Raw genomic sequence first — 72,089 nt, 5'->3', positions numbered from 1 at the left:
CCGCCACCCCCAAGCCTGCCTTGTCTGCAAGGTCCTTAGCTGTGGAACAGTTTCCTGCCATTTCACCAAGGCTACCAACCCAGAGCAGTGAGTCCCTGACTAGAGGGCAGGCCTCAAGGTCCCGCCAGGGAAAGCGGGCCCCTGCTGCTGGGGCTGCAGACTCTGCTGTGATCTGCTGGCCCTGCTCGGCCTGCGCCCTACTTCCCTTAGTACCTGGCTCATTGGGGCATCCAGGAGTTCCTGTGTAGGTGCCGAGAAGTTTCATCGGGACGGGTGAGTGTGTGCTATCCTGGGGCGGACTGTCCAGGTAGAGAGCACAAACGCCCCTCCCCCAGCTCCTGCTGCAAGGCTTTCTCTCCTACACACCCGCCCCCACCCCCAAGCCTGCCTTGTCTGCAAGGTCCTTAGCTGTGGAACAGTTTCCTGCCATTTCACTAAGGCTACCAACCCAGAGCAGTGAGTCCCTGACTAGAGGGCAGGCCTCAAGGTCCCACCAGGGAAAGCGGGCCCCTGCTGCTGGGGCTGCAGTCTCTGCTGTGATCTGCTGGCCCTGCTCTGCCTGCACCCTACATCCCTTAGTCCCTGGCTCATTGGGGCATCCAGGAGTTCCTGTGTAGGTGCCGAGAAGTTTCATCAGGACGGGTGAGTGTATACTATCCTGGGGCGGAAGGTCCCGGTAGAGAGCACAAACGCCCCTACACTAAGGCTACCCAACCAGAGCAGTGAGTGCCCGCCTAGCAGGCAGGCCTCAGCAACCCCCGAAAGGGAGCGCAGGCACCTCCAGCTTGTACTGCAGTGTCGCCTGTGTTCTACTGGACCCCGCCCGACCTCTTGCATTCGGCCTTCTTTACGCTGGTCATTGGAATACCACGCATCCATGTTTTGGTGTTGAGGAGTTCATGTGGAAGGGAACGGTTCCTGCCCCTACACTGAGGAGATACACCTAGAGAGTTAGTCACAGCAAAGACTGGTCCAAGACATCAGGCCTCTCCTGGCTCCATTTGAAGGAAAAGATGGGCAGGCGCCAATGCAAGAATTCCCCCAACAACTTGAAAGGCAACGTGACATCACCAGGATCCAGGAATCCCGAAATGAGAAGTCTACACCCTAATCCAGAAGAATTAGAAGAATTCGACTCAAAAGTGAATTTTATTAAAATAATAGAGGACCTTAAACAGGAGGTGAAAAACTGCCACAACCAATTAGAGATTACAAACAAAAAGGTAGAGGAAATGAATAAATATCTCAAAGATACCCAAGAAAACCAAGAGAAACAAGAAAAAGTAATCAAACAGGTAAGGGAAACGGTTCAAGACTTGAAGAATGAAGTGGAAGTAATAAAGAAAACAGAAACCGAGGGAAGGATGGAGATGGAAAATTTGAATAAACGAACAGGAACTACAGAGACAAGTGCCACCAACAGATTACAAGAGATAGAAGAAACAATCTCAGACACTGAAGATACCATAGAGAAAATAAACACTCTCATCAAAGAAAACAACATAACCAACAAATTCTCATCACAAAACATTCAGGAAATCTGGGACACAATAAAAAGACCAAACCTAAGAATAATAGGGATAGAAGAAGGAGAAGAAGTACATCTCAATGGTCCAGAAAATATATTCAATAAAATTATAGAAGAAAACTTTCCCAACCTTAAGAAAGATATTCCTTTGAAGGTCCAAGAAGCATACAGAACACCAAATCGACTGGATCAAAAAAAAACATCTCCTCGTCATATAATAATCAAAACACAAAACATACAGAATAAAGAAAGAATATTAAGAGCTGCAAAGGAAAAAGGTCAAATTACCTATAAAGGTAAACCTATCAGACTTACACCTGATTTCTCTATGGAAACCATGAAAGCCAGAAGGTCCTGGATAGATATACTGCAGAAACTACGAGACCATGGATGCAAGCCCAGACTACTATACCCAGCCAAGCTTTCGTTCACTATAAATGGAGAAAACAAAGTTTTCCAGGATAAAAACAAATTTAAACAATACGTAGCCACAAATCCAGCCCTTCAGAAAGTAATTGAAGGAAAATCACAAACCAAGGAGTCCAACAATGCCCACAATAACTCAGACATCTAATGACCCTTCACCAGCACAACTTGAAGAAGGGAAACACACAAACTCTACTACTAAAGGAAAGAAAGAAAGAAAGGAAAAATGGCCAGAGTTAACAACCACTGGTCATTAATATCACTTAATATCAATGGACTCAACTCACCTATTAAGAGGCACAGGCTAAGAGATTGGATACGAAAACAGGATCCAACATTCTGCTGCTTACAAGAAACACACCTCAACCACAAAGACAGACATCTACTCAGAGTAAAGGGCTGGGAAAAGGTTTATCAAGCAAACGGACCTAAGAAACAAGCAGGTGTGGCCATACTAATTTCTAAGAAAGTTGACTTCAAACTAAAATCAATCAAAAGAGATGGAGATGGACATTTTTTACTCATAACAGGAACAATTCACCAGGATGAAATCTCAATCCTGAATATATATGCCCCTAATATAAAAGCACCCACTTATGTAAAAGAAACGTTACTAAAACTCAAGGCAGTCATCAAACCACACACACTAATAGTAGGAGATTTCAACACTCCTCTCTCACCAATGGACAGGTCAATCAGACAGAAACCTAACAGAGAAATAAGAGGATTAAGGGAGGTAATGAATCAAATGGACTTAACAGACATCTATAGAACATTCCACCCAAATAGGAAAGAATATACCTTCTTCTCTGCAGCTCATGGAACCTTCTCGAAAATAGACCACATACTCGGTAACAAAGCAAACTTACACAGTTACAAAAAAATATCGGTAACCACCTGTGTCTTATCAGATCACCATGGATTAAAGTTAGAATTCAACAACAATGCTATCCCCAGAAAGCCTATGAACTCATGGAAACTGGACAGTCAACTACTGAACCACACCTGGATCAAGGAAGAAATAAAGAAAGAAATTAAAGTCTTTCTTGAATTCAATGAAAACGAAGACTCAACATACTCAAACCTATGGGACACTATGAAAGCAGTGCTAAGAGGAAAGTTCATAGCATTAAGTGCCCACTTAAAGAAAACGGAGAAAGCACACATTGGAGACTTAATAGCCCACCTGAAAGCTTTAGAAAAAAAAGAAGCAGACTCACCTAGGAGAAGTAGAAGACTGGAAATAATCAAATTGAGGGCTGAAATCAACAAAATAGAAACACAGAAAACAATCCAAAGAATCAATGAATCAAAAAGCTGGTTCATGGAGAAAATCAATAAGATTGATAAACCCCTATCCAAACTAATCAAACGGCGGAGAGAGAATACGCAAATTAACAAAATCAGAAACGAAAAGGGAGACATAACCACAGACTCAGAGGAAATTCAGAGAATCATTAGATCTTACTACAAAAACCTGTATGCCACAAAATTGGAAAATGTTATAGAAATGGACACTTTTTTAGATAAGTACCATATACCAAAGTTAAACCAGGACCAGGTGAACAATCTAAATAGACCTGTTAGTCGCGAAGAATTAGAAGCTGTTATAAAAAACCTCCCCACCAAAAAAAGCCCAGGTCCAGACGGCTTCAATGCAGAATTCTACCAGAACTTCCAAGAAGACCTAATACCTATACTCCTTAATGTATTTCACAATATTGAAACAGAGAAGTCATTGCCAAATTCCTTTTATGAAGCTGAAGTTACTCTGATACCAAAACCACACAAAGACACAACCAAGAAAGAGAACTACAGGCCAATCTCACTCATGAACATCGACGCAAAAATACTCAATAAAATACTGGCAAACCGAATCCAAGAACACATTAGAAAAATTATCCATTATGATCAAGTAGGCTTCATCCCAGAGATGCAGGGCTGGTTCAACATACGAAAATCTATCAATGTAATCCATCATATAAATAAACTGAAAGTAAAAAACCATATGATCATTTCATTAGATGCTGAAAAAGCATTTGACAAAATTCAACATCCCTTTATGATAAAGGTCTTAGAGAGATTAGGAATACAAGGGTCGTTCCTAACTATAATAAAAGCTATTTATAGCAAGCCGTCAGCTAACATCAAATTAAATGGAGAGAAACTCAAAGCTATTCCACTAAAATCAGGAACAAGACAAGGTTGTCCACTGTCTCCATACCTCTTTAATATAGTGCTTGAAATTCTAGCAATAGCAATAAGACAACATAAGGGGATCAAAGGGATTCAAATCGGAAAGGAAGAACTTAAACTTTCATTATTTGCAGACGATATGATAGTGTACATAAGCGACCCCAAAAACTCCAGCAAAGAACTCCTTCAGCTGATAAACACCTTTAGTAGCGTTGCAGGATACAAGATCAATTCCAAAAAATCAGTTGCCCTCCTATACACAAAGGATAAGGAAGCAGAGATGGAAATCAGAGAAGCATCACCCTTCACGATAGCCACAAATAGCATAAAATATCTTGGGGTAACCCTAACCAAGGAAGTAAAGGATCTATTTGACAAGAACTTTAAGTCAATGAAGAAAGAAATTGAGGAGGATACCAGAAAATGGAAGGATCTCCCTTGCTCTTGGATAGGGAGGATCAACATAGTAAAAATGGCAATTCTCCCAAGGGCAATTTATAGATTCAATGCAATCCCCATTAAAATCCCATCAAAATTCTTCACAGATCTTGAGAGGACAATAATCAACTTTATATGGAGAAACAAAAAACCCAGGATAGCCAAAACAATCTTATATAATAAAGGATCGTCTGGAGGCATTACCATCCCTGACCTCAAACTCTATTACAGAGCCTCAGTATTGAAAACAGCTTGGTATTGGCATAAAAACAGAGAAGTCGATCAATGGAACCGAGTAGAAGACCCTGATTTTAACCCACAAACTTATGAACACCTAATTTTTGATAAAGGAGCTAAAAGTATTCAATGGAAAAAAGAGAGCATCTTCAACAAATGGTGCTGGCAGAACTGGTTGTCAACGTGTAGAAGAATGAAAATAGATCCATATCTATCACCATGCACAAAACTCAAGTCCAAATGGATTAAAGACCTCAATATTAGTCTGAACACACTGAACCTGATAGAAGAAAAAGTGGGAAGTACTCTACAACATATGGGTACAGGAGATCACTTCCTACGTTTATCCCCAGCAGCACAGACATTAAGGGCAACATTGAATAAATGGGACCTCCTGAAACTGAGTAGCTTCTGTAAAGCAAAGGACACTGTCACTAAGACAAAAAGGCAACCCACTGACTGGGAGAAGATCTTCACCAACCCTGCAACAGACAAAGGTCTGATCACCAAAATATATAAAGAACTCAAGAAACTAAACTTTAAAATGCTAATGAACCCAATAAAAAAATGGGGCACTGATCTGAACAGAGAATTCTCAACAGAAGAAATTCAAATGGCCAAAAGACACTTAAGGTCATGCTCAACCTCCTTAGCGATAAGGGAAATGCAAATTAAAACAACTTTGAGATACCATCTTACACCTGTCAGAATGGCTAAAATCAAAAACACCAATGATAGCCTTTGCTGGCGAGGTTGTGGAGAAAGAGGCACACTCATTCATTGCTGGTGGGAATGCAAACTTGTGCAACCACTTTGGAAATCAGTGTGGCGATTTCTCAGGAAATTTGGGATCAACCTACCCCAAGATCCAGTAATACCACTATTGGGAATATACCCAAGAGATGCCACATCAAATGACAAAAGTATCTGTTCAACTATGTTCATAGCAGCATTGTTTGTAATAGCCAGAACCTGGAAACAACCTAGATGCCCTTCAATGGAGGAATGGATGAAGAAAGTGTGGAATATATACATATTAGAGTACTACTCAGCAGTAAAAAACAATGACTTCTCGAATTTTGCGTGCAAATGGATGGAAATAGAAAACACTATCCTGAGTGAGGTATCCCAGACCCAAAAAGAGGAACATGGGATGTACTCACTCATAATCGGTTTCTAGCCATAAATAAAAAACATTAAGCATATAATGTGTGATCCTATAGAAGTTAAATAAGAAAGTGAACCCAAAGAAAATCATATAGTCATCCGCATGGAGAGGGGGAAGTAGACAAGATTGCAGGGCAAAAACTGGGAACTTGCGGGAAAGGTGGCATGGGGCAAAGGGGAAATGGGATGAGAAACATGAGAAGGGGAGGATGGGAGGAGCTCGGGGGATTGGGATGGTTGGGATATAGGAAGGATGGATACGGGAGCAGCGAAGTATATATCCTATCTAAGGGAGCCATCTTAGGGTTGGCAAGAGACTTGACTCTTGAGGGGTTCGCAGGTGTCCAGGATTATGTCCCCAGCTGGTACCTTGGGCAACTAAGGAGAGGGAACCTGAAATGACCCTATCCTATACTGATGAATATCTTGCATATCACCTTAGAACCTTCATCTGGCGATGGATCGAGGTAGAGACAGAGTCTCAATTTGGAGCAACGGTCTGAGCTCTTAAGGTCCAAATGAGGAGCAGAAGGAGGGAGAACATGAGCAAAGAATCAGGACCACGAGGGATGCACCCACCCACTGTGACAGTGGAACCGATTTATTGGGAGCCCACCAAGGCCAGCTGGTCTGGGACTGAATAAGCATGGGTTGATTCCGGACTCTCTGAGCATGGCGGTCAATGAAGGCTGATGAGAAGCCAAGGACAATGGCACTAGGTTTCGATCCTAATGCATGAACTGGCTTTGTGGGAGCTTAGCCTGTTTGGACGCTCACCTTTCTGGACGTATATAGAAGGACCTTGGTCTTCCCGCAGGGCACGGAATTTGGACTGCTCTTCAGTATCGAGAGGGAGGGGGAATGGAGTTGGGGGAGGAGAAAAGGAGTGGGGATAGGGGGAGGGAAGTGGGGGGAGGGGGCAATATTTGGGAGGAGGGGAGGGAAATGGGAAACGGGGAGCAGGTGGAAATTTTAATTAAAAAAGAAATAAATAAAAAATATAAAAGAAAAAAAAAGACAGACAGAGAGAGAGAGAGAGAGAGAGAGAGAGAGAGAGAGAGAGAGAGAGAGAGAGAGGAAAAGGAAGGAAAGATGGAAAAAGCAAAGCAGGCTAGAAGTTGAAGCCTTTTAGAATTGAGCTATATTAAGACAATGTCAGCTCTTTCTTGTCATTAAAAATAAGGTTTATTATAACCCGTGTTCCCCTAAAAACAGTCATTCTAAAAACAGGAGAAAGCAATAAAAGCATTACCTTAGCAAAAAAAAAAAAAAGATGCCTTTCTTTGCTGCTTTTCTGCATTTTCTACAGCAAATGATAGCCCTTTGCATTTAGTAGAAAATTGGACATTTCTTTCTGAGTAATTTTTTATTCTTTTGGAAATAATTGTTTTTCATGAGGATGTTGTTTATATGTACATGGGTTTATTATTATTGCTTTGATTGAATCAGTAGATATCTTTGAACTGTGGTGTTTATATAGCGTTTACCTAGAATACAAAAGGCCCTGGGTTTAATTGTCAGCACTGCCATTTTGTTGTTGCTGCTGTTGTTTTTGTTGAGGTAGTATTTCTCACTAAACTTAAGTCTTCTGACATAGGCTGGCCAATGCGCTCCAGGTGTCCACCTGCCTCTGCCTTCCTGAGCCCCAGGCTGGGGTGAGAGGCATGCGCGACTGTATTCGTATTTGGGAAGATGCTGCCACTCTTCGGAGCTGAAGAGGCCGTAGCGGAAATGCTGCAGCAGGTGTGGGGACCTCGGGTTGCACTCCCAGAACTCCCGTAGAAGGTTGGGTCTGGTGGAATATATGCTGGGACGCTAGGGCTTAAAGACAAGAGAGGCTCTGGAACTTTCTTGGCCAGCTGGTCAAGTCAGTCTGTATGTTCCAGATTCAGCAGAAGACCCTGTCTCAAATATAAGGCGGACATCAATTGCAGACACTTGATGTAGCTCTCTGGCATATACACATTCCCCACACACAAACACACACACACACACACACACATACACACACACTTGCATGGTGCTGTCAATTAGAAACCACAGCCCTCACCTCAAAGAGAGGAGATAGTTTATTTTGGAGACCAATATGAGTAATCATAGCCTGGGGACACAGATTTAGGCTCCCTCAAACTCTCTGTTGCAATATGACAGCAGATTCATGAAGTCTTTATACTAACAGAACAAAGAGAGTCATAGCTCAAGTTTTCCATGAGTTAGGTGAGTTACAGCAAAGCCGGGAAAACTCTGCTATAGACTTCAAGTGGTGTCTGATGTCACTCATGGCTTTTGAGTTGGTGGAAGCCAGAGATCTAATCATACATTCCTAAAGGGTTTATCTAATAGTTGCAGGGTGTTTTCAACACAAAGAGTTAGGCAGTCAATGACTGTGTGGAGCATCAAAGGAGCCCAAGATAACCTGACTCAGGACCTGCAGCATTCCAGTCTCCCCATGGTCACTGAAGGCCTCTCTCAGCAGTTAACCAGTCCTGTAGATAGGTCAGGGAGGTGTGGCTTTTTCTCGGAGAAATTTGGTTAACAAGCACGCACATGCGCGTGTGTGTGCGCGAGCTCACATACACACACAGAGAGAGAGAGACACACACAATCAGAGCATAAAGGGGCCCTAATGTCAAAATAATTAAGAACGGCATGTGTAGAAGACACGGGGTTCGGAACAGACTAAGCCCGAGCTCCAAGTCTGTCCTAAAAGAACATGAGTGTTAGTGAAGTCACAGACTCCGCAGTCCCAAGGCACAGAAGCTGGGTTTGCCTCTTGCTCTTGTCATCTACCTGTGACAACGATAACTTCAGTACCTTCTCCATGCCACTTGGTTGTAGAGCTAACAGCTCTACCCAAAATACAGGAAGAGCTTGCAAAACATCACCCACTCTTGTTAAGTTGACACATTTTTAAATGGAAAAAAAAAATCCAAAAAAAATTACCAAAATAACAACGACAAAACACACCCCACTAACTTACTTCCTTTCCCATTATCTCAAGTTTTTAAATTATCTATAATAAAATCTGATTCTGAAGCATCTGGAAGCCATTATTACCACAATCACCTTCTCTTGTCTCATGGCCTGGAGAGGCCTGGGGAGATTCTGATTTCAAAATGAGTCCCTGCTTGCCAGGGAGGAAGAACGTGGTCAAGGCAAGCTGTGACTTTAAAGCAACAACAAGGAAAGTTCGAAAGCCACGCAGGCTGGGAACGCTCCGGAGAGACTCAGCCAGGCTCACGCCATGCTTTAGACTTCACAGACCTGGGAGACATCCAGCTTCCCCCAGAGCAGCCGCAGCCTGGTCCCTTCCTCAGCCACACCATCTGGTCCACAGAAACACCAGACTTCCTTGTCTCACGGCCCTATAAAAAGCAACATTCCTTTTCCTGTCTTCTCTATGCCCGCCCCTCCCAACCACTCCAGCCTCTTTCTCCTCTGCCTTTGGGCTCTCTTCTTGGCCTCTTAGCCCTTCTCCCCTGCCAATCATTTCCTTTCTTCTCTGCACCCCTCCTCCATCTCTCCTCGGTGCACCTGCAGTGCTCTTCTTTGTCCAACCACGAAAACATCCCTGAAGGGCTTCTAGAACATTCTTATGTCTAGTGGAGTTAAGAGTCCTCCAACATAGGCTGGCAGTTCCACCGCTTTAGCAGCTAAGACGGATCAACTATTTATTCCGAGGCTTTGGGCGCCCTCTTGTGGTTCCCTTCATCATGGCAACTGCCGCAGACAATGGCCGCTTTGTCCAGAAGGGAAGCAGACTTAGACGACAACCTGCCCCACACCACAGAAACCTTCAACCCCTCCTTCTTCAAACAGCTCTTATTAGAAGGGTGGCGATGAAAAATGAAGTCGTTAAGCACAGGCCCTGCGCTTCACAGCGATGGTCAGCCAGCCCAGGAATATCCCCCGACACAAAACCGGGCGACAAAAGCAGGGTGCCACAGATGTGGGGGAGTAGTGATATAATAGTGTGTGTTGGGGGTGGGGGGCAAAGCACAGGAGAGAAGTGAGTCCTGCAGAAGGTGAGGCTTGGCATCTCCAGGTCCTTACACCTGCCGCTTCATACTTGAGCGCCGGTCAGGACATTCATGAGCAGAATTCTCTATTCTGAGCCCACGTCTTTATCCTCAAAGAGCCACATCTGCCCAGACTGCTCGGCTGTCTCTGGAGGTCCAGGAATGAGCAGAGGCAGATCTTGGCTCCTTTGATCACTGGACGGCCCTCCCCCTCCTCCTCTCCCTTCTCCCCTTCTCCTCCTTCCCCCTCTCTCCCTTTCTCAGTCTTTCCCCCATCTTCTTAAACAGGGTCTCACTATCCATCCAAGGCTGGCCTCAAACTCACAATCCTCTTGCCACTACTTTTGATTAGTGAGATTGCAAATGCAATGCTATAATGCCCTGCCTGACTCATTCTCTATAAATGGCAGGTTGTTCCAGCAGAAACCTGTTCTGAACAGTCATCTCAGGATGAACATATGCTTTAACTTGTGACCTAGAACTCTGGTAAACAACATCATAACATCACAAAACTTCTGCTGGGTTAAAACACCCTGTTCTGGCATCAATAATTCATGCAACACACAAGAGCGGTTTTAACAGATGTGAGCTAGCAGAACATCCCCATTAATAACTGTCAACTTGTTGTGACCGGTCTTCAGGCTCAAGCTCAGGGTTAGGTAGGAGTATATTTCCACTGAGACACTCTTAAGGTAACAATAGTAGGGGTTTAGGATTTCTGATGAATGGCAGGTCATAAATATGTGATCACTTTGGTTTTAATAGGTTCACGTGGGCAGTAGGTATGCCTTGGTCTTATTTGATCCACACTGATTATTAACTTGCTCAGACTGATTTGATCAGAGGATTTTGGGTTTTCCAATGACAGCAGAGAGATGTAGGGGAATTGTGGCATGTCTCCAGAAAGGGCACTGTCTCATGTTTGTTCAGGAGGAAACTGGACCATTATGGAGAGGTCAGTAAAGACTGCTCCAGGCATAGGGTAGAGCTCAGGTTAAGTGACCAGAGACTGTATCCTGACACCACATTTTCTCTTGGAAATTGTATGTCTCATTAACAGAAAGAAGTGCAAAGCCAGGAAGAAGCCTTTCCCGGTTCAGCCCTGGCAAAGAGAAGATGATCTTTAATGTTAAAGCCCAGAAAGATCAATTAAGATTGCTGACAACAGCATTTACCTTTTAACTGCATACTTGGCTTCAAGACTCCTGTCACAATTTTACAAGGGATCATTGTGAAACACAGACATGAGCATTCTTTGGTGCCTCCCTCTTCCGTGGTGTTCGCCGAGCCTTGGTGGGGTCATCTAGGACCCCATTTCGGGTCAAGTGCTTACCAGTCCAGTCATGAGAACCCTTCTCTTATCACCATGCACATTTAACCCGTTGCCAACATGTTACTACAAAAACATTAACTAAACAGAATTTAAATTGCTGTAACAAATGTAAGTATATGTAAATTATAAACATGAAACCATTTCTATTTATAAATGTAGGTATCTTTTGAATTTGTAAAAGACATCATGAATTCACTCCTCAGAACAGAATTAGCCCAACGTCGTTAGTGTCCATCTTTACCAGTGAGTGGATAGAAGTCACGTTAAAAGAACACTGGGCTATTTTTACCTGTTACTCCATATGCTGAATATATTCAAAGTCAGCAGAATCTCTATGACATCTGAGACAAAGCACATGCTATGCATATTAATTTATCCTAATCTAATTAGAGAAAAACAGATTGTTTAATGAACATTTTCCAGGTTTCATGCAACTATTAGTTTTTATATGGATTAGACATTTGATTTTTTTCAGTAAATTACATATTTCCTTTATTCAATTTCAGTTGAATTGCTTTTCCTTTTCCTTTGAATACAAGCTATTAAATATATACATATATTTAATTGTATACATATATAATATATATGGTCTGAAAATAACAAGAGTGATCCTCACTACCCCTTCCAGCAAGTGTAACTTAGCTTACTGTAGATATCCTCCACTACACCTGCTTGTCTCTTTCCTAAGATGGTGACTATATTCTAGACATCTGCTCTGGAGAAGCAGCTACCGAGTTCCATGGGCCATGAGAACCATCGGGATTCTGGTGATTACTGGGTCCTGTTCCCAAGGTTCTGTACTGGTAACAGGTACCCAGGGGGCAGAGACTCTGCTTTGCCAGTCATTTACCTAGCAACTGCCAAAACCTTCCACTTAGGCTAGGCTGGCTCTTTCTTCCCAGTGTCTGTGGGCCAGATGCTGCTCAGTCCTGTATAGCTGTTGCTGCCCTTACAAGGAAGGAAATGTTCAGGTTGAAAGTGCCTGCTCGTCTCTTCATTGTCAGCCGAGGGCGCATCCATTTGAGCCTCTTAGTATTCTGGAGAGATTATCAGCAGAAACAAGGCAAACACTAAATGGCAAAATGGATCACCTTCCCACAGCAGCTGCTACCCCACCGACGACAGTTCAGCCACATGAAAAGACACTCCGCTATCATTCCCTCTCTCTCTGTAAACCGAATATATTCAAAGCCAGCAGATCCCTAAGATATTCGAGACATAGCATCAGTAGCAAAGAGTTAAGATCTAAATGCAACAATTCAAAAGCCAGGAGAGACACCAAGAAGCACACGATAGCTTTATTATTCTAAATTGCCCATTTTAGCGCAGATTCTAACATGGGAATAGATTAAATTCTGCCTCTGTCTGTATCAAAATGGTTTGCACTGCCCCCTACTCCTCCAGATCTGCAGACTGGAGAGACGAATGAGCTACTGGGCCATTCTGTGCATGCGTTCAGGTGAGCCTTTGTGTGTCCTTTCTTTCAGAAGAATGCCCTCAGCTGTCAGCCCTGCAGCCAGAGGGGTTTGTAGGTTGAACCTCTTTAGCAAAGCACTCACTCTTAATCCACGCTTGGTCAGTCATTCTTTCCCATTGTCATCGTTAAAGATGGCGATGATCAGCCAAGGGACAACTGTGACTCTTAGTGATTGGCTTGTCTTTCCTTTTCATTTCTTTTAAAAGGTAGGATGAGCATAGCCAAATTCAACTGTAGGTTAATTTCTGGCATCTGTTAAAAACTCTTATGGAATTATTTTATAGATAAATTCTCTGTTGCCAAGATTATCAGCACTTGATGCAGCATCGTGGTCCTAATTTGCTTCTTAAAACCTCTAATCTGGAGGGAAAATATCAGCCTCCTCAGATGACAAGCTTTCTAAAAATAAATTGCATTTGTTGCCTAGGTGTTGAAATTCCTGGACATTTAAGGACATTACTCTTCCTGTAACTGCACCTTCCAGGGGTGTGAAGCCCAAGGGGTATTCTGCCTCTCCTAGTGATAACTCAATTAGAAGTACCATTTCTGGTCACCTTCAATCTTCTGCAAAATGCCAAGCTCCTCTTCCCAATGTGCATGAGGCCTGGGGGAGGGGTGTGGTTTATAGGATGTGGGCTGGAGTGTGTTTTGACTTTTCCTTCTTTCTTTCACCCTGCCGTGCTGGGTTTGGTTAGAAGGTTGAAGCATAGTTGTGCCCCAACTCGTTGTCCCAGGAAAGGGTGGGAGAAAGGACAGCGAAGAAGCATCCCCATGCTATGTAACACTGTTGCTCTGGTGTGGATGTACTTTGTCCTCCGAGGGTTGGAGACTGAACCGTAGTGGGACCTTCAAGACGTGAGAGGTGGTTGGGTCACTGGGAACACTGCTCTCAGAGGGGATTAAGTTATGTTGGAGCCTAGGTCTCCTGAGGTTGCTATGAAACTCTAAGATTGCCCCCCCCACTCTTGTGCTTCCTGTTCTCTTTCTCTTTCTCTAAATCTAAAGGAAGGTTTCTATTTCTCACTGTCCCATGGTGAAGACATTCTCCACAACTTGACAATTGGAAGGGTTTCTTGCCAATGCCATACAGTTTGAGCTTTCGACCTTCCAAACTGTGAATTACATAATAGTCTTCTTTACAAGGTGTCCAACCTCAGGCATTTTGTTAGGGCTTTGGCAAGGGAACAAACATCACTACCTGTTGTGGGATGGAGCTGACCTTTGCTTTAGAGAATTCAGCACGAAGCGCTCTGGCATGCCTTGGCTTGCTCTAGCACTGGTGACCTAGTCTGATATTTTAGTCTTGATGTGGTAGACTGTATCTTTTCTCTGCATGGTATTGGGCTTTGTGCCAATCTGTCAACAGAATTCACTCCTAGACCAAGGGTGATATCTCCCCATAGCCTCACCAGGAACCCACACTGCCTACTGTTTTTGTTTTTGTTTTTTCCAACAGCACACTCATTTGCTTGTTGGTCTTGGGTAACCTCGTAGCTTCTACCTTCTTCTAGAATCCACACTCCTTCATGTGGACTCATGGAAAATATAAGACATGCCATCCTCCTCTCCAAAGAGCTCACAGAAGTTAGTTGGGGCGGAGGTGTATCTTACTTTCTCGTAGGTGACTATCGCGGTTCAAGACTCCCTTGGTCAGAGGACCACACTGGACCCTCCTTCTTCAGAATGCTCTAGACAGAGAAGAAGCATTGGCCTCCACATGCTTTGTACCTCCAACTCTGGAGAATTCAAGCAGAATTCTCACATAATTCTATATAGTTCTCTCCCCGCATTTTAGTCTGGCTTGTTAAAACTCTAACAAAGATATCATGCAATGTCCATATGCAATTTTCTTGGAGAAAATGGGGAAATTAAGTTCAAAATATATTATATGCATGTGCAAAAACATAACAACAAAACCCACCATTTTGCACAACTGAATAAATTAATGACCGTGTAGATAAGGAAGGCAGAGTTTGTGAAGTCTTTTCTGACACACATTCTACCTGATTAGGAATTCTTCAGGAGATGAGCCTGAATATTGTTTCAGTTTTCTGGAACATGTTTCATGTCTCAAACTTCTTGGAATGTGGACCACAATGAAGGCTAGATACTTACTTTCTTTTTAGTAGAACTTTTAGAAAGATGAGTTCCCAGAAGCTTAGAGGAAGATGAAAACGCACCGCCTTTCAGAGTACCCTCCCAGGTTTCCATTCTTGTCATGTGACCTTGGTGACTTTGTCGCCCATTGTCTGGGAGCCACAGCACCTCTCAGCTTTACAAAAGAAAGCTCCTCAGACATCATGTGTTACAATACAGGAAGCCAGCACCTCCTGGACCAAAGAGAAACTTCATCTGTCTTGATGTGTCAGGCCTTTGTGTGCTAGGATTGATGAGGAGTTCCTCAGGGACTAGCTAATGAATATGTATGTCTAACGGAGACACTTCATTAATGGCTTACGTAGGGGTGAATTGTCTTACTAATTTAGTTTGCTCAATGACACAGGTCTAGAGAGGAAAGGAAACCATGGAACTTTTCCCTGAAGAGATGCCCTAACAAACTCCAGTCAATGTGACATAATGCACTTATATCAACTACCAGACATAACATAGCATGCCCAGCATGGTGATGCAAGCCTGCAATCCCAGCTACTTGGAAGGCTGAGGCAGGCGGAGCAGCCTGTGCAACAAACATAGTGAGACTCTGTTCGAAAACATTAAAGTAAAATATATTGAAAAAAATTCCTTGGTACTCACCCAGTACGGTCAATGATGTTGATGATATCACTGATCTACATCCATAGTTTTACAGATGCAGACTTCTTATTCTTGAATATACAAAGCACTGAAGGGCCAGGGAGACGGCTTAGCTGGTAAAGACGCTTTTTCATAAGCCTGGCTTATAAACTTGAGTCCAGGACCCACACAGTGGGATGAGAGAACCAGCTACCGCTGGTCCTGGAGCTCCACACAGGAACTGTGGCATGCATGCAAGTGTCCACATAAGCACAAGTAAGTACAAGCTGTGAGAAAATGCTGGGGATGAATCGGTGGCCGTAATTTCAGCGAATCAAAGTACTAACCAGTATATTGCTTGTTAGCCAATGCTCAAACACTAGTTCCTGTGACCTTTATGTGTCTGATGCTTTTGGAAATAATTCTCCTCATAAACCCATCTGAAGGGCCAAAATTCTTTGTTACTATTTAATGTGACAAACCTGCAAAAACTGGATTGAAACTAAGTATGGTCCTATTTCATGTCTTTCTTTCTGTCTTGTTTGTGGTTTGTTGTTGTGTTGCTGAGGAGAGACGCCAGGGCCCCATGAACACTAGGAGAGTGGTGTATTGCTGGCTCACACCCCAGCCTTTTTTATTTGATAGTTAGCTACAGTCTTCCTGTATAATCCAGGTGGACCTTGACCTCACGAGTCTCCTGTCTCAACTTCCAGCGCAGCAGCCGACACTAAGTGGTATGCCACTTAGTTTTATTCTTTATCATGCTGGTTTAAAGTACAAAGGCTGAATTCTGTCAAAGCCACACTGAACTTGGTGACAAGAAATTCTCATCCACAGAAGCAGCTTCTAGCACATATCCACCCAGATGTGAGCTTGTCTAATAAACTGGACATTTTTAATGATGCAATTTTATATAGATACCAATAAAAATAGTTTTCGTGCTGCAGTGGTTAATCTTGGCTGTAGACTTGGTCAGATCTTATTTAAGCTTTTAAGAATGCAGCAGCAGTATAACATCATCTTTAGCTGAAAATAGATGCTAGTATCTGCATATAGATTGGATCTGGAGTCGCTCCCATAGGCCATGTGTTGGTTTGGTGTTTTGAGAGGTGGCAGAACTTTTAAGAACAAGAACCTACTGAGAGGTCTCCTAGTCATTGGGGACAGGGCCTAAGACCCTGGTCTCTTCTTCTTTGGTTCTTTTGAAACCTGACCATGAAATGAATGGTTTTGCCATGCCAAGTGCTTTTGTTATAATGGGTTGTTTCACCACACACCAAAACCCATAGGGCCAGTGAAACACAGAGCGGGCCCCTTTAAACCATGAGCCAAAATAAATCTTTTCTCTTTATGATTACTTTAAGTATTTATTGTAGTGACAGAAGATTAGTAAATATAGTGCTCTTCTTTCAGAGATGGAAGTTGATATTCAGAGAGCCACATGTCCTGTCTTTGATTCTACAGTCAATTGTAAGGATCCACACTTTCATAATCCAGTACCCTCCACATCCTTGGTCTTGTCTGAAAAAGAGACAGGCTTCTGAGAACACTTTTGAATTCATATTTTTTTCTTTTTAAAAATTGTGATTATGATGATTGTGTGTGTGGTATGTGGAGCATGTGTATTACGGTGCATGAGGGGAGATCAGAGGAGAAACTTATGGAGTCAATTTTCTCTGCCCTTACCGGAGCGCCAAGGATTGAACTCAGGTCATTAGTGCAGCAAGCACTGCACATGCTCAGCCACCTCACGAACAGAAACGATAAAGTTCTATAAAGTTCTAAATAATAAAGAATCGAGTAGTAAGCACTGGTATTTGAGTAACAATTACATATTTACAAAAGCAAGAAAATAGGTGATGTGCTGGGTTGATGGCCGCAGGATCCACATGAACTCAGCTTGTAGAGAGATGGTTGGGAGATTTAGCTTTTCAGTTTGCATGTCAGGCATCTAGAAGCCAAGGCAGATCTAGGTAGGGAAAGAAGCTGAAATGTGATTAAGGTAGCCCGCCATGCTCTGCTTAGTCAGCTGTTGAGAACAGTGAAATGGAAACTTTTAAATAAAATGCATGCATCCTTTATAACATAAAAGGAATATTTTTAATTAAAAAAAGGCTTTTAAAACAATATACTGCATATTAATGAATGGAATGCATAAATATAATTGAGACAAAATAGATGAGACCCTTCTAGCCATTTACAGTTCTCTTCTGCCTTCCCATAGTGCTCTCTGACTCACAAGGCTTATCACACAGGGTCATCTCTTAGGAAGCAAGGAAACTGGAAGTGAGTCTCCTTTTTTCCCCCAATTCTTACTTATTTATTTAGTATGTGTGACTTATTTATAACTATAGAACTTTGCGATTTCAATTAGTGGCCAGTGAGCTAGCTCAGCATCACACACACACACACACACGCACACTCACGCACACATGGTATGCCATGGAGAACATGTGCAGTAGGTCAGCTGACAGCTTTCCGGAGTCGGCCCTCTCCTTTTACCTTGCTGGTGCAGGGTCTATCTTGTTTCCGCTATTGCTCCTGCACTACCTGTTAGATTGTCTGTGAGCTTTCACTTTCGCCTTCCTCCCATTTTGCTACAGGGGTGCTGGGACTACATATTCACGTCAATCTGACTGGGGTTTGCATGAGTTCCAGAGATTGAACTCAGATCTTCAGACTCGCACAATTAGTGTCTTTACCCATTGAGTAACGTCTACAGTCTGAAGCGGGTCTCTCCTTTGCCTTATGAACATGCTTTTTGGGGTTGAGGGTGTAACTCTGTGTACTGAGGTTGCAGGGGAATATAGGGACAGTATTAGCCTTTATAATAACCTTTGTTTGACTAGATTTCAAATGAGGAGTTTGACTTTGATGTCTGAGGGAGTGCCGTCTTCCCTGTCCTCGATAGCACATGTACAGACTTGTCACAGTGTCTGATCCGCTCTTGTCTGGGGATGCCATTACTGAGTCCTTAAAAGGCTGTCGTTCCACATGCCTGTCTTGGTGGTGTAGGTACGCTTGAGAGTAGAGTTTCGCTTTTATCATTCCTGAAGCTGCTTCTATGGACTGTAACCATCCTTCTATGCGTTTGAGAACAGGCTGTTCTGATTGAGAGAAGGAATCCAAAGCTTTGCAGATCCAACGTTGGAGAGTTGGAGTAGGAATTCCTTGGTCTTATCTGAGAAAGAGACAGGCTTCTGAGAACACTTTTGAATAAAGAGGAACAAAGTACTCGGGGGCAAAGGCACAGAGATGGAAGGGAGATAAGCGTGTCGCATGCAAACTACATTTAGCTGGGCTTTGTAACCTAGATGGGAACATGCTTCATAGACATGCCTCCTTGTGAGTTAAATATTACTATCTGCAGATTCACTGCTATATGAAAACCTTTCTGTGGTTTCCAGAATTTGCATACAAGATAGTAACCTAGTAATTAGAGTCAACCTAATAAGGACATTGCAAAGATGAGCTAGATATTCAAGAGGCAGAGGAGGGACTAAAAGATGTTGGAAAATATTTTCACTGCTACCTTAGAAAAGTGAAATGAACAAATATAATTTGAGTCTCAAAAAAGGGGGAGTAGCCAGAAAAATAATGACTAAAAATTTCAAACTTGTGAAAACATTTCAACTCATAGATTCAGAATTTATAACAAATTTCAAACAAAATAAATGCAATAACAGCTATGTCAGGACACGTTGTGGTCAATATGTTGAAAACCAAACATTAGTGTGATGATTACTGTTGACTTGACAGATGACACAGCACAGGCCAGAAATCAATGGAAGGGCATGTTTAAAGTGCCGCTGGGCAAAGGACAAAGGGGGTTGACCTAGAATTCCCTAACTGGTAGAAATACCTGTCAAAATTGAAGATTAGAATTGAGAAGATGAGGAGCCCTCCTAGCTGTCCAGCAGCAGATGGATAGATAAACAAAAAATGACGATACACACAACGGAGGGTTCTTCAGCTGTAAAGAATGGAAGGATGCTTTCAGGCGACGGATGGAACTGGAGGGCATCATGTTAAGTGCAACAAGCCAGATACGACGTGTCTTCTCACACAGGCAGAACCCAGACTGGAGCATAGGTATATGACTTTGTTGTTGCTGCTCTTACTTCTTTACAGGTTAATTAAAGGCTGGAAACACAAATAAAGCTTTGCGTTTCGAGGCTGCAGTCTCTGCTGGGGTAAGATTTTAACAACGGTAGGACAAGGCAGGAGTCCGCTCAGCACAGGGTCCTAGCTGAGGGTTTTCTGTGGAGAGAGGATAACAGGCTGTGGTAAGTTAAGGATGTGGTGGCAATTACTAGAGCAACTGTTAAAAATGAAAATTGAGGCATAAATTAGAAAGTCAATAGAGAGAGAAAATGGAATACTAAAGCCCCCAAAATGTAATCCAAATAAGTAAGTAAGTAAATAAATAAATAAATAGAAGAATGAGAAACAACAACAACAACAACAAAAAACCAGACAGGATGAATGGAAGTGATATAGAAAATAATTCCCAGAGCCAAGCATAATGCTTCCTGAGGGGACCGGCTTCCTGTGGGAAAAGTTCTAACAAATACTGTTAAACCCATTAAATCACACATAGACTCAATAGTCATATATATGATAATGTATACAGATTAAATTAGTCCGAATGGGTTATTAATAATTTCCATTTACTATCTTGTACTCAAGAGGAAATTTTAGGATGTTTTTACCCAGCAGTTTCAGCAAGAGGCTTGGAGCTTCTGCCTCGCCACACGTACACATCTTTAAGCCCACGCACCCCTTCCCGAGTCATGGAAGCGATTCCAATCCTATGAGTGGAGTTTGACTGCCTGAAAAGGGGGTCCTCGGGTTCTGTCACTTACTTACACTGGCTTGTGCTTGACTTCTGCCCTTGTCGTCTCCTGAAGGGCGAGGGGGACAACTTAAACACGGGAGTCAGACAGAGTCGCAGATCCCTTACAAGAACTCTGAATCATCCAAACATCACAACCAAAAGTCGGGTGCAAATTCCTCAATGAGTGTGGGAGAGCGATCTGAAGGGGTTAGACGGAAGGACTGAGAAACTGTCATGGGTCCTGCAGACACAAGCGGGGTTTTGTGATTGAGGGGAGTCCCGGGAGACACCACAGGAAGAGTCATATGGAAGGGGGCAGTGGGGCAGTGACACCAGGTGAGACGTCTGTTCATTGGATTTGTGTTTGCACAGACTTAGGAATTATCCATTTCCTTGGGCTGTGCTAAGTGGAACACCCTAAGTTATTATGTTCTTGACAACAGAACAGGACACTTCACCAGCTGCTCCAAAAAGGATGGCAGCGCCCCATGGGGCAACCTTCTCCAGTCCTGGGGCATCCGTCTTAAAAAGCAGCTGGTGGGCTCTGAGGCTCCTTCTGTGGAGAAGGAGGTTTTCTTTAGAAACTGTCTCAAGTGTGTTTCTGTCACTGCTGCTGTAACAGGAACATGGGCAACTCAGCCTCTACCTGGCTGTTTTTCTCCATCTATAAACTGTGGAACGTGATATTTACAATATGCCCAGCTGATGGGGAGTCTCATAAAATAAAGTAATTATGAAGACTTTTATGTTATGTGTGTGATAAAATAAAATTGACTCCATTTCTCCAGCCTTTAAAACAACACACAGTGAAGTCAATCTGCCATTTTACAATGATGCATGCAACCTAATTTAAATACCAACCTTAGTCACTTGTAAAATTGAAAAGAAAAAATAATATCCAGGACTTACCCTCTTTGACTTAACTGAAAACAAATACACCCTGCTTTCTTATTCCCTAATGACCTCTTGATAGTCACAAGAGCCAAGCTACACCTACATCAAAAATGCAATTATTATAAACCCTATATTATATATAGGCCCTAGAGAGAATTTTTAAAAATCTTCCTTGTTGATATTTCTGAAGAGGCATCAAATCTCAAGGCTAGATTCTCAACCATCTGTTTGCAATGCGAGTTTTCTTCTTTCTAATGGAATTCAGGCCACAGTAGTCAGATGACAGAAAACAATTCTCAATTCTGATTTTACCCCCCTGAGGTGTAAATGGCAGTTTTGTGACTTGCTGAAGGAAGTGTCCAAGTGGCAGGAGTGTCCCAATGTCCACTGTCCTCTCACTTCCTGTTGTCTCAAACCAGAAGCCAATCAAGCAGGCAATGGCAAAGTCAGTTATGTGATTATTTCCTGACCCTAGCGCTTGAGAGCTGTATCCTACTTGTAAATGTGGCCAGCTTCCAAGCCTCTGAGCAACATTAAAACAAACACACCCACGGATGCAGCTCAGCAGTGATCCCAGGGCTCCCACTCACAAGAAACACAGAGCAATCAGACCGTAGCTGACTGTGTGGCAGAGGCCTTTAAAGAAAGAGATGCACAAAGCATTTGAGGTCAAGAAACCCAAGGCTATGTAATAATTTGCTCCTAGGTTTTCCACCATGGTTCTGATTTTTAAAGACGTGGGGATTCCCCATTGCCTGTAGCTCATTAATCATAGTAGCTTTTGATTATGAAAAGTGCAGTTCTGAAGATAGGACTCCAGGACTTGGCAGGGAGATTCTATGCCTGTCCTTTGAATGTGCCAGAACCCTCTGAACCCTGCCAACTCTGATTGCACTTAGCATTAATTGAAGATGCTGAGGAATATAAGCCTTTCTGAGTTTAGCCACCTGGAGCAGATTAAAACCTTTGTCCTGCTGGTAAAGTGGTCCAGGGATTGGGAATACAGGGCTGTTTTAATCTTTTCCAAGTCAGGCTGTTTAGAAATACCCATACATCAAATGTTCACGGGTCTCATACACTTTCCTTCTCAGGGGAGAATTCAATTACTAGTAACACAAAGCGGGATTAGCTTGTCGTGGTGAGCCATCTGGAGAAAGAAGGCCCACCACCCCTGTAAATATGCAGAGATTGGCCACTGTGCTTGGGAAGTTGCTGACAGAGCTCCAAGCTGCAAGTAATGTTTTCTCTGAGAGACATTTCAGTTAACCTGATGAAAAGAAAACGCCACTAGAGTGGATTCTAGGTTCCCTGTGGGTTGCAGTTCTCCTGGGCCACAGGGTGGTCTCAAAGACCACCTTGAAAGGTCTTTTAAAGACAAAGAACCACCGAGAAGCCTGAGGCTGTACGACAAACATTACCAGGAAGGCTGGTGAGTCTGCAAACAGGCAGAGACTAATACGGACATTACTGAGTTGGTATGCAGCTTTGGAGATTATTCTTGAGTGCTGGCTCCCTTGAAGAATAAAGAAAAGAAAAGGAAAGAAAAGAAAAGAAAAGAAAAGAAAAGAAAAGAAGAGAAGAGAAGAGAAAAGAAAAGAGAAGAGAAGAGAAGAAAAAAGAAAAGAAAAGAGAAGAAAAGAAAAGAAAAAACAAACAAGCAAAAAAAAAAAAAAACAAAAACAAAAACAAAAAAAAACCTAGATCACTCCATAGGCAAAGACAGGACTATTCAAACTCAAAGCCTACCTGGGCTATAGTGCTACAACCTACCTTAAAGGGAAAAAAAAAAGGAAAGAAAATACTTAAATCTTAAATTAACTTTAGAAAGCAGAGGTCAAATGAACGGCTTTACATTTCAATGAAAAATACCAAAACAAGTAGCGGAGTTCAAGGGGCAGACATGATGTAACCCAGAAGATCAAAAGTCAAGCCAGTGTACCCTGGAAAGAGTCAAGTTCTCCCAAAATGTGGCCAGCCTTCAGAGGCATTAAGATGGCAGTCTTCTAGAGAAAAAGCTAACCTATAACAAAAAAGCAATTGACAATTCAAAGGGGGGAGGGGGGAGCTGGAGAGATGGCTCAGAGGTTAAGAGCACTGATTGCTCTTCCAGAGGTCCCAGCAAACACGTGGTAACTCACAACCATCTATAACCAGATTTGGTACCCTCTTCTGATGTGTGGGCATACATGCCAGAACACTGTCTACATAATAAATAAATAAAGCTTAAAGAAAAAAGGAAGAAGAAGAAAAGAAAAGGGATCTCTGAAAGACTGAAATCTAAAGAGAGAAAGCCCTGTTTCTTTGGACAATTCAGTTGGGAATGCACCATGATGGAGAACAGGTAGATTGATTAGAAATTAAATTGATTTAAAATTAGCTTTGTTAGCAGGGCGGTGGTGGCACACACCTTTAATCCCAGCACTTGGGAGGCAGAGGCAGGCGGATCTCTATGAGTTTGATACCAGCCTGGTCTACAAGAGCTAGTTCCAGGACAGGAACCAAAACCACAGAGAAACCCTGTCTTGAAAACCAAAAATAAATAAATAAATAAATAAATAAATAAATAAATAAATAAATAAATAAATAAAATTAGCTTTGTTAACTCTTTAATGTCTTTATAATTAAAATCACCAACAATCTATTCAAAAAGCATCTTCCTTAATTTGCAAATAAATCGCTATACATTCAAACAATACTTAGATCGCCAAATTATGATGTTGCAGGAGGAGGTTGCTTGTTGGTTCCCAGCCACCAGGCTAGCTTAGACCCGAAATCACACAGAAACTGTATTAACTAAATTACTGCTTGGCCCATTAGCTCTAACTTCTTATTGGTTAATTCTTACATCTTAGTTTAACCCATTTCTATTAATCTGTATATCACCACAAGGCTGTGGCCTACCAGCAAAGTTTCAGTACGTCTAACTCCAGTGGCAACTCTATGACTTCTCTCTGACTCTGTCCTTCTTTCTCCCAGCATTCAGTTCTGTCTTCCTTGCCTACCTAAGCTCTGCCCTGCTATATGTCCAAAGCAGTTTCTTTATTCATTAACCAAAAAAATCAACACGTGGACAAAAGGACCTCCTCACCATTATGACACATAACCACATTGATTTTGAGCAATGTGCATAAGGCTTGTAGGCACAGTTGAGGGGGCTAAAAAGTGTATGTGAAAACTCAGCAAACTTTCGGCTCATCCCAATTTTGGGGATAAGTGTAAAAATCCCCACCCCAAAAAAGATATTAGCAAACGAAATCTAAAAATGTGTAAAACCAATCCATATATAATGCCCCAAAAGTGTGGATCTGAAGACTGAGTGGGAGTTTAACAGTAGCAGAAAATCTAGATTTGACATAAGCAAGAATTATCGAAAGGAGGGAACCTCAATTGAGAAAATGCCTCTATAAGTCCCAGCTGTAGGGCATTTCCTTAGTTAGTGATTGATAGGGGACGGTCCAGCCCATGGTGGGTGGTGCCATCTCTGGGCTGGTGGTCCTGGATTTGGTCAGAACGAAGCTGAGCAAGCCACAGGGAGCAGGCAATATCTCTAATATTTAAAAAGAAGAACAGGGGGGAGGGGAGCCCTGCAACAAATACATGAGCCAGGGAGTTGTTAAACGTATTTCTCTCCTGTCAGCTACAAAAGCAAGGGAACCTGTCTAACACGATTTCTAGTCAACATTTCTTGCGTGTCCATGCCAGTACAGTAAGAAATGAAAGGCAGTGGACAGGAAAGGAAATAAGGTAATGAGATGATAAGATTGTTTTTATAGAAAATTGAAGAAATGCTTTAAGACAAACTGTTGAGTGTTAAGGAGAGTTTGGTGAGACTACCAGGGAAAATCCCAATATGCTTCAGTTCCATATAAACAAACATGATAAATTGGAACACATAAGTTAACGCACACAACAACAACACAACTTACAAGGCTTTTACCAATAAACTTAACAAAAGAGTTCTGAATCTTTTCTGGCTAATAACTGAAATATAGAGAACACATAAATGAATGAGAAACTACAGAAGTCCTTTCTGCATTAATTTATTATTTTGATGATTAAAATTTATTCAAAATAGCAATGATCTCTACCTTAATATCAAATTCAGTGCAATTTCAGACAATATCTCAAGTTATTTTATCTTACAAAATTTTACATGGTAAATGACTCTTTATAAGTCAAGAACTAATAAAGTTTTGAAAAAGTAAGAATCATATTTATCAAATACTAAGGCTTAAAATAAAATTATAGAACAGAAACAATGTACAACAAGGCAGTGATAGACATTAGACAATAAAACAGAAAAGACAATTTAATGAATGATTAATACATGAATGTGTAGTAAAGGGTTCTAAAAACATGGCCTCCAGATAGAAAAAGGCGAAATCATTTCCTATCTCACTCTACACATGAAAATCAATTTTGTGTAGAATAAAGTTTTAACTTCTGAATACAAAATAAGAGAAAACCATTATTATATTAAGAATCATTAAAAATAGACTTGAAAATCCATAGATACAAAAATTTTAAATAAAATGTCGAGTTAGATCTGTGAGTTCGAGACCAGCCTGGTCTACAAGAGCTAGTTCCAGGACAGGCTCCAAAACCACAGAGAAACCCTGCCTTGAAAAACCAAAAAAAAAAAAAAAAAAAAAAAAAAAAAAAAATGTCGAGTTAGAAAATTAATTTGGAGTTCATTGGTAGTGCATTTCTTTAATCCCAGCACTCAGAGTTGGAGGCAGGCAGATCTGTGAGTTTGAGGCCAGCCTAGTCTACAGAGTAAGTGCCGGGTCAGCCAGGGTTACACAGAGAAATCCTGTCTTGAATAATCAACCAACCAATCAAACAAATAAAAAAGTAAGTTAGGGGCTAGAGAGATAGCTCGCTGAACAAAATAGTCACTGCACATGTGTGCAGAGCTGAATTTGATCCCTAGTAATCATGTTAAAATCTGGGCATTGTGGCCCATGCTTCTAATCCCAGCACTGAGGAGGTCTATACAGGAGGCCCTCCTGAGGGCTAGCTGGCCTGCCACCCTATCCCAAAGAGCAAGCCCTAGTTTTACAACACAAAGAGGACAGCCCTTGAGAAGCAGCACCTTAAGTTGGTCCCGGACCTCACATATGCCTACACCTGCATGCACACCCCTGCCCCAGCAAAGAGACCCAAGCTAAAACTACACATATCAGCACACATTTACAATCTCAGAGGCAAGAGAAAGGAGGATGCTTCAAACTTGAGATCAGCCTAATCTACACAGCGAGTTACAGGCAAGTCAGGGATGCATAGTGAGACTCTGTTTTAACAAACCCAAAGAAAAAAGCCTGGGCAGGGGAGGGAAAGGAAAATTAAGTTGGAAAATGACACACAGTATACACAAGGGTGAATAAATATGATATCATGGCATAAAAATTATAAAACTATCCATCAATGAACCCAACACCTTACAAATTCAAACATCTACGCAGAAGATCACTGAGTCCTCTTAATTCTGTTAATAATTAGGGAAATAAACATTAAAAATCAATGCGATCCCAGCATATTGGCAAAGGTATTGTTTGTTAATGTGTATCACAGGGCTCTCTGTTTATTAGCCTATTGATTTTCCAGTTTGGAATGAGCACTTTTTTGTACTTTATTGGGCATTCACGTATGGCTGATGTACGTATATGCAAAGTGCCTTAAAATGACCTTAATCTTCAACATTGCAGCTCTTTGTTCACGAGAGAGCACATTGTTCCATTTGTTATCAAAAGCTGTAAAATAACAACCATCAGGGAATTTAAAATCATTTGAATGTCTACTTCCTCTCCTCACTGGCATCATCTTTCCAGACGACTGATCCAAGCGCAGAGACTGACTTGTGCCGAAGGAAATAGCTGAAAACAGAAACCAATGCATGTGTCACGCTTTTCTACCAAGCTGCTTGTTCAAGTCTTTCACAGAGACCATCAGAGGTGCCCCAGGAGGGTAGTTTCCAGGAAATCTCCAGGTTGCAATGAGAGCAAACTGACCATCAATATTGAGTTGTGGTCAGATCAAAGCAGACTACTTCCTTTGAGGAGAATGGCTCAGAGCAGAGCCGCCTCATCATTCCTTCACAAATAGCATTTTTATTTTAGTTATTCATTCATTCATTATTTATTTATTTATTTATTTTGAGGCAGGGTTTGTCTGTGTAATAGCCCTAGCTATTCTGGAACTAACTCTGTAGACCAGGCTGGCCTCGAACTCACAGAGATCCGCCTGCCTCTGCCTCCCGAGTGCTGGGATTAAAAGCAGGAACCGCCATATCATCACCACCGAGGCCCAAATAGTTTTAAGTAGAGAAAACTCTGCTGACTTTTGATCTGCTATCCCACGTTGGCAGTCAGTTCGTCTTATTCCTTTGTGGGTTTAATCATCATTTTGTTGGACACTTCATCTTATTCTTTTAGGGGCTTAGTTAGTGTTAATTTTTTTTCCCTTGTGGACATCGTTTGTAGAGTGATGTGTGAGAAACACAGAGAGCTGACCTTGAAGAGCTTGGCCTTTGGTGAAGATTCTCACAACCACACCCAGGCACCGGCAGAGTAGTCTATCCATCTCACGGAAACATAAACAATACAGTTTAAACAAAACATGAACTTGTTTGCCTCTCATACAATGGGAAATTTTAATGCACACAGCTCAGGGCTTGACTGTTGCCTCCACAGTCCATGACACTCAGACTCCATGCATACCAGAAAATTGTTAGTGCTCCAGCCATTACAACTAATCCCCAATCAGCAAGAGAAGGAAAGGCAGAAATAGCTGTGCAGAGTCAGTCGCTCTCTAACTGGCTCTCCTAGCCGCCTCCCAGGAGTGGTGCTTCTGTTCTTTTCCAGAAACATGTCACGTGGTCACCGTGAGCAAGAGAGTGAGCACATTGTCACTCTCAGCAGAACTAAAGGATCTGTTTGTAAATACAGCAGGAGAAGCAGGGTTGGTCAGGCATTTAAGAGTCTAAGCTGTCTAGTACCCAAATTTTTTTTTGTTTGTTTTTTTTGTTTTTTGTTTTTTTTTGTTTTTCGAGACAGGGTTTCTCTGGTGCCCGTCCCGGAACTAGCTCTTGTAGATCAGGCTGGCCTCGAACTCCCAGAGATCTGCCTGCCTCTGCCTGCCGAGTGCTGGTATTAAAGGCGTGCGCCACCACCGCCCGGCTAGTACCCAAAATTAAGGGTAAATATTAAATGAGTTCAGATTAGGACCATATGGCCAGGCATATAAAATTAGCCCATGATCTTTCTTGATGATGAATTGAACTTAGGCAAATGGTGGTGCTGGGGTGGGGACAAAAAGGCTCTGTACAGGGGCATGATGAAAGTTCTTAAAGCAGTGGAGAGAGGAAAAGGAGAGGGAAGGAGGGAGGGAGGCTTTCCTCTGGTTTCTTGGGGAGTGTGAAGATCCACAGTGACAGCCCCAATGCTGGCAGATTCCACCTCCAGAGATGCAGATGTTACAGTATTGATGTAAACACACTGATGTGTTGGCTAATAGGAAAGGACAGAAAGACCGTAAACAGACCCTTACATTGATTAAAAAAACAAAACAAAACAACAAACCCGATTCCCCCCCCCCCCCCCCCCCCCCCCGTGGTTGTGTGGGAGCCTGAGGCCTCACACAGACTAGACAACTGTTTTCCCATTGAGCTGCATCCTCAGCCTAACACTGATCTGACAAGGATTCAAAGTCAGGCATAGAGAACAAAAAGCGTCGCCTTATTAAAACAAAACAGCCTAACTCAGATGGGAGTAGACTAAAATGTAAAACTCAAAAGTATAAAATTAGCAGAATATACAAACAATATTTGTGGTTTTGGACTAGCTTAAATATGATACTCCCAGGCCCCCACAGACTATAAGAAAATGGTAAAATGAATTTTCACAAAATTAAAAGTTTCTTATCTTAAGATACAGTTGAAAATAGAAAACAGGACCCACAGATTGGGAAAGGAGAAATTTGTAATGAAAATATTTGGAGGAGGATTTCTGCCCAGAGACTATATAAAGAAAGAATGTTGAAAATGTCATAAGTAATGTAATAATAAATGGATACAAAAAAAGTGTATAGATAATTTTTTAAGGGGAGTTTGTGGTCTGCAGTTTAAGTACACAAAAAATGTTGGGTAATATTAATTGTCAGACACTGAAAACCAACACCTCACAAGAGACACCGTGAGTAATTTAATTCTGTGTAGTGATGTACTCCCGTAAGTTCAGTCCAGAGGCAGGAAGATCCTCAAAAACAAAACAAACAAACAAACAAACAAAAAAACAACCAAAGAAAAGGTCTGGGTAACCAACTGTAGGAAAGGGATGAGTGAACAGGAACTTTCTTAGAACTTTCTTAACATTGATGGTAAAGCAGCCTCTGCTGAGCTTGAGACTGGGCCATTCCCTCTTCAGGTGTCCACACAGGAGACAACACCTCCATCCACCCAAAGACTAAGTTACAGGAATGCTCCTGGTAGCTTTGTTTTTGATGTGAAAAAAATTAGAAAGAGCCTAAACTAATGGGCAACTGGCTGAATACCGTCTACTCAGAACAAAAAGGGATTTGTGCACAATTGTTAACACGAAAGGCCAAGTAGCCATGTCCAAATAATTACGCTGAGTTAAGGAACCCAGATAAAACCAACTATAACTCATATGACAAGGTGTTCACACACTCTGGAAAACGTAAGCGAACTGAAACACAACAGGTTTTAGGCTAGGAATGATCCCAGTCGGAGGGAGGTTCATGCGGGAACAGGAAAGAGTTGGAGGAGGATTGGAACCTGGCACTTGGCTGGGGGTTCAGAAACCCAGGTCAAACATAAACGGGTACAAAGAACAAGAAGAAAAGTTAGGGAGTGGGGGTGGGGTGGCGCACTAACCAGGAGGGAGAGAAGGGAGGCAGAGAGGGAACCTGGGCGGAGAGCAGGGACCAGGCGGAGAGCGAGAGCGGGGCGGGGGGAGGGAACCCGTTGGTGGCTGTATCATGGCGCGCCTACTGAGAGCACTGCGGGGCCTGCCCTTGTTGGAGGGGTCTGGGCGACCAGTTCGGGGTTGTGCGGGATCGGTACGCGGGGACTCAGGTAGGTGTTCTGTCGCCGCCGCCGCCTCGTAGCTTTCGTTTTCATTGCCCTGGCTGTCCCGGGGCCGCCTCCGGTGAGGCCTTAGAGCCTGGTCCCGGTGACCCGCCGCCCCTTGCTGCGGGAGTTGTTGAGCACCGAAGTGGGTAAGCTTGGTGTGTTGTGGGAGCATTAATTCCGTAAAGAGCCCCGGCAGTGTACAAATTCACTCCCACGCTTGCACACAATTCGTTTATATGTTACATTTTTAGTTAGTGCACATAATCGTCAGTGTCAGGTGCCATAGGCAGTGACCCAGTGGCGGCCAACAGCTGTATCTCGCGCACTCTCCGCTGAGCTGGTTAGTCCTTTGCCCTGTACACACCCGCTTGCTGCCTCCTGTCCTGTGTGAGCTGCCCACTGCAGTCTCGTGGGCGCTCGAGACAGAATGGGGGTGGGGTGGTAAGTGCTTTTGGTCCCCATTTGTGAGGGAGTAGGAGCCACCAATTTCGTGCCCCTGTGGTTTCCTGCCCTGGCAGCTGCTCTCTTGACCTCCTTTCCAACCCCTTCCTTTTCAACCCGATTTTATGTATTATGCTTCTTTTGGAAATTTTTTTAGACCCTTGGTACTTTAAAATTTTAGTGTTCAATAAATATATTCCCTGAGATTGTGGACTGTTAACTGATTCAGCACAACTTCCGGTTAGAACTTCCCTTGTTCCTTTGGTATCTCAGCAAGACTTTGCAAGCCCTAGTGGGCTGGAGCTATGCTGGTCCTTATAGCTGATCGGTTTTAGTGGAAACTTCACGGAACTAGTGCTGTCAAAAGCAGCTTGATGAATAGCCCTGGGAGCCGAGAGTCTTCAACCATATTAAATTTGGCCAGACACCAGAACATAGCAGAGCTGTGTAACTTACCAGACAGCCCCTCCAGGGAGTTTACTCTACGGAAATAATTCAAAAGAACAAAACTGTACACGCAAAGACCTTCTTAGCAGCATTGCTCTCAGGATGGGAAACCGGCCTCAACCCAAACTGTTAAGAAATATTTAAGTAAAGCTCGAAGGTCCAGGTCAACAAACTGCATCCGTTAAGAACGAGAAGCAGGTGATGGTTCTGCGGTTATGGTCTTGGTTGTTCCAGTCTCTGCTCTGCGCTCCTTACTGGCTTTGATGTGTGAGTTGGGCCTCCATAACAAACACTAAGTAGGGGGCGTAAATAACAGGTATTATTTGCAGTTTGGAAGGCTGAGGGATCAAAGATCAAGGAGACAGATTTGGCTGCCAATGGGGCCCTGCTATCTGACTTAGAGAAGTCCACTATCCTATATGTGTTCAGATGGGTTTCCTGCAGTACAAGTGCAGAAGAACCTCGTTTTCATTTCCTCCCCTTTTGTCTTCCCCTACCCATCTCTTCCAGTATTGGAGATGACGATATGACAATCTTTAATGTGTATGAACTTAGCAACAGAGCATCAAACTGCATTGGGGAAACAAGAGCAGGGAGGAAGAAGGAGCCCACCATGATGGTTGGAGTGGGGAGTTCCAGGAGGTGATTAGAAGTGGAGGTGGCGCAGCAGGCCTGCCTACCATAAAGGAAAATCCAAGTTTGGGAGTCTGCATCATGGGCTGGGATTTGGGGATGTTAAGGCAATAAAATTTCCAAGAAGGCAGTATGGAGGCAGAAGGAAGCCTAGGACAGGACCCCTCCTTCCCCCAGGCAGGTTTAGTAATCATTTGAGTCTGTCTTTGCTTATTTGTTTTTTTCTCTTTTCTTTTCTTTTCTTATGTGTAAGTTAGAGTGCTGAATGTTTATAAACTCCTTCCAGCATTGAATAATGAAAACATTTATTATCAGCATTAAGGTTTTTGTCCGGGTTGGCTTTTATCTGTTTGTTTTGTTGTTTTTATTGCTGTTAACTTGACACAAGCTAGAGTTATTTGAGAAGAGGAACCTGCCATTAGAGTACCTGTAGGCAAGTCTGTAAGGGCATTTTCTTGATTGATGATTGCTATGGAAGGACCCAGGCCACCGAGAGCCACACCATCCCTGGGCGGGTGGTTCTGGCTGGAGAAGAAAGCCGGCTGAGTGAGCTATGAAGAGCAAGTCAGCGAGCAGCTTCTCAGGCTTCTCTGTTCCAGTGTGACCTCCAGCTCCCGACTGCCCTCAGTGATGGAGTGAACACTCCAGTGTGACCTCCAGCTCCCGACTGCCCTCAGTGATGGAGTGAACACTCCAGTGTGGCCTCCAGCTCCCAACTGTCCTCAGTGATGGAGTGGGACCTGAGCTGTGAGATGAAATCAGCCCGTTGTTCCCAAGCTGCTTTTGGTCATGGTGTTTCATCACTGCAACAGAAACCCTAACTAAAACGGCTTTATACCCACCTTAACTAAATACTGTCTTGTCCTAGAGGCTTTCTGTTCGTGCGTCCGTATAAATACAATAGGACGGAAGTAATAATGGGCAGGAGAAACAAAACAAAACGTGAACACAGATCACTGAGCACAGTGAGCTTTAAAGTCTAATGGTTAGTGTCAGGAGGTCAAGGCCAGCCTAGACAACTTACTGGGTGTGACAGCCTGAACTTTTCCAGACCTTATCTTAAAACAAACACAAGCAAACAGATAACAGACAGATTTGCTTTGGGGAAGATAAAACAGGGATCTCTATGTGAGAGAATTTTTTAAATGCAGACCTCACTGGCAGACAAAAATGAAGCTACTTTTACAAGAAGCCAGAGAAGTATAATAATTCTGCCCTCAAAGATCATCTCTATCCAACCCTCACTGCTCTCATATGGGCCCTGATGGAAACCACTTTTGAGAACTCGCATGTGGCGCTTCTGCACTACTCCTGGGCACACAGCTGAAGGATCCTAAGTGCTACCTCAGGGCATTTGCCCAGTCATGTTCATTGCTGCCCTATCCGCAATAGCTAAGAAATGGAACCAGCTGAGATGTCCAGCAGGTGATGGAAAATATTGCACAGATGTGGAGTTCAAAGCTGCCTGGAAAATACCGCCAGTCTCACTTCAGATAATATTACACAAATTTATTAAAACTGCTAGCATGCCGCAGTCTCTAAGTGCTGTGCAGAGACAGGTGAAGGAAATCTTTGGCTTTTAAAGGCAAAACCCCAAGAAGTTCTTGAACATGGATCAAAGCAAGTTAGGGAGGCCAGAGAACTGCTCTGCCAAGATAAGGTTGTCAAGGTGACCTCAAAGTAGTCCTTGAATATCTGCATAAAGCAGGTTACAAAAGCCAAAATCAGGAGCTGGCCACATCATTACAAGCAGATGGTCACTGCCACACAGTTTTGAGTGGCGGTCAAGAAGTCAGGGTTGTCAGGAAGTTATCTTTGAGAAACAAGTCAGAGACACACAGCTATTAGGTACCAAGGTGGATGCTTATTTCAAACGGGGATTTCTTTAGCCATCACACAGTACACACACACACACACACACACAATGGAACTTTATCCACCTCTAAAGAAAATGAAATCATAGTATTTGTAGGAAAATCTGTTAGTATTCAGGCATCTGTACTGGCCTGCCTTGGATATCCTCAGCTGTAGCCACTAAGAGCAACCCCTCTGTATTCACTATGTTCCCTTTAAAAGGGGCCATGCTCCCCTCCCTCTGTCCCTCCCTCAGCCTTTCTCCTCCCTTCTGCTGCTCCTGTCCCCAGACACTAGTCTCCTCTCTCCCCTCTCCCCTTCCCGTTTTCCCATTTCCTTTTCCCTAATAAAAAAGCCCATCCACATGAGCTCCATAGCATGGCTTCTTTCTCTCTCACATCACTTTTTAGATCACAACAAAATGAATGGAACTTGAAATCATTGTGCTAAGCAAGGCATCCCCGACCAGGAAAGACAAATACCTCACGTTTTTTTCCATGTACAAATCTTCCATTTTCGTTATATATTTTAATGTATTTGTGTGGGGTGTCAAGATACAGGCCATGAAAGTAGACGGAAGATGTGGCGTTGAGGAGGTTAAACCTTAAAGGAGGTTATGGGGAAAGGGGTGACAGTATGTGTGCAAGCAGAAGGAGGCTGGGGGCAGAGGGGTGTGGAGGAGGGTGGAGGCAGAGGGGTGTGGAGGAGGGTGGAGGCAGAGGGGTGTGGAGGAGGGTGGAGGCAGAGGAGGGTGGAGGAGGGTGGAGGCAGAGGGGTGTGGAGGAGGGTGGAGGCAGAGGGGTGTGGAGGAGGGTGGAGGCAGAGGGGTGTGGAGGAGGGTGGAGGCAGAGGAGGGTGGAGGAGGGTGGAGGCAGAGGGGTGTGGAGGAGGGTGGGGGCAGAGGGGTGTGGAGGAAGGTGGAGGCAGAGGGGTGTGGAGGAGGGTGGGGGCAGACGGGTGTGGAGGAGGGTGGAGGCAGAGGGGTGTGGAGGAGGGTGGGGGCAGAGGGGTGTGGAGGAGGGTGGAGGCAGAGGGGTGTGGAGGAGGGTGGGGGCAGAGGGGTGTGGAGGAAGGTGGAGGCAGAGGGGTGTGGAGGAGGGTGGAGGCAGAGGGGTGTGGAGGAGGGTGGGGGCAGAGGGGTGTGGAGGAGGGTGGAGGCAGAGGGGTGTGGAGGAGGGTGGAGGCAGAGGGGTGTGGAGGAGGGTGGAGGCAGAGGGGTGTGGAGGAGGGTGGGGGCAGAGGGGTGTGGAGGAGGGTGGAGGCAGAGGGGTGTGGAGGAGGGTGGGGGCAGAGGGGTGTGGAGGAGGGTGGAGGCAGAGGGGTGTGGAGGAGGGTGGAGGCAGAGGGGTGTGGAGGAGGGTGGAGGCAGAGGGGTGTGGAGGAGGGTGGGGGCAGAGGGGTGTGGAGGAGGGTGGAGACAGAGGAGTGTGGAGGAGGGTGGAGGCAGAGCAGTAGAAAACAGCTTGGTGAGCCGTTGCTCTGCGTGCTACATTTTAAAGTAATTTTTAAAATTTGCAAAAAAGAAACTGAGGCACAAAAAGATTTTTTGATGTCAAGTGATTAGTCAGCAGATTCCAGAAGCATCAGGAGGGTCAGAAGAGTCAGCAGGGGTCAGAAGGGTCAGGAAGACAAATGTGCCTACTGCAAATGGGTTATTATAAACATCTAAGGAAAACCAAACCAAGAAAAGTCTTGAAATTTTAAATGCAGAAATGGGAGGAAGAATCCATTTGCACTGGAGAATTTGTTTGGTAGGAGTTCCTATTTGAGCCACTCCTTTGGGGTCATGCCCCAGAGGACCAGACAGGCCACTGGCTCTCTCCTCAGCACTGATGTCTTGTTAATGACATGCGTGAGGCATCTTGTGCCTGAGCCTTCTAGTTCCCATAAAGAAGAAGCCAAGAGGAGAAAGAGCTGGGATTATTTATCCAGGTGATAGTGCACCCAAAATGGGGGAGGGGCAATGCTTCATTTTAATAAAACAAATTCCCTACTTGACAATGCAGAGTCTCTTACAAAGTCCAAGCTCTCTCTAAGCAAGACTGACTGGCAGAAGAAACTGACCCCTGAGCAGTTCCATGTCACCAGAGAGAAAGGAACTGAAGCGGTAAGCAGAATGATGTGGTGCTGATAAGATGTTCTGGGGGAGGGGATTTTGAGTAGAGGTGCCTACAAACCCTCACGTGCACCATGAGAATCTGGTCGGCTCCGGCAGTCTCTGTGTCGGCCATCAGTTTGCATCCACCTGAAGAAACAAGAATCCTTCTCCATCCTGTAGAGCCACACAGGCTCTCCAAGCTCCACTGCCTCATCCCTGCTGATCAGGCCAGCATCCTCCATCCATCTCGCTCTCTCTACTCCTCTCTTCTCCCTGCTTTCTCCTTCCCTCCCCAAAGGAGTCTTTTGAGAACAAAGTGGACCATCTTGGAAGCTTACTGTTCCTCTCAAAGTAAATGCACAGTACTTACATGCTAACTGGGTACCCCCAGCAGGAGACCCTCCCTGTGCTCCTGCCTCAAATGCAGCCATGCTTCCTCTGACTCCCACACTATGGCCACATTGTCCTCACAGCAAGCAAGGGCTCTGCTGCCTTCTCTGTAAGGCCCCTGCATCTTGGGTTTCTTTCCCTTAGCCATTTTGTCCTGACCCTCCTTTTAAGATTTACTATTATAGGGGGCTGGAGAGATGGCTCAGAGGTTAAGAGCATCGCCTGCTCTTCCAAAGGTCCTGAGTTCAATTCCCAGCAACCACATGGTGGCTCACAACCATCTGTAATAGGGTCTGGTGCCCTCTTCTGGCCTTCAGGCATACACACAGACAGAATATTGTATACATAATAAATAAATATTTTAAAAAACAAAAAAAGATTTACTATTATATATGTAATATGTGTGTGTGTGTGTGTGTGTGTGTATGTGAGCGTGCACGTGTATGACACATGTGTGTGGATATCCTCAGGGTCCTGGAAAGGCATGGGAATCCCCTGGAGCTGGAGTTACAGAATGTTGTGAACTGCCACTGATGTGGATTATGGGAACCAAATTTGGGTCCTCTGGAAGAGCAATAAAATGCTCTTAACAGCTGAGCTGTCTTTCTAACCCAGAGACCCAACTCAACCCAGATCACTTTCTCCAGGAGTCCTTTGCTCAGGCCCTGCCTGGCTCACCTCTGCAATGTTCTCCCTCACAGCAGTGCACACGTGTTCCCTTTCCTGGTAATTGCTCTGTGCCTGGCTAGAGCAGGCATTCAAAACAGAGCTGGTGGTGAGTGGTGTGTGTCCAGGGCAGACACCCCAAGTGCACTGGATAGTCTCAGCTGCTGCTATCCCTCAGGTGACAGCACTGTGCTGGCACCGAAGCCTACGACAAGTGGTGCCGGGAACAGATACAGCCACTGTGGTTTTGCTGTTGCACTGTTCCTGAGAGATGCTTTCATTTCTGAAGTGGATCCCATGGGCAGACCGCTGTGTAGCTGTTCCTTAGTGTTGTGTGAGCGGTGTATTTCCCTATTGGTATCCATGCAAAGTGTAGGCAGCTCTGGTCTTTTAAATGTGTTCACAGGCTCAGTTTCTCTGATGCCACGGCCACCAGACGAGCTGGCAGATCCTCACTGATTCTTGGGAAATATTTTTGAAGTTATGTTTTTGTACAGCTTCCTGTGGGTGGGAACGAGACTGTTCCTCATTGCTGTTACCTGCACAAGGGAAACACATGATGCTCTGAGAGGCTGTGTGTCTCAGAATGTCCTCAGACTAGCCTTGTTCCCAGTAACCAGGCAGGCAGGGCTCTTGTGTACAGAGAGCCTGGAGACAGTCCGCAAGATGCTTAGGAGAATCAATCTGCGGGCTTCTGAAGCAGATGGCACAATATCCTTTGCACTTGGCCCTTTTACAAAATGAGCATCATCCATTATTTTAACTAATGTTGTGGATCACCTCCAGCTGCTCCACATTTAACTTTCTAGAGTTGTGCAGAGCTGTAAGCATCCATCAGTTTTATTAGGCCAAGGGAAGAGAGGCTTCCAAAGCCTTCTGATTGGTGACTCCTAATCAAAATTCAGTTGCATGTATATATGTATGTATTACATATTATACATATTTATCAGGCAGTAGTGGCATGTTAGCAGTGCTTGCAGCCAGGAATTTTGCACCCTGGCTGAGTCATAACCAAGAGTCAGGTGTCAACAGAAGGGGAGTTAGTTTTTCAGGTCCTTCTTCTCTGCCCTCTGGATCTGGTCTTCCTGCTTTGAGCCCCGGAAAGAGGACCAGCTTTCTTGCCCTGTGACTTCTAATTGACATGAGGTTACCAAGGACACCATGAGCCTCAGAGAATGGGGTAGAGACATCAGTCAGGACCCAGCATCTTCTCTATGAGGCAGCCCATGTGTACATTCCCGGCAGCCACAGCCTCACTATTTGGTGATTGTCTCTTCTCTTGACCCTTAGGCCTGTTGGGGATTGTGTGCTCAGAGCCACCAACCCAGTGACTCCTCACCTCCTTTTGTTGGTTTTCATCAGCTCTGACCCCTCCGCTTGAATAAGATTGCCTGCATGCAGCCATCTCTTTGAAACATGTCCTCTGCCTCTAGCATGTGAGAACTAACAATCAAATAAGAGGGGACTGGCACTGGTCCAGACAGACTTGAAATCTCAGAGCAATGTTGAAGTTCATCCTGTTTCTGATCCTGCTCCCTTCCCCTATGCAGGCAGAAATTTCAATTCTTCCTTCCTCTCTCCTTTCTTTTTTCCTTTCTTTTTTCCTTCCTTCCTTCCTTCCTTCCTTCCTTCCTTCCTTCCTTCCTTCCTTCCTTCCTTCCTTCCTTCCTTCCTTCCTTCCTCTCTCCTTTCTTTCTTCCTTCCTTCTTCCCTCCTTCCTCCCTCCCTTTCTCTCTCCTTCCTTCCTTCCTTCCTTCCTTCCTTCCTCTCTCCTTCCCTCCTTTCTTTCTTTTTCTTTTTCAGTTTCCAACTGGAGCCACCCAAGCCTGGATTAATGACTTACATCCCCTCTCTCTTGCCTCTGATATCTCTTCGCCTTCCAGTCATTTTTGTTTTTTATTGTGTATTGTTCCTCTCTCCCTCTTCCTCCCTTCCCTTTTTCTTTCCCTCCTCCTCTCTTTCCCTCAGTGATAAGAGCAGGCAAAACAAGCTCTGACCATGAGCACCACTAGTGAGCAAGTTCACAGTGTGCCTCTCCAACTCCTGTGTTCAGCAGGACCAGGTATAAGTTCGTCATTGCGGTCCACACACAGCCCAGTGTGATCCGGCTTCTACCTTTCCAGTGCCATCTGTTTGCATGTCTTCCCTGTCTGAAACACTCGCTGTCTCATCTGCTCAGTTCTTACCCATTCTGCAAAGCTCAACTCAGTAGTGATTGGCATTTTTCTATGATCAGCATTTATCAGCTGCACACATTAACAATGAAAGATTAAAAGATCCTCCCTCCCTTGTCGCAGACTCAGTCTGTGCAGAAAGCCTGCGCGGACGCTGCTTCCAAGGGAGGGTTCTTTGTTAGTCCCTCTCATGGATGTCATCACGAAATATGTCTGTCTTCTTACTGTTTTTTGTCATCTGGGCAGTACAAGAAACTTTGCTTTCCATTTGGGGAAGGTAATTAACTTTTAAATTAATTTTTTCCATCTGCAACATTAGTATCCAGACCAGCACTGGTTATATTCTAGATTGTCAGGAAATACTAGGATGAAATAGAAACTGTTTTGTTCCTGACATGTGAAAGGGCTTGGACTACACCACATGGTTTATAAGGAGACACAGGAGTCAGGGAGAGTGCAGCAGACAGACATCATGGTAGGACATAGATTAAATCATAATTCCTGCTCATTTGGATTATTTACTTTACTTACTGTTATAGCAGCCTCCTGACTCTTAGTGAAATTATATTTTTAATTTTATAGGCTCCCTGGTTTCTGTGGACAGGACTTTGTAGATCAGGGGTGTTCACAGTGCTCAAGTTGGGAGTCACTGTGAATGAACAGCTCACCAGGTTCATTCAGACTTTTGTGGCTAAATGTACTATTACCTTCCTTCCTTTCTTTTTTCCTCCCTCCCTCCCTCCCTCCCTCCCTCCCTCCCTCCCTCCTTCCCTCTCTGTCTCCCCCCCTCTCTGTCTCCCTCCCTCTTCCCCTCCTTCTCCTCCTTCCATGCTTTTTAGACAGGATCTGGCTATATAGCTCAAAATTGTCTTGAACTGTGGTCCTCCTGCCTCAGCATCACCAATGTTATGATTGCAGCCATGTGCCACCAAGCCAGACTTTAAGACTTTTAGAGAGAGAGAGAGAGAGAGAGAGAGAGAGAGAGAGAGAGAGAGAGAGCATCCAGGTGTGTCCACCTTGTAGACACAGCAACTGGATTTGCACATCCCCTAGGAAGCTTTTTTTAAATATGCAATTAGCACTATGGGGAGTTTTACTGAGCTCATAAGTCTAGAAAGACAGAAGAGCCGATTCCCTGCCAGTGCTATCCCTCGGCCAGCATTCCATGCTATGAGTCCTGTTTGCTGTCTGTATGATTGAGTAATGTGTGCCGCCATGACATGGCTTTTGAGGGGATGATAAGGGAATTTGACAACATTTTCAAAGATTATTTATTTTATTTGTGTGTGCATACTTGAGTTGATATGTCCCGTGTATGTGCAGGTGCCCCAGGAGGCAAGAGGAGGGCATCAGCTACAGACTGCACTCAGTCACCGCTTTATTTCCCCTGACGTCCCTCTCAGCAGTTGAGAGCCTTCTTTAAACGCCTGTGGATGTGGTGCTTTCTCTACATGGTGACCTAGTGCTGGGGCCCTGGCTCATCATTTAACCCTGGTCGACTCTCCGCACTGTTGACACTGCACTATGTGTGTTAAAGGCACAACCCCAAATTCACTGAATGAAGCTTTTGATGCATTTGTGTTTTCTCTCACCCTCTTTCTCTCCTTCACCCTTTCCCCCACCCCTCTATCAGGGATCAATCTCAGGGTCTCTGTACACAAAGGAAGTACTCTACCACTGAGCTGTGCTCCCAACCCTTTGTATCCCATCTTTAATTAGAGAGTTCAAAGGGTCTTAGACAAGTGTTTAGACTCCTGTTGCTTTCGCTCTTTTGAAATGAGAGTGAAATCTTCCAGGATGGCAGAGGATGGGACTGGTGTTCATGCTTTCTCAAGGACTTTGATGTTCTTGGAAGAAAGGTGGTACATGAATACAAAGCATTGTTAATGTCACAATCTGAATATTTGGCACGATAAAGGCCAGGCTATAAAGAAGCTTGCAGGCTGCTTCCTTGGTTGACTGCAGTTTTTCTCTGCTGATACTTAGATTTTTGTCAAATTAGTATAATTCCTTGATTGGACTTTATTATTTATATTTGGTTCATTTTCTTCTTTTGTAATGGTGGGGATTGAATTTGAGGCCTCTCAAATGCTAGGCCAACACTGTAGTCCTGGGCCAGCCACACCCCCTCTGCCTCACTCTTGGGTTTGTCTGCTTTATCACCCCAAAGTGTGATGATGTTTCTTCCTCTTTTATTTCAGCCTTTCAGTGGGATATACTTGAACAACAAGGAGACAGGGATGTACCATTGTGTGTGCTGTGATAGCCCACTCTTCAGGTAAGATGAGGAACGAAAGAGAACTTAGATAATTAAGTACTCTTAGAGTTTATTTTTTTGATGTTGAAGACGGAACCCAGGGCCTCCTGTATACTGCCAGCCCCTGGGGCCATTGATGGCCTTTGTCCTCTGTCTTTACTGCTGCAAGGAGAGCTGTCTGTGGAAGACATCTGTCTGTCTTGATTTTTTTCTGATATTTCATGCAGCTGACAGGACTTGCCACTTACGTTCTTCCTTTGTTTATCTCTGAGAGAAAACAAAGTTCTGATGGGGACTTCATGATAAAGCCATTAGGATTTTTTAGAGAGGAAAGTATGTAAAGAAATCTAAACCCTAATAGTATTTGCTTGGCCATATGATTAAAACTATACCTCTCCCAGGGAAAATGGGTTTATAATTTAATTTAGCAAGCGCAGACTTTTATGAGGTTTGATTCCCCACAGTGCTTGACAGAAGCGAATACCGTGCCCTCTTCTATGTAGCTAAAAGTAAATTTAATTGTCCCTTGATTTCAAAGCCTCTTTTAAGTCAATCAGCATCTAAAATCTTTCAACAAAGGCTTTTTTTGTTTAGATATGCAGGAAATAGTCTTTTAAAAAAAGTAGATTCAGGAAAGAAGAAAAGAAACATCTTTGAAGTCTTGTTTTTCAGAACTTCAAAGATGTTTTCCTTTCTTTTGCATCAGCCTTAAATTGGTTTAGAATAAAATATAAATCAAGTCAGCTCTGTGAATCTTCCATTAGGCAGAACCCCCTTCTGTCCTTTGGGCTTTCAGCAGCCTGGCTTCTTGGCCAGCCGGCTGCTAATGCGAGCTGCATTAGGAAGCCAGACCCTTCCTGCAAGGACAGGCGTGACTAGGATCGATTTTCCTTCATGCTTAGGAGGCCAGGCCATGGCCCCGACATACGGTGCTGCTAAGGGACTACCTGGAAGAGTCTACTACCCGCCGCCAGCCCAGGAGCACCAGGGAAGACGAGGGTGAAGTTAGTTCTTACACAGTAGTGTTGGAAGATCACGTGACTTCCCCTGTTAGATCACAGCAGGCAACAGGCTTCTCTGACCCAAGACACGTTCTTTAAAATTTATTTTATTTTAAATTGTGTGTGTGTGCATGTATGTGTACGCACACGCACATGTATACACAGGTGCCCTCAGAAACCAGAGATATTCTTCTGCACCTGCAGTTACAGGCTATTGTTGGCTGTCTGACATGGGTGCTGCCATGTGCCGTTAACCACCGAGCCATCTCTACAGCCATGACATAAAAAACTAAGCCTTTGTCCACACGCAAGCAGTCAATTCCCCAGGCCAGGGGCATCCTCCAATTTAGTTCTGATCTGACCTTGTCTTCATGGAGACAGTGTTAGAGCCTGGCGGAACAGCTCAGCCCTGCATGCTGTACTCTACTTCTGATGTCCAGCATACTCTCCTGGTTGCGACCTGTGCCCCTGACCAACCAGCTCTCAGTCTGACTGCCCACCCTCTTCTGTGTTACCTGTTTCTCTTGAGTGGTACCCGGAACTCAGGGAAGCACTTACGTTTACCTCTTCATTGGAGGATCACTGTTATGAAAGATACAGTGAAGAGATAAGTACATGGGTGTGAGGGGAGGATACTGGGTTCCATGCCTTCTCTAGGAAAATTCTCTAGAAACTTCCATGAGTTAAGATACCCAGAAACTCACCAGACCCTGTCCTTTTGGAGGCTTTATTCCAAAATCATGGGCACAAGTGATCGGCTCCCTTTTCTGCATGTTGGGGGTGGGGCTGAAAGACCCCACACGACTCATGCCTTGGTGACGAGTCCCTGTCCTGCATCCATTAGCTAAGCTACAAAAAGATTCTCTTTGAGGATTATAAGAATTTTAGGAATTGTATATGCTAGAAAATAGCAAAAGGAACCAAATATGTGTTTCACAGAATTGCAGCAGTAAAATCCGAGACTCGGGTTTCAGAAAAATTATTCCTTCACCATCATTTCTGTCAAATGGAAAAGTCAATGGTTAAGTCAACTAGCTTGCTTTCAGCTGGGGACCTTGGAAAAGTGTAAGCCTACTTTCTTACTATTTATCTGCTGGGTAGGTGTCCTGTTTCTGAGTTTGGGGGATGAGATGTCATCCTTGTAAGAATGCTTCCTCTCCAAGGTTCTGTTGGCTCTGTTGGTGTCCAGAGGAGGCCTTCCCAGCATTCAATGGCTCCTATCCCCTCACCACCCCGCCTCAGTCACAGCATCGAAAAATAGGGGATCCGAGAGAGAGAGAACAAAATGAAGGGCTCTGGCTAGCAGGGCTTGCTGTGGTGAAGGACACACTCTGCTCAGATCTCTATAGAAGCTGTAGTTCCATGTAGCAGTTGGGCATCCAGAGTATAGCCAGTGTGGATGAGAAGCTGGACGTGTTAGGATTTTTAGCAAATTTAAGCTTAAGGGGGTCACATGTAACCGGTAGCTACAGTGTTAGCCCAATGCTAATTAAAGTTAAGGAAGTTATGTGGCCAACCCTGAGTCACGCCGAAACAGCCTAGATCCAGAAGAAATCTAATCAATATTCTGGAAGCCATTCACCCAGTAGCCAGTTCACTGAACTAGCAGTTAGCTCATGAACCTCCATTGTTTCTTTTCAGTCATTTTAGTTTTAAATGCAAAGTCCGTCCCCCGCCCCCACTTCTTTTAAAAGAACTTTTGAGTTTTTGTTCTATTTTCTTGCTGGTGCTGAAGCTAAGAATAAAGAAAATAAGTGCATATCCATCTTTCTTCCTGTTACTATAATAAGAATATATCCATCTAGCTTCCTGTTACTATAATAACATATCCATCTAGCTTCCTGTTACTATAATAAACACGGGAACTAATCAGCTTATAAATATTTGGTTCAGTGCCTTGGAGGTCTCATTTTTATGGTGATGGTGTATGGTAAAGCAAAACCCCAACTGCATGGCCAGGAACAAAGGGGAGGAAGAAGAGCCTGACCCCCACAATCCTCTTCAGGGACAGATCCCCAGTGACCTAAAGGACTTGCATGAGGCTCCATCTCTTGACAGTTCCAACTTACCTTTAACACCTGGGCTTTAGGGGCACGTTTAACACCAAAATCAAATATCATAATAATCAGCTCCATTCTAGAATACACTCTTCTTAAAGAGCATCCGTTTATAGGAGTGTGATAAAGGCTGTCCAGGTGTCTGTATCAGTTCCATTGGGTAACTTTGGGTAAGTTTCTTAACATCTCTCTACCTTGATTTTCTCATTTACCTGTAAAATGATAATACAGTGTATCCAGCTCATAGGGTTGTTGGGAGGATTCACTAAGTTATGAACTAATCGATGGAAACCCAGCAGAACAAGGTGTAACACCTTCCCAGCCCTCCAGACATACTAACAATAATGTATTCTTAGAGATAAGCCCTTGTCAGGGATTGATGCTCAGTGTGTGTTTTATGATGAGGAATTAGTGAATTCTAATATGATGAGAACACATTCTAATCAGTGAAAATATATAAATGAAAACTGTATTATTGAGCATTTTTTTTTATAAAAATCTATTTTGAACACTATTTACTTACTACTTTTATATGAATGGATGTTTTGTGAGCGTGTATTGCTGTGCAATGTGCATCCAGATCCCATGAAGACCAGAAGGGGGCACCAGATCCCCCAGGACTGGATTTACAGATGGTTGTGAGCTGCAAGCAGAAGCTAGGAATTGAACCAAGGTCCTCCGGAAGAGCAGCCAGGCCTCTTACCTACTGAGCCACCTCTCCAGCCCTTTCTTGAGCATTCTTAGCATTCAAGAGGATAGTGTTAGGAGTATGTTCTTGTTTTCTCTCTCATATTAGCTCTTTATTTCTAGTCTCAAGCTTCTTTTGTAGGAAATGGGTACACAAAAGCCATTCCTGCAAATGTTTGTGTAGAGTCAGAATGAAGTGAAAGGTTTGTCAACAAAAATTGAATCTTAGAGAAATTAGAAGGGAAATCCAGGAACCCTGGACTCTTCAGCGGCTTCTCCTGCAGGTTGGTGGTCATGCTGGATATTCTTGAGATGATGCACTTGCCCCTCTGTGTACTGACTTAAGTTCCATGGGCCCTGGGTTTCTCCATGAAGCCTTCTTGAGAACACACACTGCATTTGGCTTTTTTTTTTCCTCCTCTAAGTTCCTGTGACTTTGTCAGCACACAGTTCAGAGCTTAAGTGCTTTTTATTGGCCCAAACATTTTATTTAGTGAAAGAGATAAAGATGATAAACAGTTTAAGGCCTTTGTCCAGTTAATTTTATGTACATACATCATGGGTTGAGCTGTGTGTCCTGGCTAGTTTTTAATTGTTGATTTAGCATGACCAAGAGCTACCTGGAAAGAAGTTTTAATTGCCTAGGCCAGACTGGTCTTAAGACCTAATATTTGTGGAAACTGTCTTGACTGACGATTGATCGGGCACAGTACCAACATTGCACAGGTGGTCCTGGATCATGGAAGAACTTGAGTCTGAGCACAGAGAGAACGTGCAGTAAGCGACATTTCTTCCTCCACGCTTCTCTCCCTGACTTCCTTCAGTGATGGATTGTGACCTGGGAGGTGTAAACTGAAATGAACCTTCTTACTCCTATGTTCCTTCTAGTCAGAGGGTTTTTATCACAGCCACAAAAAGACCAACTAGAGCACTGTGTCTCTGAGGAAGGCCTGTTGAAGCCTTCATCTCCGGAGACTGTGAATAGGATCTTAGGTGGCAATACGGTTGTTGCAATCAGGCCATACTGAAGCTGGATGTTCCTTTAATCCAATATGGCTGGTGCCCTAATAGGAGGAGGGGAAACAGGATCAAGGAGATCACCGCATGAAAAGGACACAAAGACTGGAGTAAGGCAGAAATTTGCCAGCCACTTCTGGATGCTAACGGGAGGAGCAGAGAGACATCCCGGGGTCTTCTTGGGATGAGATCTTGATTTTGGACTTTCAGCCTTCAGAACCATGAGCGCATCTCCCCTACTTTGTTGTAATTTGTTAACACCACCCCAGGAAGCTAACGTGATGTGCTCCAACAAGCTTCTCAACTCATCCATCCACAGCATCTTCTCTGCTGCTGAGCGGCTCAGCAATGCTGATCTTAACTGAAGACTTCAGCTATGGAGAGCCTGTGGATATGTAACAGAAGTCATAATTATTAAACTCTTACCTTTTTAGAAAATATTTTTATTTTTATGTATTTTAAATTGTCAGTGTGTATTTGTATACACACCTGAATACAGTACTCATAGAGACCAGAAGAGTGTGCCCAACCCCTGGAATTCCTGCTGGTTATGAGCCTCTCTGAGAAAGAAGCATGTGTTTTAACTGCTGGCCATCTCCAGCTTCTTGGACGCTTGTCCTAAGCACTGGGTTCAGTACGACACAAGTGGTCACCTGCAATGAGCCGTGTGCTCCATGTAAGAGCCATGAAAAGGAATGTTTCAGGTCTTTAAAGAACTTGCTCAATGGCCATGTGTCAGTTTTCTTTGTCTTGCGGGGACAGAACACCTGATACTGGTTGCTTTATTAAGAAGTTTATTTGGGGCCACGCCTCAGGAGGCTGAGAAATCTGAGAGGATGGAGCTACATCCTTTTGGGTTCTGGTGAGGGCTTCCTGCTATTTCAAAACGGAAGGCCAAAGGGCGAGCCAGCACATGGAGATAAAACACAAGAGTGGCCTTGTGACACCAACTGGCTCTCTTGTTAACTGACCCGGGCCTGTGAGAACCTCAGCATTCCCACTCTTGACACTACCACATGGCAAGGAACTTTCAACTTAAATTGAAACCGTGTTCAAACCCCAGGAGTCGTACCTCTATTAAGGGCTAGCAGTGAGCTCATGTTCCCTAGGAACCGGAAGTGTGTCAGCGGAGGCACCACCTGCCAGTTTGCTGTGTGCACCCTCGCTTCAGCAGAGTTCTCTGCAGCTCTCGTGGTCTCTTTTCACGTGAGGAACTGAGGTTAAATAGCTTACCCAGGGTTCCACTGCTACCAGTCTCCCGCTGGGCCACTCAGACAACGCTTTTACTTTGTTGGTGTCTTCACCTTCTCACGCTGGCCTTCCAAATCATAGCCGTAGGTCCCTAGGTAGACACTGCCGGATTCTAAAGGTACACCTGGCCAGATTACCCCCTAAGCTCCCTTTCCAGATCTAGTTGCCAGCCAGGCCTGGCAAGGCTCCCATTGTCCCTCTCAAGGTTCTGCCTCTTGCAGTGAGTTGCGCCTATTCCACACATCTGAGAACTTGAGTTGAGGGTTGCCAAGCCAGCGATGCTGTCCAGCATGTCAGCACTCCCCTATAGACCCAGAATCATCTTTAACTTTAGACCCTGCTGACACTGTTCTGCCCCCGCCTTCTCTACCTCCCTGCTTTCCCTGTACACTGCTTCTGGAGGGTCTGTTCCCAGGAGTGGTGGAGCCTGTCTGTAGTCCAAGTGTCCAGAAGGTGGAGGCAGGAGAATCTAGAGTTCGAGCTGCCACTCTGGTTATACAGTGAGATCTTGTCTAATGAAAAACCATTTCAAAATTATGCATTTTATGATCATAAATCTTCTTTAAATCAGGAGTATTTGGGAGCCTGATACTAGTTTGTTTTTATGCACTGTACACTGATGTCCTGCATGTCCCAAGTAACATAGTAATATTGTTTAAAATGTCATGTAACCCTGTTCAGAAATGAATGGGAATGCTTCTACAGTTACATTTAGAATTATCATTGATTACCTATTGCTTCTGCTGTTACTTGGGGGTGGTGTGGTTGGCTATGGAATATCCAGAAATGAGGGGAAAATAAACTTAGGAAAACAAACCCAAAAAAACAAATGCAAAAAAAAGAAAGAAAAGAAGAAGGAGGAAAGAAAGAAAGGAAGGAAGGAAGAAAGAGAGAGAGAGAGAGAGAGAGAGAGAGAGAGAGAGAGAGAGAGAGAGAGAGAGAAAGAGGGAAGGAAGAACTATCTAGGAGTATTGGAGTATATGATGCAAAGGGACTTCTGTTTGTGTGGAGTGAGCCATGTAACCCGCTAATCAATTAAATATGTATCTTGCACTTTCTAGTTTGCCTTAGCATCCAAGGAAGAAGATATCTTTTCACTATAGCCAGACAATGTCTTTGACAGCAAAGGGGCAGCAGGAACAATTCTCTAGAACTGACTATTCATGAAGACCAGCTTAGGATCTGGCAAAGGGAAGTGGGAGTCCTGTACTGCTCAGAACAAACTGATGGGGGCTAAGAAGCTCCTGATATGTCAGCAATAATGTGTCTAATGGCTGTGTGTGCACTGTCCTCTAACCGCTGTGTGTGCACCGTCCTCTAACCGCTGTGTGTGCACCGTCCTCTAACCGCTGTGTGTGCACCGTCCTCTAACTGCTGTGTGTGCACCATCCTCTAACCGCTGTGTGTGCACCGTCCTCTGACCGCTGTGTGTGCACCGTCCTCTGATGTGTGTGTACCGTCCTCTGATCCCTGTGTGTGCACCGTCCTCTGACCGCTGTGTGTGCACCGTCCTCTGACCCCTGTGTGTGCACCGTCCTCTGACCGCTGTGTGTGCACCGTCCTCTGACCCCTGTGTGTGCACCGTCCTCTGACCCCTGTGTGTGCACCGTCCTCTGACCGCTGTGTGTGCACCGTCCTCTGACCCCTGTGTGTGCACCGTCCTCTGACCGCTGTGTGTGCACCGTCCTCTGACCCCTGTGTGTGCACCGTCCTCTGACCCCTGTGTGTGCACCGTCCTCTGACCCCTGTGTGTGCACCGTCCTCTGACCGCTGTGTGTGCACCGTCCTCTGACCCCTGTGTGTGCACCGTCCTCTGACCGCTGTGTGTGCACCGTCCTCTAATCTTTGTGGCTCTGCACTGTCTCCCACAGTTCCGAGAAGAAGTACTGCTCTGGCACTGGTTGGCCTTCATTTTTTGAGGCTCACGGCACAACAGGCTCAGATGAGAGTAACTCAGGGATCCTGAGACGCCTGGACACTTCCTCAGGACGTACTCGCATGGAGGTGATCTGCAAGCAGGTGATGTGTTTTGCTTTCTTTGAAAAGAAACGAGCTGTCCTTCTTTGGTGCCTGTCTTGTTCTTCCACAGTGGACTTTGTCATCAAAATGCCCCAGACTTGTACCCACACCTGTGGTGATCCCTCTTTCCCTCTACCAGGCACCTTCCTCCATCTCCTTCCTACTTGGCAGCATGCCACCAATAGGTTGATTCATTAGCCCCTTACTCCTTGGAGCCAGAGAAGGGGGAGTTTAGGTCTAGACAAAAAACTTGGCTTTGTGTTTTATTATTGTTGTTATTATTAGCATCATTAATATTATTTGTGTTTGCACACACGTGCACACACGTGTGTGTGTGTGTGTGTGTGTCTGGCTGCTTGTGAGTATGCACAAGCACCATGGCACATGTGAGGCGGTCATAGGATAGCATCCAGGTGTCAATTTTCTCCTTTCCCTGTGGGTTCTGTGGATGACATCAGGTGGTCAGGTCTGTGTCTCACATGCTTTTATCTGCTGAGCCATCTCACCAGCCTGCAGAGACTTGTTTTATCTGCTGAGACATCTCATCATCCCACCAAGACTCGTTTCCATGTTCCTTGGTGCTCATGTTTTTGATACATGAGTTTTATAAGATGCCAGAGTCTAGCAGATGAAAAGGGCCAAGTTTTGTCTGTAGGAAAGAGAAGTGATTGTTGAGTGCTCACCTAGGTTGTATTAATCCTTATGCGACCTGTGCTTATTTGTCCCCAGAATGGCTCTATTGTGTAGGTATGGTTATTACCCCCGTCTGCGAGATGAGCAAGGCAAGGCCTAAGCTTGACCCTTGGCCTCGCTGGGAAAGCAGAAAGGACTGCTTGTTGCCACAGCTCTCTGTGCATCCATTCTTTCCATCTTTGAGCCAAAATCTAAACAAGGATGATGCTTGCCAACTCCCAGGCTCTGGGATGGATGTGGAGCTGTTTTCCTGGGGACTGACAACGGCATCTTTTCCCTGCAGTGTGAAGCTCACCTCGGCCATGTATTTCCTGATGGACCCGAGCCCACTGGCCAAAGGTTTTGCATCAACAGTGTGGCCCTGAAGTTCAAACCAAGCGAGCACTGATCATCTCCGGGAGGCCTGTGCTTTGCCCTCCATCCTGTGGAGCCTTGGTTCTGTAATTCAGAGGACTGTCTTGTTTCATTCTCTACAAATTTAGGCTAAGGTTGTTGTGGCTGCACGGGAGCCACAACTCCTTAGTCCCCTGAAAACAACTCAACCCTAACTTCCTCTTGGGCTGCGGAATTTTAGAATAACAGAAAGACAGCCCATTCTTTAACTGGCTTCCCAGGCCTTGGGTAGCACCATTGCAGGGTTGGAACAGGTTCATGGGCTAACAAGGGTCCCGAAAGCACCTGAAGAGAACCTGAATTGGCCATCACAGTTAATTCCTTCATGGGCATTCACAGGTGAGGAGTCAAAGGGGAGAACAGGAAAAGGATGGCATGGAAGGGGTGGGATCCCAGTGCTAAAAAGGAGGATGGGAGGGGCTGAGCATGGGCGGAAACATACAATGATGGGTGAGATCTTGTCAAAAATTTTGCTACTCAAACGTTTGACTTCCAACCTTACAACTCACAAGTGGGATCAATGTGAGCTGAGTCAACTTCAGAGATCATGAATAATACTTTCCCTCAATCATTTGCTACAACACTAAACATCAAATATTCAAATAAAATATTGAGATTGATGTTCACTTTTTGTCTCAGTCTGTTAATTTGTTCTTTTATAAACATGACTCTGAATCAAAAAAAAAAAAATCCAGCAATTGGTCACACCAGAACGATAACTACACAGTTATACATTGGGAATCTTGAATTATTTGTTAGTAAAAAGTATTTAAATAATTCTTTTTGTGTTGTTGAAAACTTAAGTTATCCCATTTCCTTCTTCTCATTTGCTTTACATTATTTGGAATTTCATTTATTATGTAACTTACATGAATCATGTCTTCTTTTGTCTTCTAGGAGAAGGTTAACTTCAGTTGCAGATTCTGAAAGAATGCTAACCTATAGTATATGATGGTTTTTACCCTTTTTGGCTCTTTTGGGGGGCCTGACACCCAGCTCCCAAATGAATCACACAGAGGTCTTAGTTATAAACATCCGGCCTTAGCTTGACTTGTTTCTTACCAGCTATTCTTGTATTAGCCCGTCTACCCTTTGCCTCTGGTCTTTCCCCTTTCTTACTTCCGTAAATCTGTTTTTGTGCTGTGGGTGGCTGTGTAGCTGGATGGCTGGCCCCTGATGTCCTCCTCCTTCTCTAGCTACTATTTCGAACCTCCTAGATTTCCTTCTATATATTCTCTCTACCTGCCAGCCCTGCCTATCCATTCTCCTGCCTTGGTATTGGCTATTCAGCTCTTTATTAGACCATCAGGAATTCTAGACAGACAACGTAACACAGCTTCATAGAATTAACCAAATGCAACATAAACAAAAGTAACATACCTTAGCATAATATTCCCAACACAAACCCAGAACACCAAAGTCACTACTTTGTATTACCAAGGCCAAGTAACTGAATTTTACATACACATCGTGAAGGACTAACCTCAGAGCCAAACAACGGCCATCTTGAAGCATTCAGTTGTGCCCACTTGGAACAGACCCTCTCAGCTGGCCTCTTGACCTCCCCCTTCCGCACAGAGGAGGGGTTTCTTCCTCCCACCTGTTGTAAGTCCTAACCGCATGTGGCCCAGGGCAGGGCTGGAGTCCACAAAAGGATGGGGTGCTCCATCTACATTGCTGGATAAAGACTTCCGTGAAGACTTTTGGGGGAGAAATACCCACACTCCTGTAAGAAACCCCTCACTTGTACTCTGTTAGAAAGTCCAATAAACTCATTGGTTCCCCAGAGTGAATTTTGAAGGAAGTGAAGTTTGTCATTGAGACCTGAGGAGGAGGAGATGTTTTTATCTCCCTCTGTAAAGGGACTTTTAGCAGCAATACATTTGTTATTACAGTTATTTAGTATTTGGTAAGGGTGTGGAACCTCATGCCTTGGTGCACGCATGGAAGTCAGAGGACAACGTGCTGGAGTTGGCTCTCTCCTGCCACGTGGTCCCAGGAGATAAAATCTGGGTCATTAGACTTGGCAGCCAACGACTGCCTCCTGGGCATCTTGTTCACCCTAATTTATCACATGTTAGTCAGGGCTCTACTGTTGGGAGGAGACACCGTAACCTTGGCAACTTTTAGAAAGCGTTTAGTACATTGTCCTCATGGCAGGGAGCATGGCGGCATATAGGCAGACATAGTGCTGAGAATTCTATATCAGGATCTGAAGGCAGTAGGAAAAGAGACCTAGCTGAGAATTTACATCTGGATCCATAGGCAGCAGGAAGAGGAAGATCCTGAACCTGGCTGAGCATTTGAAACCCCCAAAGAAAGCCCACCTCAGAGACACACTTCCTCTAACAAAGTCACACCTGCTACAAGGTCTTGAGTCCTAATCCTTTCAAATAGTCCCACTCCCTATGAGCCTATGGGTTCATTTGCATTCAAACCACCACATCACATGACACTCTATAATTATTTTTAACGTGTAGCATTATTTATATACACCTGCATATTTGCCCTGTTTGTTGCTCTTTTACTTCTTTAAACTGCATGATTTTTACTTTTCTTATGTGTGTGTGTGGGGAGGTATGGATGTGTGTGACACATTTGCTCGTATATGTATACAGACGCCAGAGGGATGTGGGGTATGGATGTGTGGGATACATATGCCCGAATGTGTGTGCAGACACCAGAGGGATGTGGGGATACATATGCTCTGCTCGTATGTGTATATGCAGACGCCAGAGGGATTTGGGGATACATATGCTCATATGTGTATATGCAGACGCCAGAGGGATGTGGGGATACATATGCTCGTATGTGTATATGCAGATGCCAGAGGGATGTGGGATATGGATGTGTGGGATACATATGCTTGCATGTGTATGCAGACACCAGAAGGACATCTGCTAGTATTCCTCTGTCACAGCCGCCTGACTCCTCTCAGTCTCTCACTGAAGCTGGAGCTAGCCCCAGGGTCCTCCTGTTTCTCTCCCCCACCCCCATGGCCCCTGGGTTACAGGTATACACCTGTAAAAAGCCACACACAGCTTTAAAAAGGGTTGTTGAGATCTGAGCTCAGGTCCCACGCTGTGCAGCAATTGCTCTTTCCCACAGCAGCCAAGGGCCATGACTCCTGGTGGGATTGGTTTTCAGTTGCCTGAAGAATTTTGTTTTTCTTTTAGCTGTGTTTCCTTAGTTTCCATGCTTTATAAAATGCATTACTTCTCCTTTCTTTTCTACCTTTCCACTCACCCTCCCCCTTCACTTGTTAAGTTCAACTGCGAAGTTATATGAAATATGGTATTTTTTCCTTGCTGTTTTCAGGGTTTGATCTCTATCACTGGGTTGTTGTTTTTTAAACTGTGTGTTCTGCTGTAACAAAATACCACTGGCTGTAATTTATAAGAATGGGAATTTGTCCTACTGTTTTTGTAGAAGCTGAGAAATCCAAGATGAAGGTACCAGCAAGTTCTGAGTCTAGGGGCTGCCCGTCCTGGATTCCAGGATGATACCTGTGTCCTGCTGTGGCCTCCTCCTGAAGGCAGGAGGCAGAGTGGGGAATCGGGAGAGTGACTTGGAAGAGACCGGAGGGGGCTGACCTAAGTCCTTGAATCCTTTCTTGAGGGCTACAGTCTCTTCCCAGAGGGCTTTGCTTCATAGTTAGTCGCTTATTAAAGGATCACCCCCTAATGTAAGCTTACTGGTAATTGCGTTTTAATATAAAAATTGGGGGCATTTGGGATGGATGATAGCAACTTTTGGTAAGTGTGCCTTGGTGTGGCTGCCTTTTTGTTACTATTGTTTTTTCTGCCTTGTATCTGCAATTCTTTGTCTTTTGCCAGTGCCCAGCTTTTGTTGTTTCTTCAGGTCTCATCAGCACCATGTCTTTTACTGGGGTTCCAAACGGGCACAGCTTCTCCCTGCTGCTGTGGTCCAGCAGCTCCCCAGCCTTCTGCTGTTCTCTTCACTTTTCTCAGCCCCTTCCCCCAACTCTGTTCTTCACCTTTGGGTGTTTTCCTTAATTTACCCTCAAGTTCTCAAATTCTTTCTTCTGCCGTAGCCTTTTGTTTTAGGGAGTGCTAAGTAAGTTTTATTTTAGATCCTGTATTTTTTTAGTTTTCAATTTACGTTTCTGCTTTCTACACTGCTGAGGTTCCTGCTCAGTGCACTGCTGCTCTTCGGAATTATTGAAAGTGTGGTTTTGTGTTATTTCATTGAGAGAGTTAGAATAGCCAACTCAAAATCCTCACCGGTTAGGTCCAATCCCAGATTCATCTGGAGATGAACTGGATTTCCTGTGCTGTCAACTATGCTTCCTCGCTATTGATCGTGTTGGCCATTTTTCCTTTATCTGTCATGTGACTTTGTAGAGTTTACATAGGTTCTGAGCTGTCAGAGTGTGCCAGCAGTTTTCAACCTTGTGGCCCATAACCTCTTTGGCAAACCCCTAACTTCAAATATGTTTACATTACGATTCATTACAGTATCAAAATGGCAGTTACAAAGATGCAACAATACTAATTTTATGTTTGGGGGTCACCACAACACGAGGAACTGTATTAAAGGGTCATAGTATTAGGAAGCTTGAGAACCATTGGAGTATGGCAATGTCTTTACCCTTATTGTAATGTCTTTACCCGTATGGCAATGTCTTTGCTCATTTGGCAAGTGTCTTTACCCTTATTGTAATATCTTTACCCACTCAGTCCCCTGTCCAGTTGCTCAGGTAATTTTGGTTTGCTGGGTGTTGTGGAGCTCAATTTGTGGAGACTGAATTCTTAGATTTCCTCTAAAGAATATTGTTTCCTTTCTGTGAGCATATAATATTCTTATGTAGACTTGAAGGTGAAAAACAAATTAAAACGCCTTCAAACTTAGTTAAAACTCTGTGGTTTTCGCTTTTAGCTCGGTCACTTAGAGCTGGCAACAAGAAGGCTAACTTTGAGGATCTTCACTCTGTCCTTTTTCCTTGTCAGGTTTCCTTTTCTCTTTGCAGTGTGTACAGTCTCCTGGCCTTACTTTTCTACTAGTCCATGTCTAACAGATTTCAGATGTTTTCGTGTGCCCCCCCCTTGCCCCTCTACACATCACACGAACTTCACTCTCTGTGGTTATGGTCTGGGCAGGTGAGAACGGATGGGCACTTCCCATCACCACCCCTCAGTAGAGGGCAACCCCTCTCTCTCAGCACCTGCTCCTGCTGCCCCAGTGCTTGGCATTTGTTTTTGGTTCATGTTGTTCTGCAAGAGCACAGTCATCTGGAAAGGCTTCAGTCACTAATGTCAGGAGTGGAAATTTAGGATTTCATTTTCCAGTGTGGCGTTCCTCCACTCCCAGTGGGTTGTGCCAATAAGTCCATCATACATCGAAAATACCAGGGGTCAAAAAATGTGCTTAAAAGACTAACTTTAATCTTGGCACTGAGAGGCAAAGTCAGGCGTATCTCTGAGTTTGAGGCCAGACTGGTCTATAGATTGAGTTCCAGGACAGCCAGGACTACACAGAGAACCCCTATCTTGAAAAACCATAAATAAAAAAATAACTAATTAAATATAAGACATAACTGAACAAACATCACAGCTTTATACTTAAATTTGGCAGGAACTATGAATTAGAGAAACAGTATAATAAAAACATAAAAGGATGATGTCAAAGAAAAAAGTTAGACCACCTAATGCTTTAATCAAAAAAAAATAGTATACAATATAGTATAACAATAGATGTGATTCATTTGGCTTTGTCTTATGACAACACACCTGATGTAAGTGAATTAAGAGCAGGAAGGAACTATCTTGGCTCATGGCTTCAGAGGTTTCAATCCGTGGTGACTGCAGAAATGTGTGGTAGGGGCTAATGGCTTCCTGGTACACACGAAGTAGAGAAGGCAATATAGGATGGCACCCCAGGAAATACAGACTCAGGGACACATTCTCGGTGTCCTACTTCCTCCAACTACACCCCAGATCCTAAAGTTCCTACCACCTCCAAAATAAATGTCACCAGTTAGGGACCTAGGCTTAAGCACATGATTCTATGGGAAGCACTTTATACTTGAAACATGATGTAATAGGACATTTAAATTCACATATATTTCATAGAGCTCAGCAGAAATGGTTGGAATATATGATTTTAAATATTAAAATTTTTGCAGAAAATGTTGGGGTATGGCTGAGTGTTAGAGAATATGCTAAGCATAGCATTGTGAAGTCCTGGGGTCAACCCCCCAGTAACACAAAAAATAAGAGCTGAGTAGACTAGCATTCACTGAGAAACTCAAGGTGTGTGTGTGTGTGTGTGTGTGTGCGTGTTTGATGTTGCTGGGGTGGGGAGTAAAAAAGGAAGAAAACAAAGTGTCTTTCCTGTCGTTTTTCTTGGAGACAGGACCTCACTATGTAGCTCAGGCTGCCCTTAAATGTTTGATTCTCCTGCCTCAGCCTCCTGGTAGTGTAGTATAAACGTAAAAGGGTCAGGTCCAATACCTCTCCTAAAGGAACTGCTGAAGGATTCTGGGACCACAGACAATACCCACAGGCTGCCCTAGCCTAGATAATCCTTCAGCCATGGCTTTCCTCTGGGCTGACTCTAGACTGTGTCAAGTTAGTTAACTCTAACAAAGGCACAAGCACTTCCTCCCTGGGAAGACTTCACAGATCCCGTGGGCAGTGGAGTTCAGGACGCTTGTGATAGGAAGGGTTAACCGGGAATTTCTTTCTTTTTTTTTTTTTTTTTTTTTTTGGTTTTTCGAGACAGGGTTTCTCTGTGGCTTTGGAGCTTGTCCTGGAACTAGCTCTGTAGACCAGGCTGGTCTCGAACTCACAGAGATCCGCCTGCCTCTGCCTCCTGAGTGCTGGGATTAAAGGCGTGCGCCACCATCGCCCAGCTTAACTGGGAATTTCTAAAGCTGTGCCTCAGCCAAGAAAGTAAACTGGAAGCAGTTCATCTCAGGGAGGATGGCAGAGCTGAGTAAATCTGTTTTTTTTTAAAAAAAAAATCTTTATACTTTAAGGAAATGGAACAGCAGAGCCCAGAACACACAGCTGCCTTTCTCACCACTTAACTCACTTTGGCTTGAAGACTGAGGTCAAAGCGCGGGCTAACAAGCACTCCTCTGGTCAGGATGTTGGGCCTCAGTCTGCAGGCTGGACAGTGGCCCCCAGGGTGTTCTTTCCGTAGACCATAGGCAGGCTGGAAAAAAAAAAAAAAACAGGTTTGATTTTGACATTTTCATACTTGCTTATAATATACTTTGGTCATATTTATCCCCTCTTTTACCCTCTCTTGTCTTCCCTCATTTCTCTGCCAGTCACCTCCTCTGCCTCTAGTAACCCTTCCAGAGACCATGTTTTAAGAGTTCAAAAGTAAGAAAACCTACAAGAATGAGGGTCTGTCAGCTCATCTCCCCGTCTATTGCCATCTCTTCACTTTGTAGAGACTTCTGGTCACACTGACGCTCACTCTGAGTTCTCCAGGCCATGTTCTAAGGAGCAGTAGGGGTGTGGCCTGGCCAAGGAGTTTGGTTCCAGCAGCCTCCCTTCCTCCTGGTCCTTGCTCCTCTCATGTTAATCTGGAGCATCCCACCTCCTCCCAGGCCTGTGTTGTGATAGGGTTTGTGTCTGTGAAGTTATCCCAGTGGTGGTCCTGGTGTCTCGGAGCGCTGGATGCCCTTCAGTCTAAACCTTCATCCTCTTTCCTCCGGGTCACGAACAAAAGAATAATCCATGTTGCATTTCGATGCTGATTGTGGGGTACAGGGGTTGGTAAGAGAGGAGAGGAGAGGGAGTATTTCCAGTAATGGGAGTATTTGGCTGATTGGTAACTGTTTACGGACGTGTGTCTTTCTACGGTATACCCCTTGAAATCATTTTCTTTGTAAATGTTAAAAGCCACAAGAAAAAAAACCAACAACCCTGATTACTTGCCTTTGTACTTCAATCAGCAGCGTGTCAGCGGCTGAATGGACTGTAATTCCTTCACTGTGCCTGTCAAGGAGAACATTTAGGCCACGTTTTTAAAAATATCTTGGTAGGGGTCTCGAGAACAATTAGCAATTAAAATAATCTATTTCCTACATTTTGCAATATAAACACGACTGCGTGATTGATTTCACAGTGGCGGGTGCTGCTCTGCCCGGGAGCATCCTGTTCCCTTCCTCCAGCTCTCAGACTCATTGGCAGCGGCGCCTCAAGTATTGCAAGGCAGCTCTCAGCAGTTCGTTAGTGCATCGTTAACTTTAGAACACAACTTGCTGCCTCCTGGGGGAATGCGCTTCTGAACACGGCCAGCATGCCCTGCACACTCCATTGTTCAGGGCTGGCATGTCAGAGAAAAGGGCAGATGAAGACCTGGAGTACCTAGACATCCTTGCCACTCTTTTCACAGCCGTGACAAATACCTGAGAGGAGCAGTTTACAAAGTGGAAAGGTTTGTTTTGGCCCATGGTTTCAGGGACTATCAATGGTAGGCAATTTCATGGTTTCTGAGCCTGTATCCAGGCAGAAGATCATGGAAGAAGGGCATGGTGAACAGACGCTCACTTAGTAGCAGCTAGAAAATGGACAAACAGGAAGTGGTGTCAGCCAGAAGAGATTCTTCAGAAAGGCACAGCCTCTTCAGTGAGGCACAGCCCCAGTGGCCTCCTTCTTCTAAGCAGGCCCCACTTCCCTGTAACACATTCGGTATAAGCTCCTCGGTGGATTAGCCCATCAAAGAAGCTGGCACCTGTGTTATCTATTGTAATATGAGCACATTTCATACATAAGTCATAACACTGGGCTTTTTCTCAGGCCAGCAATGACAGTACATACTATGTGTTGTCTAATGATGCTATCCCATTTGGGCCAGAGGAACAAACTCAGAAACCACAACTGATGCAGACAACAGGGAAGGAAGAGTCACCATGCTTCAATTCTGGACTTTAAGATAAGAAAATTGAATCCTAAGATCTCAGTCAAATGGGAGCAGTCATGCACCCAGGCCTGGAATCTGCCCCCTAGCCTCTGCCTGCACCATTTTACTACTAGAAGTCAGGTTAGGAAGCTTGTGTTTGGAGAAAGCAAGATGTTAGGCTTGTAAAAACAGTTCAGAAATGGGTTGGTTTCCTACAGAAGAATGGGCTTGGTGAGAAGAATGTTCTTCTAAAAGCCATGGTCCAATCCAGACTCTCTGAAGCTTCAGAAGATGAAGTAATTAAGGTTCTGTAGGGCACTTTCCTGCTTTGCTTCCCCACCTGCCTCATGCAGCCCAAAGCCTGGGCATCAGGGCCGGAACCTGCAGCAGGCTCAGGAGTAGGATGAAGCAGAAAGGGCATCTTACTCTAAGAAGATCTTTCAGTTGGTATCCTAGGCAACTCACTTATGTCATTCTCTTCTCTGCAGGGTTTTCAACAAGTGTAAGAGCAGGGAAATGAGCAGTGACTGTGCGGTGGCATCAATCCTAGGAGAGGCACAAGAAGGAGGGCAAAGGAGGAGAAACCGTCCCTGGCAGCCAACTACAACCAGATCCTGGGGCTGAGTTGTAAATAGAAAGGAAGATCTCTGTATAGAACCACCAAGGTGGCCATTTTCAAAAGGACCTATGGCAACCTCTTTGGGCGTTAACAACCCTTTCATAGTGGTTGCCTAATACCATTGGAAAACACAGATATTTATATTACAATTCATAACAGTAACAAAATTACAATTATGAAGCAGCAATGAAAATAGCTTTATGGGGGACCTGACTGGCGGCGGCGGAAGCAGCCCTGGACAGGGAACTCTGAAGTTCCTCATCCCCCACCCTATACTCCCTGGGTTCCCTGCAGGGGCTCTACACCCTGCATACTGCCTCTCTCTTCTTGTCCCACCCAGTTTGCATCCAGAACCCTTCTTCCTTCTGCCCCCTTTCCTCTTTGGGCACATAACACCATCCAGCTCAGTCTGTCTGGCGCTGGGGGCAAATCCTCAGGGCAAGTAGGCAGGCGAGACTTCCTTTGGTTCACTGGCATGCCTGCACCAAGCAAGGTAAGGCCTTTGTTTACGAACTACCCAACCAGCACGGAGATCTGATCTTGGCACCAGGAGAGCCATCAGTGGGAGAGCTAATCTTGGTACCAGGAGAGCCGTCTTTGTGCAAGGAGATCTGATATTGGTACCAGGAGAGACATCACTGGAGCACCAGGAGAGCTATCACTGCAGGGTGCCATCACTGGGAAAGTACATCAGTAGGCAAGGAGACCTGATCTGGTAAAAGAAGATCCATAGGGGAGCATTCGGAGAAAGAGATGGGCAGGCGCAAATGCAAGAATTCACCCAACAATCTGAAAAACTATATGAAACCACCAGAACCCAGCGACCTCACAACAGGAGGACATGAACACCTTAATCATGAAGAAGTAGATAAAATTGACTTTATGAAAGTGATTGACGCCCTTAAACAGCATGTAAAAAATGCCCTTATAGAAATGGATGAGAAGTATAACAGAAAGTTTGAAGAATTGAGTAAATCAGTGAATGATACCCTAGGAAACCAAGGAAAAACAATCAAACAAATAATGGAAACAGTTCAAGACTTAAAAACTGAAATGGAGGCAAAGAAGAAAACATAAACAGAAGGCCAGCTGGAGAGGGAAAATCTAGGTAAACGAATAGAGACTACAGAAACAAGCATAACCAACAGAATACAAGAGATAGAAGAAAGAATCTCAGATTCTGAAGATACCGTAGAGAAAATAAACACGCTGATCAAAGAAAACAGCAAGGCCAACAAATTCTCATCACAAAACATTCAGGAAATATGGGACACAATAAAAAGACCAAACCTAAGAATAATAGGAATAGAAGAAGGAGAAGAAGCGCAGCTCAACGGTCCAGAAAATATATTTAATAAAATTATAGAAGAAAACTTTCCCAACCTTAAGAAAGATATACCTATGAAGGTTCAAGAAGCATACAGAACACCGAATAGGCTGGATCAAAAAAAAAAAAACATCCTCTCGCCATATAATAATCAAAACACAAAGCATACAGAATAAAGAAAGAATACTAAGAGCAGCAAAGGAAAAAGGCCAAGTTACTTATAAAGGTAAACCTATCAGACTTACACCTGACTTCTCTATGGAAACCATGAAAGCCAGAAGGTCCTGGATAGATGTACTGCAGAAATTAAGAGACCATGGATGCAAGCCCAGACTACTATACCCAGCCAAGCTTTCGTTCACTATAAATGGAGAAAACAAAATTTTCCAGGATAAAAACAAATTTAAACAATACGTAGCCACAAATCCAGCCTTACAGAAAGTAATAGAAGGAAAATCACTAATCAAGGAGTCCAACAATGACCACAGTAAGTCAGACATCTAGAAACCCTTTACCAGCACATCTCAAAGAAGGGAAACACACAAAATCTACTACTAAAAAAAATGACCGGAGTTAACAACCACTGGTCATTAATATCACTTAATGTCAATGGACTCAACTCACCTATAAAAAGGCACAGACTAAGAGATTGGATACGAAAACAGGATCCAACATTCTGCTGTTTACAAGAAACACACCTCAACCACAAAGACAGGCACCTACTCAGAGTAAAGGGCTGGGATAAGGCTTATCAAGTAAATGGACCTAGGAAACAAGCAGGTGTGGCCATACTAATTTCTAACAAAGTTGACTTCAAACTTAAATCAATCAGAAGAGATGGAGAGGGACATTTTCTACTCATAACAGGAACAATTCATCAGGATGAAATCTCAATCCTGAATATCTATGCCCCTAATATAAAAGCACCCACGTACGTAAAAGAAACATTGTTAAAACTCAAGGCAGCCATCAAACCGCACACATTAATAGTAGGAGACTTTAATACTCCTCTCTCACCAATGGACAGGTCAATCAGACAGAAACCTAACAGAGAAATAAGAGAATTAATGGAGGTAATGAATCAAATGGACTTAACAGACATCTATAGAATATTCCACCCAAATAGGAAAGAATATACCTTCTTCTCTGCAGCTCATGGAACCTTCTCAAAAATCGACCACATACTCGGTAACAAAGCAAACATTCACAGTTACAAAAAAATATTAATAACCACCTGTATCTTATCAGATCACCATGGATTAAAGCTAGAATTCAGCAACAATGCTACCCCCAGAAAGCCTACAAACTCATGGAAACTGAATATTCAACTACTGAACCATACCTGGATAAGGAAGAAATAAAGAAAGAAATTAAAGTCTTCCTTGAAGACAATGAAAATAAAGAAACAACATACTCAAACCTATGGGACACTATGAAAGCAGTCCTGAGAGGAAAGTTCATAGCACTAACTGCCCACTTAAAGAAAACAGAGAAAGCACACATTGGAGACTTAACAGCCCACCTGAAAGCTCTAGAAAAAAAAGAAGCAGACTCACCTAGAAGGGGTAGAAGACTGGAAATAATCAAACTGAGGGCTGAAATCAACAAAATAGAGACACAGAAAACAATTGAAAGAATCAATGAATCAAAAAGCTGGTTCCTGGAGAAAATCAACAAGATTGATAAACCCCTATCCAAACTAATCAAACGGCAGAGAGAGAATTTGCAAATTAATAAGATCAGAAATGAAAAGGGAGACATAACCACAGACACAGAGGAAATTCAGAGAATCATTAGATCTTACTACAAAAGCCTGTATGCCACAAAACTGGAAAATGTAAAAGAAATGGACACTTTTTTAGATAAATACCATATACCAAAGTTAAACCAGGACCAGGTGAACAACCTAAATAGACCTGTTAGTCGTGAAGAATTAGAAGCAGTTATCAAAAACCTCCCTTCCAAAAAAAGTCCAGGACCAGATGGTTTCAATGCGGAATTCTACCAGAACTTCCAAGAAGACCTAATACCTATACTCCTTAAGGTACTTCACAATATAGAAACAGAAGAGTCATTGCCAAATTCCTTTTATGAAGCTACAGTAACTCTGATACCAAAACCACACAAAGACCCAACCAAGAAAGAAAATTACAGGCCAATCTCACTCATGAACATCGATGCAAAAATCCTCAACAAAATTCTGGCAAACCGAATCCAAGAACACATTAGAAAAATTATCCATTATGATCAAGTAGGCTTCATACCAGAGATGCAGGGCTGGTTTAACATACGCAAATCTATCAATGTAATCCATCATATAAATAATCTGAAAGAAAAAAAACATATGATCGTTTCATTAGACACTGAAAAAGCATTTGACAAAATTCAACATCCCTTTATGATAAAAGTCTTGGAGAGATTAGGGATACAAGGGTCATACCTAAATTTAATTAAAGCTATATACAGCAAGCCGACAGCTAATATCAAATTAAATGGAGAGAAACTTAAAGCCATCCCACTAAAATCAGGAACACGCCAAGGCTGTCCACTCTCTCCATACCTCTTCAATATAGTTCTTGAAGTTTTAGCAATAGCAATAAGACAACATAAGGGGATAAAGGGGATTCAAATTGGAAAGGAAGAAGTTAAACTTGCATTATTTGCAGATGATATGATAGTGTACATGAGCAACCCCAAAAACTCCACCAAAGAACTCCTACAGCTGATAAACGCCTTTAGTAATGTGGCAGGATACAAGATCAACTCCAAAAAATCAGTCACCCTCTTATACACAAAGGATATGGAAGCAGAGAGGGAAATAAGAGAATCATCACCTTTCACGATAGCCACAAAAAGCATAAAATATCTTGGGGTAACTCTAACCAAGGAAGTGAAAGATCTATTTGACAAGAACTTTAAGGCATTGAAGAAAGAAATTGAAGAGGATACCAGAAAATGGAAGGATCTCCCTTGCTCCTGGATTGGGAGGATCAACATAGTAAAAATGGCAATTCTACCAAGGGCAATTTATAGATTCAATGCAATCCCCATTAAAATCCCATCAAAATTCTTCACAGATCTTGAAAGAACAATAATCAACTTTATATGGAGAAACAAAAAACTCAGGATAGCCAAAACAATCTTATATAATAAAGGAACTTTTGGAGGCATTACCATCCCTGACTTCAAACTCTATTACAGAGCTACAGTAATGAAAACAGCGTGGTACTGGCATAAAAACAGAGCAGTCGACCAATGGAATCGTATAGAAGACCCAGATTTTAACCCACAAACCTATGAACAACTAATTTTCGATAAAAGAGCTAAAAGTATACAATGGAAGAAAGAAAGCATCTTCAACAAATGGTGCTGGCACAATTGGATGTCAACCTGTAGAAGAATGAAAATAGACCCATATCTATCACCATGCACAAAACTCAAGTCCAAATGGATCAAAGACCTCAATATCAATCTGAACACACTGAACCTGATAGAAGAGAAAATGGGAAGTACCCTACAACATATGGGCACAGGAGATCGCTTCCTATGTATAACCCCAGCAGCACAGACATTAAGGGCAACATTGAATAAATGGGACCTCCTGAAACTGAGAAGCTTCTGTAAAGCAAAGGACACTGTCATTAAGACAAAAAGGCAGCCTACTGACTGGGAGAAGATCTTCACCAACCCCGCTACAGACAAAGGTCTGATCTCCAAAATATATAAAGAACTCAAGAAACTAGACTTTAAAAGGATAATTAACCCAATTAAAAAATGGGGCACTGAACTGAACAGAGAATTCTCATCAGAAGAAGTTAAAATGGCCAAAAGATACTTAAGGTCATGCTCAACCTCCTTAGCGATCAGAGAAATGCAAATCAAAACAACTTTGAGATATCATCTTACACCTGTCAGAATGGCTAAAATCAAAAACACCAAGGATAGCCTTTGCTGGAGAGGTTGTGGAGAAAGGGGTACCCTCATCCATTGCTGGTGGGACTGCAAACTTGTGCAACCACTTTGGAAATCAGTGTGGCGGTTTCTCAGAAAAATTGGGATCAACCTACCCCTGGACCCAGCAATAGCACTCTTGGGAATATACCCAAGAGATGCCCTAGCATATGACAAAAGCATTTGTCCAACTATGTTCATAGCAGCATTATTTGTAATAGCCAGAACCTGGAAGCAACCTAGATGCCCTTCAATAGAAGAATGGATGAAGAAAGTGTGGAATATATATACATTAGAGTACCACTCTGCGGTAAAAAACAATGACTTCTCGAATTTTGCATGCAAATGGATGGAAATAGAAAATACGATCCTGAGTGAGGTAACCCAGACCCAAAAAGAAGATCATGGGATGTACTCACTCATAATTGGTTTCTAGCCATGGATAGGGGCCACTGAGTCTATAATTTGTGATCCTAAAGAAGCTAAACAAGAGGGTAAACCCAAGGAAAAACATATAGATATCCTCCCAGCTATGGGAAATAGACAAGATTGATGGGCAAAAAATGGGAATCTTGGGGGGTGGGGTGGGATGGGGATGAGGGGAGATGGGGAGAGAAAAGTGTGAAGGAGAGGATGAGGGGAACTGGGGGAATCGGGGTGATTTGGGGTAAAGGAAGGTTGGATGGGGGAGCAGGGAAACTCATACCTTAGTTAAGGGAGCCACCTAAGGGTTGGCAAGAGACTTGAACCTGGAATGGCTACCAGAAGCCCAGGGCAATGTCCCCAGTTAGTTCATTGGGGCACCTGAGGATAGGGAACCTGAAATGAACCTATCCTATAATCATACTGATGAATATCTTGCATATCGCCATAGAACCTTCATCTAGCGATGGATGGAGATAGAGTCAGAGACCCACACTGGAGCACCGGACTGAGCTCCCAAGGTTATAATGAGGAGCAGAAGGAGAGAGAACATGAACAAGGAAGTCAGGACCATGAGGGGTGCACCCAACCACTGAGACAGTGGGGCCGATCTATTGGGAGCTCACCAAGGCCAGCTGGACTGCTACTGAAAAAAACATGGGATAAAACTGGACTCTCTTAATGTGGTGGACAATGAGAGCTGACGAGAGGCCAAGGAGAATGGCACGGGAACTTTCATCTGGCGATGGATCAAGAGAGAGACAGAGACCCAATTTGGATCAACCGTCTGAGCTCTTAAGGTCCAAATGAGGAGCAGAAGGAGGGAGAACATGAGCAAGGAAATCAGGACCACGAGGGGTGCACCCACCCACTGTGACAGTGGAACTGATCTATTGGGAGCTCTCCAAGGCCAGCTGGACTGGGACTGAATAAGCATGGGTTGAAACTGGACTCTCTGAACAAGGCGGACAATGAAGGCTGATGAGAAGCCAAGGACAATGGCACTAGGTTTCGATCCTAATACATGAACTGGCTTTGTGGGAACGTAGCCTGTTTGGATGCTCACCTTCCTGGACCTAGATAGAAGTGGGAGGACCTTGGTCTTCATGTAGAGCAGGGAATTTGGACTGCTCTTCAGTATCGAGAGGGAGGGGGAGTGGACTAGGGGGAGGAGAAGTGGAGTGGGGATATGGGGAGGGGAGCGGGGGGAGTGGGCAATATGTGGGAGGAGGGGGAGGGAAATGGGAAACGGGGAGCAGTTGGAAATTTTAAGTAAAAAAGAATAAAAAAAATCAAAAAAAAAAAAAAGAAAATAGCTTTATGGCTGGAGGTCACCACAACACGAGTGGTGTAGGAGGCTTGTATGAAGACAGCTCAGTAGACAAAGTGGTGTAGGAGGCTTGTATAAAGACAGCTCAGTAGACAAAGTGGTGTAAGAGTTCCTTCTGTCTATTTGTTTCTTTCATTGGTTAATAAAAGAACTGCTTTGGGCCTATAGCAGAACTATAGGGGAACAGAGGCAGGCAGAGAAAACTAAATGAAATGCTGGGAAGAAGAGGCAGAGAGAGCCGCCATGGATCCATAGCCAGAGGTAGATGTGCTGAAACTTTGCTTGTAGGCCACGACCTCATGGTGAGGCACAGATGAATAGAAATGGGTTAGATTAAGATGTAAGAGTTAGCCAATAAGAAGTTAGAGCTAATGGGCCAAGCAGTGATTTAATTAATACAGTTTCTGTGTGATTATTTTGGGGCTAAGTGGCCAGGATGAATAAGCATCCCCCTTCCTACACATGAGGAACTATATTAAAGGGTCAAAGCATTAGGAAGGTTGAGAACCACTGACCTAAAGCATTTCTCAACCCTGGACCTCATGTTGAACTGTCATCCCTGGACAGGGGCAAAGGTCGATGTCTCTTCTTCTTTTCTCTGTCTTTGGAGTCAGGGGCCTCTGGAAATTCTAGCAATGGAAAACTACCCAAGGGACTTTTGTAGCTAAGATAAATTGAGGGTGTGAAAAGTCTTCAATGGGCTGGAAAGATCCAGAATGGAACTAAGTTTGATAACACAGAATGCTTGAGGTGACGATACATGATTTTGCCTAGGAATCTCCACAATAGTTTGTACATAACAAAAGAGTTTCTTGGATAAAGAGATGGCCCGTTGGGTAAAGCTTTTGTTTACCAGTGTAAAGACCTGAGTTTGAATCCTCAACACCCATGTGGGTGAGGTCACACACATCTGCAATCTCAGTGTCCGCTGTGAGATGGGAGACAGAGACAGGAAAATCCCCAGAAGACATGGGCCAGCTAGACCTTTGAACACAGTAGCAGATAAAACACCCTGCCCCAAGCAAGGCTAAGGTCAAGGGGTCACATCCAAGGTTGTCCTCTGACCTCCAACTGACCTCCAAGCACATCCTCCCACCAGTGTGGTGAAAAAGAGGAAGTGGGAGAAGAAGAGGTTCTGATTTACCCAAGAATAAAGCCATGGATGCTTCTTGACTCCAGATAACTAAACATTGAAAAACACTGCAAAAAAATTAAGTTTCCAAAAACTTTTATGTATGTGTCTTTGAGCAACATTTTTAATACACTGTGAAGGTTTTTTGAAATATTAAGGGAAATAGTAATATTTTTTATCAGAATATTTCTAGAATTTATGTATTTATTAGATTTTTTTTAGGCATATCTTTCCAAAATTAGTTAAAAGCATTGCGCTCTTGCTTACCAATGATTTCCATGGATTCAATGTTTCCATTTGGTTCCTGAATAAATTTTTGAAAGAATATTCATCAAAATGAATCTTCCAGGAGGCTGGAGAGATGTCTTGGCAGGTAAAATTTTTGCCACATAAACATGGGAACCTGAGTTCCTAGTCTCAGCACCCAGGTAAAGGACAGGTGTGGCGACACCTACATGTAATCCCAGCACTGTGGAATGGGGACAGGAGGCTTCCTGGGCCTTGCTGGCCAGCCAATCTAGATGAGTAGATGTTTGAGTAAGTCCCAAGGAGAGACTCTATCTCAAAAAATAGGGTAGATCAAAGTGACTGAAGAAGACACCTGACTTGCATGCCTAGGCCTGTGTCCTACTGAAACAACGGGAATACCCATGCAGGACCCTTGTGGCTAATGCTACGCTGTTAGTGCAGCTGAGACCCTCACATGTGAGTCTTCACACTTCTATATCTGTCTGCTTCAAGAGCCCCTATGGGGACCAGTGACCAGCGAGCAGCACAAGGGATGACCTTGGTTTTCCTACTGGTCTCTTGGATGGGGCTTGAACTATCTAAAGAAGAAACTCTTTCCACAAAAAGTCTCTGTGGGATACTCGTAAGTTGGAAAGCATAAACAGACAGAATGAGCTCTTCTAGAGACACTTCAAGGAACTAGACACATGCTTGGAAGGAGAGAGTAGTGATGAGACAGCCTCGTTGAGCGTGCTAGCCGAGATGGTGGCTGGGATGCTTAGTACTGATGTCCTTGCGGAAGTCTCTATCAATGTGGTAGTGAGCCCTCTGGACATGGTCAGGGTTAGAGATGCTTAACTGTGGGAACTGAATGGCGTGGAGGAAAACACAGGTGTTGCCTGTGTTAACTACAGTTTAAGTCTTTGAGGTCTTCTTCAGAGACTCCCCCAAGGAGCTCCAAGACATAAACATAAATACACCCTTCTTAGATTGTGTCTGTTATGATTTGAGCATTGAAAGTGAGTCATAACCCTGATCCTGGACATCTTCCCATGATCATAATGCTAAGCTAATGAGAACATTAATTAAACAAAACTTTCCTTACCACTTTCTTGTAGTCTCTGTGGTAAGAAAATTATTTGAAGCAAGTTAGAACTTACTGCTTACCTGTGAAACTGGCAAACAACTAAAAGAAAGACAATGAAGAAACAGATATATGCATGCATTGTCAGCCATTAACAGAAGACCGGGTAGCCCAACCCCAGTGCAGAGTGATCTCACTTCTAGGAGCTGGTGCCACGGGCACACTGGTGAAATAAGGAAAAGAAAGTTGAAGGATATTTGCTGCAGCCTTGGCTGTAAATTCAGAAGCTTCGGAGCCATCTATGCCGTCCTGAGTAGATGAGCCACACCACAGAGCACTGTCCAATCATGAAAAGAAAAGGAGCCCAGGTTTGTGGATCATCGTGGCAAGAACCCTGAGATCTTCCGAGAGAAAGAAAACGAACCGGGGAGAAATTTGAGACCAGGAAAAACTGCTCATCGAAAGAGGCAGCCATCTTCAATGAACCTCGTAGATTTGTCTCTAACCATGGGAATGGTTTGTGTAAATATATAACAAAATTAACATTTAAAAAACAATCCTCAGTAGATATCCTCCCAGCTATGGGAAATAGACATGATTGATGGGCAAAAAATTGGAATCTTGGGGGTGGGGTGGGATGGGGACAAGGGGTGATGGGGAGAGAAAAGTGTGAAGGAGAGGATGAGGGGAACTGGGGGAATCGGGGTGATTGGGGATAAAGGAAGGTTGGATAGGGGAGCAGGGAAACTCATACCTTAGTTATGGGAGCCACCTAAGGGTTGGCAAGAGACTTGAACTTGGAATGGCTACCAGATGCCCAGGGCAATGTCCCCAGTTAGTTCATTGGGGCACCTGAGGATAGGGAACCTGAAATGAACCTATCCTATAATCATACTGATGAATATCTTGCATATCGCCATAGAACCTTCATCTAGCGATGGATGGAGATAGAGACAGAGACCCACACTGGAGCACCGGACTGAGCTCCCAAGGTTATAATGAGGAGCAGAAGGAGAGAGAACATGAACAAGGAAGTCAGGACCATGAGGGGTGCACCCAACCACTGAGACAGTGGGGCCGATCTATTGGGAGCTCACCAAGGCCAGCTGGACTGCTACTGAAAAAAACATGGGATAAGACCGGACTCTTTGAATGTGGCGGACAATGAGAGCTGATGAGAGGCCAAGGAGAATGGCACGGGAACTTTCATCTGGCGATGGATCGAGAGAGAGACAGAGACCCAATTTGGATCAACGGTCTGAGCTCTTAAGGTCCAAATGAGGAGCAGAAGGAGGGAGAACATGAGCAAGGAAATCAGGACCACGAGGGGTGCACCCACCCACTGTGACAGTGGAACTGATCTATTGGGAGCTCTCCAAGGCCAGCTGGACTGGGACTGAATAAGCATGGGTTGAACCTGGACTCTCTGAACATGGCGGACAATGAAGGCTGATGAGAAGCCAAGGACAATGGCACTAGGTTTCGATCCTAATACATGAACTGGCTTTGTGGGAGCTTAGCCTGTTTGGATGCTCACCTTCCTGGACCTAGATAGAAGTGGGAGGACCTTGGTCTTCCTGTAGGGCAGGGAATTTGGACTGCTCTTCAGTATCGAGAGGGAGGGGGAATGGACTGGGGGGAGGAGAAGAGGAGTGGGGATAGGGGGAGGGGAGCGGGGGGAGTGGGCAATATGTGGGAGGAGGGGAGGGAAATGGGAAACGGGGAGCAGTTGGAAATTTTAATTAAAAAAGAATAAAAAAAAAAAAACAATCCTCAGACTACTACAGAGTGAAGTGAAACAAATTAACCTAACAACAGTGTGGAGTTCCTCACTAAGAGACTCATAAGATCTACTATATTACAGTGTTTTCCAAAGGACAAATGGATCAGGAAAATCTCAGAAGGTCCCTCGTGTATATAAAGAGTTACAAACAATCAATGGGTGCGAAGAGAGGGAGAATCAGTCTTCTCCAGGGATGAGCCCCCTAGTGGTCAGCCCTAAACATGTGTGTATAAGAGCAACACTGAATGCGCGCGTGTGTGTGTGTGTGTGTGTGTGTGTGTGTGAGAGAGAGAGAGAGAGAGAGAGAGAGAGAGAGAGAGAACAAGAAAAGACAGTGGACTTGAGGCGGAGTGGAAGTTGGGGAGGTAGAAATTACGTAAATGCAGTGTTCATGTATGAAACTCTCAAAAATATTTTTAATTTAAAAAGAAAAAAAACCATGGGGGAATGGAGAGATGTTTCAGCAGTTAAGAACACCGGCTGCCCTTCCAGAGATTCTGAGTTCAATTCCCAGCACACGCATGGGTTGTCTGTCACCTATGACAGAAGAACTGCCAATGGGAGAACTAGGTCATCTTAAATACCATATTTTTGACATATGAGTGATTATTTTGGTGTCATTGGGACCTGGGACCATCAGTATAGAAAGAGAACACAATGGAAGATAGGGAAGATGAAGCAGCATCCCAGGCCAATGAGCCAGCTCAGCAGGTAGAAGTGCTCACCTGCAAACCCCATGAAGCCCCAGTGTAAGGAGATAACTGACTCCAGAAAGTTGCCTTCAGTCAGCACTTTGTGCACCGTGGCATTAATTCACTTGCATCTACACACACAATAACAAATAGAACAATTATAAATAAGTAAATAAACAACTAGAA

General features: G+C 44.0%; 1 protein-coding gene across 1 annotated transcript; it reads left to right on the top strand.

Annotated features, from left to right (window-relative positions):
* Window positions 1–30,255: 30,255 nt before the first annotated feature.
* On the top strand, window positions 30,256–51,067 carry Msrb2 (methionine sulfoxide reductase B2). The gene is made up of 5 exons (XM_057787851.1): window positions 30,256–30,379; window positions 35,758–35,858; window positions 41,281–41,357; window positions 49,221–49,368; window positions 50,345–51,067. The coding sequence occupies exons 1-5, from the start codon at window positions 30,283–30,285 to the stop codon at window positions 50,447–50,449; spliced, it is 528 nt and encodes a 175-aa protein (XP_057643834.1). The 5' UTR covers window positions 30,256–30,282; the 3' UTR covers window positions 50,450–51,067.
* The last annotated feature ends 21,022 nt before the right edge of the window (window positions 51,068–72,089 follow it).

The sequence above is a fragment of the Chionomys nivalis genome, chromosome 13 (genome assembly GCF_950005125.1).
Source record: "Chionomys nivalis chromosome 13, mChiNiv1.1, whole genome shotgun sequence".
NCBI lineage: Eukaryota > Metazoa > Chordata > Mammalia > Rodentia > Cricetidae > Chionomys > Chionomys nivalis.
Note: the sequence above shows the minus strand (reverse complement) of the source record. Positions and strands in the feature narration are given on the sequence as shown.

What these genes read in the sequence shown, in the direction of transcription:
- Msrb2 (XM_057787851.1), top strand. Translation starts at nt 30,283, where the DNA reads ATGGCGCGCCTACTGAGAGCACTGCGGGGCCTGCCCTTGTTGGAGGGG. An exon ending in ATCGGTACGCGGGGACTCAG is followed by an intron (nt 30,380 to 35,757) that starts GTAGGTGTTCTG and finishes TTGACAATGCAG; the next exon opens with AGTCTCTTACAAAGTCCAAG. An exon ending in TGGAGGTGATCTGCAAGCAG is followed by an intron (nt 49,369 to 50,344) that starts GTGATGTGTTTT and finishes TTTTCCCTGCAG; the next exon opens with TGTGAAGCTCACCTCGGCCA.